The sequence below is a fragment of the Oncorhynchus kisutch genome, linkage group LG21 (assembly GCF_002021735.2).
Source record: "Oncorhynchus kisutch isolate 150728-3 linkage group LG21, Okis_V2, whole genome shotgun sequence".
Classification (NCBI taxonomy): domain Eukaryota; kingdom Metazoa; phylum Chordata; class Actinopteri; order Salmoniformes; family Salmonidae; genus Oncorhynchus; species Oncorhynchus kisutch.
The window spans coordinates 2,947,369-3,019,457 of record NC_034194.2 but is presented as its reverse complement, the minus strand read 5'-3'; the positions used below and the strand labels follow the sequence as shown (position 1 = coordinate 3,019,457).

Here is a 72,089-nt window from a genome sequence, read left to right as displayed (position 1 = left end):
CATTCTCAGGACTTTTATTTTACTAGGACGTTGAGTGAAGTTCCAAAGGGAATGTTCTCTGGGAGACCTTTATTCAGATCCAATCCCTTCTTATGAGAAACGAGGAGTGACCTCAGTCACCAGGATGTCACTGAGGACCATTTCAGGACCTTTTGCGGATGTTCTCAGTACATTTTTATTTATTTATTTTACCTTTATTTAACCAGGTAGGCAAGTTGAGAACAAGTTCTCATTTACAATTGCGACCTGGCCAAGATAAAGCAAAGCAGTTCGACAGATACAACAACACAGAGTTACACATGGAGTAAAAACAAACATACAGTCAATAATGCAGCATAAACAAGTCTATATACAATGTGAGCAAATGAGGTGAGAAGGGAGGTAAAGGCAAAAAAGGCCATGATGGCAAAGTAAATACAATATAGCAAGTAAAATACTGGAATGGTAGTTTTGCAATGGAAGAATGTGCAAAGTAGAAATAAAAATAATGGGGTGCAAAGGAGCAAAATAAATAAATAAATAAAAATTAAATACAGTTGGGAAAGAGGTAGTTGTTTGGGCTAAATTATAGGTGGTCTATGTACAGGTGCAGTAATCTGTGAGCTGCTCTGACAGTTGGTGCTTAAAGCTAGTGAGGGAGATAAGTGTTTCCAGTTTCAGAGATTTTTGTAGTTCGTTCCAGTCATTGGCAGCAGAGAACTGGAAGGAGAGGCGGCCAAAGAAAGAATTGGTTTTGGGGGTGACTAGAGAGATATACCTGCTGGAGCGTGTGCTACAGGTGGGAGATGCTATGGTGACCAGCGAGCTGAGATAAGGGGGGACTTTACCTAGCAGGGTCTTGTAGATGACATGGAGCCAGTGGGTTTGGCGACGAGTATGAAGCGAGGGCCAGCCAACGAGAGCGTACAGGTCGCAATGGTGGGTAGTATATGGGGCTTTGGTGATAAAATGGATTGCACTGTGATAGACTGCATCCAATTTGTTGAGTAGGGTATTGGAGGCTATTTTGTAAATGACATCGCCAAAGTCGAGGATTGGTAGGATGGTCAGTTTTACAAGGGTATGTTTGGCAGCATGAGTGAAGGATGCTTTGTTGCGAAATAGGAAGCCAATTCTAGATTTAACTTTGGATTGGATATGTTTGATATGGGTCTGGAAGGAGAGTTTACAGTCTAACCAGACACCTAAGTATTTGTAGTTGTCCACGTATTCTAAGTCAGAGCCGTCCAGAGTAGTGATGTTGGACAGGCGGGTAGGTGCAGGTAGCGATCGGTTGAAGAGCATGCATTTAGTTTTACTTGTATTTAAGAGCAATTGGAGGCCACAGAAGGAGAGTTGTATGGCATTGAAGCTTGCCTGGAGGGTTGTTAACACAGTGTCCAAAGAAGGGCCGGAAGTATACAGAATGGTGTCGTCTGCGTAGAGGTGGATCAGGGACTCACCAGCAGCAAGAGCGACCTCATTGATGTATACAGAGAAGAGAGTCGGTCCAAGAATTGAACCCTGTGGCACCCCCATAGAGACTGCCAGAGGTCCGGACAGCAGACCCTCCGATTTGACACACTGAACTCTATCAGAGAAGTAGTTGGTGAACCAGGCGAGGCAATCATTTGAGAAACCAAGAGTGTCGAGTCTGCCGATGAGGATATGGTGATTGACAGAGTCGAAAGCCTTGGCCAGATCAATGAATACGGCTGCACAGTAATGTTTCTTATCGATGGCGGTTAAGATATCGTTTAGGACCTTGAGCGTGGCTGAGGTGCACCCATGACCAGCTCTGAAACCAGATTGCATAGCAGAGAAGGTATGGTGAGATTCGAAATGGTCGGTAATCTGTTTGTTGACTTGGCTTTCGAAGACCTTAGAAAGGCACGGTAGGATAGATATAGGTCTGTAGCAGTTTGGGTCAAGAGTGTCCCCCCCTTTGAAGAGGGGGATGACTGCAGCTGCTTTCCAATCTTTGGGAATCTCAGACGACACGAAAGAGAGGTTGAACAGGCTAGTAATAGGGGTGGCAACAATTTCGGCAGATAATTTTAGAAAGAAAGGGTCCAGATTGTCTAGCCCGGCTGATTTGTAGGGGTCCAGATTTTGCAGCTCTTTCAGAACATCAGCTGAATGGATTTGGGAGAAGGAGAAATGGGGAAGGCTTGGGCGAGTTGCTGTTGGGGGTGCAGTGCTGTTGTCCGGGGTAGGAGTAGCCAGGTGGAAAGCATGGCCAGCCGTAGAAAAATGCTTATTGAAATTCTCAATTATGGTGGATTTATCAGTGGTGACAGTGTTTCCTATCTTCAGTGCAGTGGGCAGCTGGGAGGGGGTGTTCTTATTCTCCATGGACTTTACAGTGTCCCAGAACTTTTTTGAGTTAGTGTTGCAGGAAGCAAATTTCTGCTTGAAAAAGCTAGCCTTGGCTTTTCTAACTGCCTGTGTATAATGGTTTCTAGCTTCCCTGAACAGCTGCATATCACGGGGGCTGTTCGAAGCTAATGCAGAACGCCATAGGATGTTTTTGTGTTGGTTAAGGGCAGTCAGGTCTGGGGAGAACCAAGGGCTATATCTGTTCCTGGTTCTAAATTTCTTGAATGGGGCATGTTTATTTAAGATGGTTAGGAAGGCATTTAAAAAAAATATCCAGGCATCCTCTACTGACGGGATGAGATCAATATCCTTCCAGGATACCCCGGCCAGGTCGATTAGAAAGGCCTGCTCGCAGAAGTGTTTCAGGGAGCGTTTTACAGTGATGAGTGGAGGTCGTTTGACCGCTGACCCATTACGGATGCAGGCAATGAGGCAGTGATCGCTGAGATCTTGGTTGAAGACAGCAGAGGTGTATTTAGAGGGGAAGTTGGTTAGGATGATATCTATGAGGGTGCCCGTGTTTAAGGCTTTGGGGAGGTACCTGGTAGGTTCATTGATAATTTGTGTGAGATTGAGGGCATCAAGTTTAGATTGTAGGATGGCTGGGGTGTTAAGCATGTTCCAGTTTAGGTCGCCTAGCAGCACGAACTCTGAAGATAGATGGGGGGCAATCAGTTCACATATGGTGTCCAGAGCACAGCTGGGGGCAGAGGGTGGTCTATAGCAGGCGGCAACGGTGAGAGACTTGTTTTTAGAGAGGTGGATTTTTAAAAGTAGAAGTTCAAATTGTTTGGGTACAGACCTGGATAGTAGGACAGAACTCTGCAGGCTATCTTTGCAGTAGATTGCAACACCGCCCCCTTTGGCAGTTCTATCTTGTCTGAAAATGTTGTAGTTTGGAATTAAAATGTCTGAATTTTTGGTGGTCTTCCTAAGCCAGGATTCAGACACAGCTAGAACATCCGGGTTGGCAGAGTGTGCTAAAGCAGTGAATAGAACAAACTTAGGGAGGAGGCTTCTAATGTTAACATGCATGAAACCAAGGCTATTACGGTTACAGAAGTCGTCAAAAGAGAGCGCCTGGGGAATAGGAGTGGAGCTAGGCACTGCAGGGCCTGGATTCACCTCTACATCGCCAGAGGAACATAGGAGGAGTAGAATAAGGGTACGGCTAAAAGCTATGAGAATTGGTCGTCTAGAACGTCTGGAACATAGAGTAAAAGGAGGTTTCTGGGGGCGATAAAATAGCATCAAGGTATAATGTACAGACAAATGTATGGTAGGATGTGAATACAGTGGAGGTAAACCTAGGTATTGAGTGATGAAGAGAGAGATATTGTCTCTAGAAACATCGTTGAAACCAGGAGATGTCATTGCATGTGTGGGTGGTGGAACTAATAGGTTGGATAAGGTATAGTGAGCAGGACTAGAGGCTCTACAGTGAAATAAGCCAATAAACACTAACCAGAACAGCAATGGACAAGACATATTGACATTAAGGAGAGGCATGCTTAGTCGAGTGATCAAAAGGGTCCGGTGAGTGGAGAGGTTGGTTGGTGATTTAGACAGCTAGCCAGGGCATCGGTAGCAAGCTAGCATAGGATGGAGGTCTGTTGTTAGCCACCTCTTGCGTTCCGTCAGTAGATTAGTGGGGATCCGTGTGGTAGAGGGGATTAATCCAAATCACACAACAACAACAAAAATAAAAACAATAGATATAGTTATAGAGGCCCAAGAAGAAAACATAATAATAATAATAAAAAATAAAAAAATTGTCGGATTGTCTATTCAGATAGCAGCCGGTAAGACAGCTAACGGTTAGCAGGCCGCAGATGGGCGTTCAGATAACGTCGCGACGGAGGAGCCAGCCGAATAACTCCTTCGGGTAGATAACGTCGGCAGTCCAGTTGTGAAGGCCCGGTGGGGCTCCGCGAAGGCAGTAAAACGGGTCCGGATAGGTGACTGCAGCCCAGGTGTGATTGATGGAACTCAGGAGTGATTGACGGAGCTTGCTAGCTCCGGAATAATTGATGTTTGCTCCGGAATCTACGATAGTCACACGGATAGCAGCTAGCTAGCTGTGAGATCCGGGTATGAATGTCCAGAGAGCAGTCGAAATCCAGGGACATGGAGAGAAAAATTGGTCCGGTATGTTCCGTTCCGAGCCGCGCCGTACAGAACTGGCGATAGATTTTCGAGCTAAAGGATAGCTGATGACCACAAACCGTGGTTAGCTGAATACTAACGATTTGCCAGTAAAGGAGCTAACTAGCTTCTGAACTAGCTTCTGGATTAGCTTCTGGCTAGTTTCAGGCTAGCTTCTTGGAGTTTCTGGCTAGCTTCTTGGAAGATTACAGATCTGAGGTAAATAATACTTTTTTATAAATATACATTGGTGAGGCGGGTTGCAGGAGAGTGTTTTGAAGATGAGTTGATGGAAAATAAAAATAAAATGTATGTGAAAAAGTTGTAAATATATATATATACAGGACACGACAAGACGAGGACAAAAGACGTCTGAACTGCTATGCCACCTTGGATCTTGGTATCCCATATATACATAACATTTACTAGTTCTTAAGACGTTGCTTGATGGTCCCAAGGGAACGTTCTCTGAGAGACCTTTGTCTAGTTACCTGTTAGTTCCCAAGACGTCACTGAGGACCATGTCAGGTCCTTAGTAGGATGTTCTCAGGACTTTAATTTTACTAGTCCTTAGGACATCGCTTTACGGTCCCAAGGCAATGTTCTCTGGGAGACCTTTGTCTAGCTCCCTGTAAGTTACCAGGATGTCACTGAGGACCATGTCAGGACCTTTTAATTATGTTCTCTGGACTTTAATTTTACTAGTCCTTAGGATGTCGCGGGATGGTTCCAAGGGAACGTTCTCTGGGAGACCTTTGACTAGTCCCCTGTAAGTTACTAGGACGTCACTGAGGATCATGTCAGGACCTTTTTGAGGATTTTGCAGGACTATAAATGTACTAGTTCTTAGGACATCGAGTGATGGTCCCAAATGAACGTTCCATGGCGGACCTTTGTCTAGTTCCCTGTAAGTTACAAGGATGTCACTGAGGACCATGTCAGGACCTTTTGAGGACATTCTCAAAGTTTATTTTACCAGTCCTTAGGACGCCGTGTGATGGTCCAAAGGAATGTACTCTGGGGGCCTGTGTCTAGCTCCCAGTAAATTCAAATGTAATTATGTACAGTTGTACTTATGTACTTACACCTTAGCCAAATACATTTAAACTCAGTTTTTCACAATTCCTGACATTTAATCATAGTACATATTCCCTGTCTTATGTCAGTTAGGATCAACACTTTATTTTAAGACTGTGAAATGTCAGAATAATGATAAAGATAATTATTTATTTCAGCTTTTATTTCTTTCAACACATTCCCAGTGGGTCAGAAGTGTACATGCACTCAATTAGTATTTGGTAGCAGTGCCTCTAAATGGTTTGCTTTGGTCAAATGTTTCGGGTAGCCTTCCACAAGCTTCCCACAATAAGTTGGGTGAATTTTTGCCCATTCCTCCTGACAGAGCTGGTGTAACTGAGACAGGTGTGTGGGCCTCCTTGCTCGCACACACTTTTTCAGATCTGCCCACAAATGTTCAATGAAATTGAGGTCAGTCCAATACCTTGACTTTGTTGTTCTTCACCTCTCTAGGGTACGTGGGACGGTAGCGTCCCACCTCGTCAACAGCCAGTGAAACTGCAGGGCACTAAATTCAAAACAACAGAAATCCCTAAATTAAAATTCCTCAAGAATACATGTATTTTACACCATTTTAAAGATACACTTGTTTTAAATCCAGCCACAGTGTCCGATTTCAAAAGGGCTTTACAGCGAAAGCAAACCAAACGATTACGTTAGGTGAGTGCCTATTCACAGAATAACACAGCCATTTTTCCAGCCAAAGAGAGGATTCACAAAAAGCAGAAATATAGATACAATTAATCCCTAACCTTTGATGATCTTCATCAGATGACACTCATATGACTTCATGTTACACAATACATGTATGTTTTGCACGGTAAAATTGATATTTATATCCAAATATCTGAGTTTACATTGGCGCGTTGTGGTCAGAAATGCATTGTCTCAAACAAACATCCGGTGAAATTGCAGAGAGCCACATAAAATGACAAAAATACTCATCATAAGCATTGATAAACTATACAAGTGTTTTCATGTAAATATAGATAAACTCTTGAGGATATGGAGACGCTAGCGTCTCAACTGGCCAATTGCCTGGGGAAATGCAGAGCGCCAGATTCAAATAAAATTCAAACTGTCATTAAATCACACATGTAAGATACTCAATTAAAGCTACACTCGTTGTGAATCCAGCCAACATGTCAGACTTTAAAAATGCTTTTCGGCGAAAGCATAAGAATCTATTATCTGATAGCATGCACCCATCTGAACCAGTAGTAAACAAAAGAACTAGCGTAGCAGGCACTAAACAAAACGCTGAAATAAAATATAAAACATGCATTACCTCTGACGAGCTTCTTTGTTGGCACTCCAATATGTCCCATAAACATCACAATTGGGCTTTTTTTCCCGATGAATTCCGTCCATGTATATCCAAAATGTCCATTTATAAAGCACGATTGATCCGGAAAAAAATAGCTTGCCAAAACACAACGTCACTACAAAACATTTCAAAAGTTTTCTATAAACTTTGCCAAAATATTTCAAACTACTTTTGTAATACAACTTTAGGTATTTTTAAACGTTAATAATCGATCAAATTGTAGATGCGGCAATCTGTATTCAATACAGCAAGTAAACAAACCATGCACCTTTTTTCATCTTGCGTAACTCTCAACAGTGTAACGTTGTTCCAGGATGTGCTTCTTCTTCGTTGCACAAATCATTAACTTCAACCAAATTCCAAAAACTGGTGACATCCAGTGGAAGTCGTAGGAACTGTAAAATGGTCGCTATCAAATATCCCTTGGCAAAGACAAGGGAACTGTCAGAGGCAAAAAAAATAAAAAATCTGAACAGTTATTCCTCAGGGTTTTGAAACAGTTTTAGAAACTTCAGAGTGTTTTCTATCCACACCTAGTAATCATATGCATATAATATATTCCTTGCATGAGTAGCAGGAAGTTGAAATTGTGCATGCTATTTATCCAAAAGTGAAAATGCTGCCCCCTATCCCTAACAGGTTGCAACCGCTGTGTCAGATTTCAAAAACACTTTACAGCGAAAGCACATGTTGCGATTATGTTAGCTAGCCACAGAAACGCATACAGCCATTTTCCAGCCAAGGAGTGTCACAAAAATCTGAAATAGCATTAAAATGAATCACATACCTTTGATCTTCATCTGGTGGCACATCCCAGGTCTCCATGTCAGACAATAAATGTTTGTTTTGTTCGATAATGTCCCTCTTTATGAGCAAAAACCTCCTTTTTGTTTGCGCGTTTTGTCCAGTAATCCGAATGCAGAAGGCGCGTGCACTAATTCCAGCACGAAACGTTTTTAAAACGTACAATAAAAGTTAGTAGAAACATGCCAAACAATGTTTAAAATCAATCCTCCGGTTGTTTTTGTCATAAATAATCGATAATATTTCAATCGGACAAAGGCTTCGTCAATAGGAAGAACAAGAAAGGCACGTTCATGATCAGGGCGCATGGCTGATGAATGGAAACTTCCACTGGTCACTGATTGAAAGTGCTGTATCTCTCTCATTTTTCAGAGTAAAAGCCTGAAACAATGCCTAAAGACTGGTCACATGTCGAGGAAGACACAGAGCTTGTGAACTGGTCCTAAGTCTTTGTATGGTGGATAGCCATTCAATTTGAAAAACAGCCTTTCAAAATAATAGGACTTCCTGGTTGGATTTTCCTCTGGTTGTCGCCTGCCATATCAGTTTTGTTATACTCACAGGCATTATTTTAACAGTTTCGGAAACTTTAGATTGTTTTCTATCAAAATATACTAATTATATGCATATCCTATACTCTGGGACTGAGTAGCCGACAGTTTAATTTGGGCATGGTTTTCATCCCAAATTCAGAATGCTACCCTTGTGAAGTTAACCCATTTTGCCACAACTTTGGAAGTATGCTTGGGGTCATTGTCCATTCGGAAGACCCATTTGCGACCAAGCTTCCTGACTGATGTCTTGAGATGTTGCTTCAATATAGCCACATAATTTAACTACCTCATGATGCCATCTATTTTGTGATGTGCACCAGTCCCTCCTGCAGCAAAGCACCCCCACAACATGATGCTGCCACCCCTGTGCTTCACAGTTGGGATGGTGTTCTTCGGCTTGCAAGCCTCCCCCTTTTTCCTCCAAACATAACGATGGTCATTATGGCCAAAGCGTTCTACTTTTGTTTCATCAGACCAGAGGAGAATTCTCGAAGTACGATCTTTGTCCCCATGTGCAGTTGCAAACCATAGTCTGGCTTTTTTTATGGCGGTTCTGGAGCAGTGGCTTCTTCCTTGCTGAGCGGCTTTTCAGGTTATGTCGATATAGGACTCGTTTTATTGTGGATATAGATACTTTTGTACCTGTTTCCTCCAGCATCTTCACAAGGGCCTTTGCTGTTGTTCTGGGATTGATTTGCACTTTTCGCACCAAAGTACTTTCATCTCTAGGAGACAGAACGCGTCTCCTTCCTGAGCAGTATGACGGCTGCTTGGTTCAATGGTGTTTATACTTGCGTACTATTGTTTGTACAGATGAACCTGGTACCTTCAGGCATTTGGAAATTGCTCCCAAGGATGAACCAGACTTGTGGAGGTCTACAATTTTTTCTGAGGTCTTGGCTGATTTCTTTTGATTTTCCCATGATGTCAAGCAAAGAGGCACTGAGTTTGAAGGTTTGCCTTGAAATACATCCACAGGCACACCTTCAATTGACTCAAATGATGTCAATTAGCCTTTCAGAAACTTGTAAAGCCATGACATAATTTTCTGGAATTTTCCTAGCCTTTTAAAGGCACAGTCAACTTAGTGTACGTAAACTTCTGACCCACTGGAATTGTGATACAGTGAATTATAATGAAATAATCTGTCTGTAAACAAATGTTGGAAAATTGCTTGTGTCATGCACAAAGTAGATGTCCTAATCAACTTACCAATACTATAGTTTGTTAACAAGAAATTTGTGGAGTGGTTGAAAAACAAGTTTAAATGACTCCAACCTATGTGCATGTAAACTTCCGACTTCCAACTGTATGTCAAAGTGTGTAAAGTATGTAAGTTGTTAAAAGCACTGTTTATGTGGGTGTCTCTAATATTGCCAACAGACAACGAGCTGTGAATGGATCTGTAAAGACCATTTTTGATAGAAAAGAAAATTCTTTATGAATTGTTTTTAGACTATTATTTGCTAAAAGTAAATATGTTTGTTCATATAAACCTGGTTATGGTCCCACCTGCTGTCCATTTATGTTACCACAACTTTGAACCTAATTTAACCTCTTACAGCTACCCCCCTACTTTTTTCAATTTCCACCTGAAGACATACCCAAATCTAACTGCCTGTAGCCCAGGACCAAGGATATGCATATTCTTGGTTTCATTTGAAAGAAAACACACAAACTGAAGTTTGTGTAAATGTGAATTGAATGTAGGAGACTATAACACAATAGATCTGGTTTAGATAATACAATGAAAAAAACATGTTTTATCATTTTCATTGTTATATCATCATCTTTAAAATGAACAAGACAAAACAAACATTCAGATAGGATGATGGGGACAATTTCAGTGAAAAACATAAGAGGGCAACAGTACTTGTGCAAAGTTTTAGAATGATAACTTCCAAAATTAGTGTGTTACATGACATTTATCATGAAGTCACCCAGGTGTTCCACACAAGTAGCCCAAATGTACCCAAGTGACCAAATTGGTGAAGTTATACATTTTGAATGGAATAACTATATACAAAATAACAAAATGGTATTCTAACACACCCTCCCCCAAAAATGACAAAAAACATGAAAAAATATATGGACACCTTGGCACTGGGGGCTCCCATTCGGAGTCAGTGTCACTGTGAAAGAAAATGTTCAGTTAGAATAGTTTCACATATGAGCCCTGTATCAACAGTTATAAAAATCATATATATATATAGAGTACAGGGAACATACGGTTGAATGTATTATTATAGACCTGCTAGATCTACTTCTCATTTATATTATGACAGACCAGCTAGATCTACTGTCTCTATTATATTATGACAGACCAGCTAGATCTACTGTCTTTATTATATTAACACAGAATATTCTCCATTATATTCTCCATTAGGGGAGGAATATTCTCCATTATATTCTCCATTAGGGGAGGAATATTCTCCATTATATTCTCCATTAGGGGAGGAATATTCTCCATTATATTCTCCATTAGGGGAGGAATATTCTCCATTATATTCTCCATTAGGGGAGGAATATTCTCCATTATATTCTCCATTAGGGGAGGAATATTCTCCATTATATTCTCCATTAGGGGAGGAATATTCTCCATTATATTCTCCATTAGGGGAGGAATATTCTCCATAATATTCTCCATTAGGGGAGAAATATTCTCCATTATATTCTCCATTAGGGGAGGAATATTCTCCATTATATTCTCCATTAGGGGAGGAATATTCTCCATTATATTCTCCATTAGGGGAGGAATATTCTCCATTATATTCTCCATTAGGGGAGGAATATTCTCCATTATATTCTCCATTAGGGGAGGAATATTCTCCATTATATTCTCCATTAGGGGAGGAATATTCTCCATTATATTCTCCATTAGGGGAGAAATATTCTCCATTATATTCTCCATTAGGGGAGGAATATTCTCCATTATATTCTCCATTAGGGGAGGAATATTCTCCATTATATTCTCCATTAGGGGAGGAATATTCTCCATTATATTCTCCATTAGGGGAGAAATATTCTCCATTATATTCTCCATTAGGGGAGGAATATTCTCCATTATATTCTCCATTAGGGGAGGAATATTCTCCATTATATTCTCCATTAGGGGAGGAATATTCTCCATTATATTCTCCATTAGGGGAGGAATATTCTCCATTATATTCTCCATTAGGGGAGGAATATTCTCCATTATATTCTCCATTAGGGGAGGAATATTCTCCATTATATTCTCCATTAGGGGAGAAATATTCTCCATTATATTCTCCATTAGGGGAGGAATATTCTCCATTATATTCTCCATTAGGGGAGGAATATTCTCCATTATATTCTCCATTAGGGGAGGAATATTCTCCATTATATTCTCCATTAGGGGAGGAATATTCTCCATTATATTCTCCATTAGGGGAGGAATATTCTCCATTATATTCTCCATTAGGGGAGGAATATTCTCCATTATATTCTCCATTAGGGGAGAAATATTCTCCATTATATTCTCCATTAGGGGAGGAATATTCTCCATTATATTCTCCATTAGGGGAGAAATATTCTCCATTATATTCTCCATTAGGGGAGGAATATTCTCCATTATATTCTCCATTAGGGGAGGAATATTCTCCATTATATTCTCCATTAGGGGAGGAATATTCTCCATTATATTCTCTATTAGGGGAGGAATATTCTCCATTATATTCTCCATTAGGGGAGGAATATTCTCCATTATATTCTCCATTAGGGGAGAAATATTCTCCATTATATTCTCCATTAGGGGAGGAATATTCTCCATTATATTCTCCATTAGGGGAGAAATATTCTCCATTATATTCTCCATTAGGGGAGAAATATTCTCCATTATATTCTCCATTAGGGGAGGAATATTCTCCATTATATTCTCCATTAGGGGAGGAATATTCTCCATTATATTCTCCATTAGGGGAGGAATATTCTCCATTATATTCTCCATTAGGGGAGGAATATTCTCCATTATATTCTCCATTAGGGGAGGAATATTCTCCATTATATTCTCCATTAGGGGAGAAATATTCTCCATTATATTCTCCATTAGGGGAGGAATATTCTCCATTATATTCTCCATTAGGGGAGGAATATTCTCCATTATATTCTCCATTAGGGGAGGAATATTCTCCATTATATTCTCCATTAGGGGAGAAATATTCTCCATTATATTCTCCATTAGGGGAGGAATATTCTCCATTATATTCTCCATTAGGGGAGGAATATTCTCCATTATATTCTCCATTAGGGGAGGAATATTCTCCATTATATTCTCCATTAGGGGAGGAATATTCTCCATTATATTCTCCATTAGGGGAGGAATATTCTCCATTATATTCTCCATTAGGGGAGGAATATTCTCCATTATATTCTCCATTAGGGGAGGAATATTCTCCATTATATTCTCCATTAGGGGAGAAATATTCTCCATTATATTCTCCATTAGGGGAGGAATATTCTCCATTATATTCTCCATTAGGGGAGAAATATTCTCACTTTCCCGATCAATTTCTTGTGTGTACATCTGTATATCTAGACTTAGATTTAGCTTTCCCTGATTTAGTCGCCATACTGATTGATATATAAACAGCTGAAGATGCGCTTTACCAAAACAATGCTGTGCGTAACATGCGTGGCTCCTGCCGGTATGAATCTTCAATGGCGAATGACCCTCTTTACGCCGGAGTTTACTACATGGGTTGGTCTTCCAACACATAAACATCACATATTGCCATTTATCTCAACTCATTGGCTATCTACGCAGTTATATTTCAAGACGATCAGTGGTCTTTGGGTTAAAATACAGTCAATCAACGAAACAGCGGTCATATCATTGGTGCACAATGATGTCATTACTTGTTGTCTTCAAATCGGTTTCTTTCAGTCAATACGTCCCGTGAAATGACCCATCAGGTTTGGTTGTGTTACAAACAAACCAGTTGATTGCAATGAAACCAAACAGGACTGGAAATGTCACGTTTAGTGTGTGTATTTACATCGAATGTGTCGTCGAAAATGGAATGAGACGGAATTCACGACACAAGCGGTTCACAAAATGTTTTGTGTTAGGCTATAAAAATGGATTTCATCAAACAAAAGACCATTCATTGTGTAACAATGAGCATTGGGATTGCAAACAGAGGAAGATCGTCAAAGGTAAACAATTTATTTTATTGCAATTTGTGATGTTACGCCTGTGCTGGTTGAAATAGTTTTTTTTAATGGGGCTTTGTTCTCAGATAATCGCATCGTATTCTTTCGCAGTAAATCCTTTTTTAAATCTGACAACGCAGTTGGATTAGCAAGATTCTAGGCTTTCGACCCATGTGAGACACTTGTATTTTCATGAATGTTTAATATGACTATTTATGTAGCGATCACCGTATGTTTTCGAATTGAATCCCGCTAACGGGTTCGGTGCACAGAGAGGTTAATGGGATAACTGGGAAGAGGGCTGCAGTCATATAAATGCAACAGGTGGAACTGACTTTCATAGACGCCAAGCAGAGATAGCGTTTTCAACCGTGTCCTTTTTATTTCATATCTTGTGTTTTCTTTTCATTTAGCATTTTTGTTGAGTCATTTTGTGCTGTTTTTACATTTGTTTTTTCCCATCATTTATCATTCTCAAAACTTTACAATCAATGTCTTCATTACCCAAACCTTGGAAATGACAAACTAGACCTGGTTAGTAATACATTTGTCTTCATTACCCAAACCTTGGAAATGAGTGACAAACTAGACCTGGTTAGTAATACATTTGTCTTCATTACCCAAACCTTGGAAATGAGTGACAAACTAGACCTGGTTAGTAATACATTTGTGAATAACTGCAATCAAGAACTCTCAAGTTGTTTTATTGGAAGATATGGATTCATTGGAAATGAGTTGGAACTTCCCAGCTAACAATTATAGGGAGAGAGAACATATTTGTAATGTTACCTGTAACGTACCCATAGTGCTTTTACTTGGGGGAACATTCTATGTTATCAAAAACATTCTGAGAACTGTTTTGCATGTTTTTTGGTGTTAAAAATAGGAGAACATTCCCTTAATGTCAAGAAGAACTTGTCTTGAACGTGGTTACAATATACAACATTAATGTTCTTGATGCATTTTCTGGGACGTGGTGAGAACATTTATCTGTCAAGTTTTCTGAGGGTTAGGAGAATATTTCATCAACGTCCCACCAAACATACACAGAACATGGTTGCCATGTTCTCAGAATCAAAGCTATTAATGTTCTAGACACTTTTCATGGAAACGTTGCTCGACCACTTCTGTGAATCAGTTGTCAGGACGTCACTTGATGGTCCCAAAGAAATGTTCTACCAAAAAAATGTAATTCACATTACGCCTCGTTACTGTTGCCAAGCCCATCAAGGACCTGATTGGTGAACTTGTCTATTGGCAAGGTAAGGGATACCTACACACAGTGCTTTCATCTTACATATTTTACACACTTTGACATACATGATTACATTGTGCATGTTCATTTACACAGTAATTATGATTCAACACGTCTTCACCTGGGATTTGAACCTCACAACCTCCTGGTTCATGTCATTCAGATCTTCCTGCTACACCACCATGTCTGTCAATTATCAGTTAAAAATGGTCTATTGACGCACCCAAGCATCATCAGTTGCATAATAAAAAAAATCTGCATCAAAATCCTTCAATTTAAGCTGGAGATATGTTTTGTTTGCATGGCCTGTGTCTCAATCCACCATCTATGTTGGCCTTTCGCATCTGAGGTGGAAGGTGGACGAGCTACGACGATACAATGTGTCTTTGTGATGTCAAAGAGCACGAACACGTCCCCGGATGTTAATGTTTTACTTAATTTTCTCTGTTCATTCAAACACGGAAAAAGAGTGATTCAAAGGCTTACTGCTCTTTTTACAGACACTATTTTGTGAAACAATGCAAAGAAGGGATGCCAAAGGAGAACGCGGGAAACCGTTTTATAAAAGTAGTTTCCATGTAACACTAGGTTTATTACTCCTGTATTACTCCTGGTGCATACATGGCCCTATTACATGTTTGAAGGGATACAGTTCAGATTATATATGAATTATATGAATATGCATGACTTGAGACTGATGCATTTATTTACTGAGTTCTATTAGGTCTAGATGCACGGTCAAGAGGGTTTGCAGAGGATGAGAGACATTTGGAGAGGAAGAACCCGATGGTCACTCTGACGGAGCTCTAGAGTCTCTCTGTTGAGATGGGAGAACCTTCCTAAAGGACAACCATTACTGCAACACTCCACCAATCAGGCCTTTATGGTAGAGTGGCCAGACGGAAGCCACTCCTCAGCAAAAGGCACATGACACTCCGCTTGGAGTTTGCCAAAAGGCATCTTAAGACTCTCAGACCATGAGATACCAGATTCCCTGGTCTGAAAAAAACAAGATTGAACTCTTTGGCCTGAATGCCAAGCATTACATATGGAGGAAACCTGGCACCATCCCTAAGGTGAAGCATGGAGGTGGCAGCATAATGCTGTGGGGATGTTTTTCAGCGGCAGGGACTGGGAGACTAGTCAGGATCGAGGCAATATGAAGTGGGCAAAGTACAGAGAGATCCTTGGTGAAAACCTGCTCCATAGTTCTCGGGACCTCAGACGGGGACGAAGGTTCACCTTCCAACAGGACAACAAACATAAGCACACAGCCAAGACAATGCAGGATTGGCTTCAGAACAAGTCTCTGAATGTCCTTTAGTGGCCCAGCCAGAGCCCGGACTTGAACCCGATCTAACATCTCTGGAGAGACCTGAAAATGGCTGTACAGCAACGAGTTTGAGAGGCTCTGCAGAAAAGAATGGGAAAAACTCCCCAAATACAGGTGTGCCAAGCCTGTAGAGTCATATCCAAGAAGACTCAAGACTGTAATCACTGTCAAAGGTGCTTCAACCAGGTTCTGAGTAAAGGGTCTGAATACTTATGTAAATGTGATTTTTTTTCATTTTTAATACCTGTTTTTGCTTTGTCATTGTGTGTAGATGGATGAGAGGTGGAAAAACAATTGAATCCATTTTAGAATAAGGCTGTAACATAACAAAATGTGGAAAAAGTCAAGGGGTCTGAATGCTTTCTCCTGAATGCACTGTACCTATCCAGGCGTTGTAAGATCTGGCAGGTTTCAGGGCCTGGGCAGCGGAACACCCCAGTAATTCTGCTCATAGATTATGCATGCATGAAATACACACGGACACAAACACCCAGCCCAAAACGTGAGGTTTAAAAAACACTGACATAGTTTAGCACAATTTTCCAAAGTCCCAGGGCATGTGTTTAACTATTTACTATAGTAAAGTAGTCTGAACTTCTTATAACATTAATAATGAGTGCAATAATCGATGGTTGCAGGACTAAAACCTAAAGTTTGAAAAAATCCAGAATGTGCAATTAAATACCCACACCTATCAGCTAACCTGCCATTTGACCACATATTTGACCCAGCAGTTACAATTACATTCCCACTACTGTATCTGTATATGAGTGTGGATTGTTCTATATCCAAGCATTGGACATACATATTCGAGTATTTATTATTGTATGCCCGTACATAAATACACAGATTCCATTGACGGAAAATGCTCGTTTATTATAGCCTAGCAAATGCCACTCAAAGACAGCTAAACTAAATACGACTGCAATTTGTTGGAACGGTCATCCCCCACCAGAGAACTGGGCGAGTCCGGTGAAAGCCGAACAGCTGTGCAAGTCGAATCTCTGTAAAATGGTGAAACTGCGCTACATGAAGAACGATGAATTTTATGCCGATCTCTGAATATATTTGAAAACTTCCTTCAAAGATAGTTGTATAAGGTTGCTTATACCATCTCAAGGTAATTGGGTAACCTTACTTTACTTTTTCCAATAGCTTAAATTGAGTTTTCTATTGAAGCGTTAGAAATAAACGTTAACGGTATTGAGCAGCATCTTGGACACGACAGGACTGGATAGCCCTAACCGTCTTCAAAGGATAATACAACATCGTAAGCCAGGACCAAGTATAAAACTTTGAATTTATTGACAGTTCGATATCTATTTTTATCGGTTTATGTACTCGATGTTGGTTCAATCAGATGACTAATTTGGCGATGCATTTACGTGCGTAATTACGCGTCCTTCAGACTAGTTTAAAAAAATGGAAACTTTCTTGCCATGGTGAGAAACAGTATCTGATATGCGTATGTAGTTTATCTTGGCACAGTGGTGTTTTTGCCTGGAGCAGAGAGAATCTCATATGGGGTTATGGACCAGGAAAATAGAATGGCATATTATTTGTTGTGGCAATTGTCAAAATGTATGTTATAGTTTTTTTCAGGAATTATAAAGTGATTTATAATCCCAAAATGTGGGAAGATTATGGATGAAGTCAGTGGTGTAGTGGAGGGTAAATGCAGTTTACACACTTTTTTGACCTACCATTTATCCACCTTTTGGGGAAAAATGCTTTGAAAGGAAGCCTATAGGGAGCGACACTTTTTTAAATCCGCGACCGGTGATCAGAGTTTAACCACCTATTTTTTTTACCACGTCACTGATGAAGATGTGTCGAATTCCAGCATATATTGTCACATTGTGTCATATCTGACAGTCTTTTTTTCAAGTCACTATAATTTATTTGGAGCCAGAACAGGTATAATTTATAGAAATAACACACTTAACTACTATGCGGTTCTATACGCTCCATTTCTGTCTGCAATGAATTGAACGATGTGCCCTGTTGAAGTTGTGCCCCAGTTGGGTAGTTACTGCCTCTTACCCTTGCATAAACCAGCCTTAGCACTGCTGGTGTTGCCGTGGAGACGGGTGTGTCAAGGGACTATAGGCTACTCCCGATACAGTTTATGGTTTTCTCTGACACTGCCTCAGTAAACCTCACACTCACGGATGGAAGTGAGAATGATTAGGAAATGCCCTTTCTCCTTCTCAACCAAATACTGGGTCACCTCCTTCCCTAGTTTTTCTCAAAAGTCTCTTCACAGTCAACTTTGATGGAGAGGTGTGACCAAGTCACTTTGAAGTTAATCCACCATATCAGTGGAGGCTGCCATGGGGAGAACGGTTCATAATAATGCCCAGAATGGAGCTAATGGAATGTAATAGCATTAAACACATGGAAACAGTGGGTTTAAGGTATTTCATACCATTCCACAAATTCCACTCTAGCCATTACCACGAGCCCGTCCTCCCCTATTAAGGTGCCACCCTCCTCCTGCTCCATATACCAGTTCATTAGGCCCCGGTTCCGACCTTTGAACTTTATTCCCTTTTTATGCACCTTTCTCTCTAGGCACATTCTTACCCACAACTTAAGCATTAGAATAGCATGCTATTCATTCAGGATGGAGCTCTAAGAAATGAAGGTGTGGTGGAGGTGTGTCTATTCTGACCAAGACTTAATTCCCTGATAACTCCACCACCTTTATGTGCGAGCAAACCATGAATAAGGTTGAGCGAACCTGCCGGTTCCAAGTGGAAAAAGACTCTCATTTATTTTTTCTGATAGAAATAACAGCATTATCCATGCAGTGCAATTTATAAATGGATAAGAGCTATTTAAAAGAGCTAGGAAAATAAGTAATCCCTTTGGAGAAGGGGATTGTAAAAACAGCAATTGTTTTAGATAATTTTTCCTTATGATCACTGGAGATGAATGTGAAATCAGCCATATGGAAGCAAACTGAAAATCATATCAACATGACATGTATTGCGGCCCCTTCTCCACAGTGAAATAGGCTCTAAATAGCTGTGCCATTATTTCCTCATTTTAATTGTGTGCCCTCATAATTTGCATGGATGAAATTTGAACACCCAAGCTCTAGGTTTACGTATGGCTGAACCTGCTGAGTTGATGGAAGCTCTTTAGAATGTTTTAATTATAGCCTATGCCCGGGCTTTTCTCAGTTTTCTTTTACAATTTGTAAAACAATCATGTTAAATACTTGCCACTATCGGGAGCTACTGCCAGTAATACCCAAATCCATTTATAACTGTCACTTTAGTATTAGTTTTCTTCCATTTGCATCCTTCCATTACATTCCGTTCATCTTTCTTCTGTCACGTCCATGCAAGTTGTTCCTCAGGGTTGCTAGAATTAGTAGATCATTTTATGCTAACGTTGTGCAATAATTTGGCATTTGTAGCCTATTTGAATCATTATGGAACTCAGACCACACTTGGCAGGTAAAACCTGGAGCCTGGTGCACGGTTCACGATGACTGGACCGTTGTCACCCAGTTCTATGATTAGTGAGAATTAGGGTAGATTTATAGGACTATTGTTCAACCTCTATTGTACACTTTTTTCCACCTTCCAATATTTCATGGCTTGAACTTGAATATGACACATTTCAGGATGAATCAAACCACTGTATTTATTTATTCATTCATATATTTTGTATGTCAAGGCTCTCCAAACCTTTAAAACAAATCTGCATTGTGTAGCTTTTTGGGCGACCTGACAAAATTCACATAGAAATGTGAGTTATAGATCTGTCATTCTCATCAAAAGCAAGTCTAAGAAGCAGTAGATTTGTTATATATTTATATGCTTCCCGTTCTTTTTGTGTCTTTTACTTTCAGGTTTGTACACCAGCTTTAAACAGCTAAAAATACAATATTTTTGGTTATGGAAAATATATTTCACAGCGGTTTAGATGGTACAATGATTGTCAACACTATACTTGCTTGATTTGTCACATAAACTGAAATTAGGCAAACTATTAGAATTTTAGCAACCAGGAAATGGCGGGAGCGATTTCTGCATCTTTAATGATTCATACAGTACATACTTTCCTAACCCCAAAACTTGCCTAAATAATCTACAAGATCAGAGTATTTTTTTAAATCTACAAGTTGGTGCTGAAATGGAGAAAAAGATGCATAGATGGCATTCTTTCATTGATCCCTATTTTCTGAACCCGTTCTCTCAATGTATTCTAATCTGTCAACAAAATTGTACTTAAATGTACATTGTATTTAAAGGGATAAATATACTGAAAACCCTATTGAATGAAAACTCCATGAGAAAATGTTTTGGTCAGCAGGTGGGAGGGTTTTAAGCGATTTAATTACATATATCCAGTGCACTCAAAGCCTGTTACGCACGTTAATGAGGTACGTCTGAATACCAACTACTGAGAAATGCGTAGGAAAGGCTTGTGTAAGAAAGCCGTAATTTCCTAAGTCGGAATCGGGCCCCGTTACCAATAAAATCCTAGTCCTACATCATTGAAGCACAGTCGGCTTCACAGCACGCTAAAGTAATGAGCTTTTCAATGCTAGAAGGCTGTCAAGTTTAGCCTGTGTACTAGTCTCTTTAGCTAATCCACTCCCTGTACTTCATGCCATTTGCCAAAAAGACTGGCCTATCTGCCATCTTTAAGTATGAATATTATATAATTAATGAGCTTGAGGAGAACCAAGGATTTGATCCTGATTCGATCACCTTTACAGCTATCCTCCAATCACAACGATTATACAAATATTTGAACTCTGTATGCTAAGCAACCATTTTTTGTTTGTCCAGATGAAACCAATCTGTCCAAAGTAAATACATACTGCAATTCCAACCTTTTTAGGAATTGCAGTAATTTTGAGGCTCCACATGTTTTCATGGGAAATATGAATGTTATTTCCAACAACTAATGAGCAACTCCACTGTAAATCCAGCGCATATTGAACGTTGAGATTGCTGAAATGGAATGTTAGCTAGACACTGTTACTCAGATTATTTCAAACTTGGTTCTCTGCCCAAAGCACATCACATGAAACTACGTCATTTGCATTCCTATCAAGACGCTACCATAAATACAGACGGCCCAAATATTTTCTCCGTTCAATCCATCTCGGCAGCAGTATTCAGCGATGGGAGATGTACATGTTGACCCCCTTGACAGACATCATTAAATGGAGCGCCATTAACAACAATGCTATTCCGGGGGTATGCAGCCGGCTGTTTGTTTTAACTGGTCATCTGGGGGGGGGGGGATATTTTGACACTGTCATGATGTCACTAAGCCTACCTGTAGCCAGGGGATATGTTTATCATAGCAAGCTCTAAGGCAACGATCGCCGATACTGAGGTTAGGGGTTACTAGAGTCATGTTTAATGTATCATTTACTGGACATGATGATATTTCATATACCTGTCAGTGTGAGAGGATGTGGACACACGCACGTACACAGGCAAACATGCACACTTTTGAACTAAAATTAGGTTTATGGGGTTTTCCTGGATGCATGGATAAATTAGCTCTGGCTGCTTGGACATATTAAGGCTAATGATTGTCTTGTGTGATCCTATTGTTGGTGGCATCCAAGGGAAAAACTATGTTGGTATGCCTGCAAGTGGAACTTTAGGGGAGTCAGAGGTGGGACAGGGCAAGGACTCCCAGTTGGCCTTAGGGGAAACACATGCCGTGTGAGTGTGTGGAATCTGGAAGCTGTGTGAAACATTCTCATTAGCTAGTGGAAAAAGTGGAACCATAACAGCCATAGTTATTGGGGAAGAGTTGAGAGGGATGGGGGCAGGGCGGCTTCTTCAGACTACAGTAAGTGGCAGAGCCAGACCGACAAGGGAAAGACTGTTGCAGTGTAACTGAGGGGATAAGCAGATGTTTTCTGTGTCCCAAATGGCACCCTATTCTCTATGTAGTGCACTCCTTTTGACCATGGCCCATCGGGCTGAGGAAGGAATCTAGGCTCATTAGGGATAACCTGTTTCACAATCTCAAAACAAAGGCCTAATGGATTTCATTGGCGGTCATATGTGAATTTAGTAAGGCCTGTTCTTTTCCCCCTAACATACATAAAGTGTGGTTCTATCCGCAAATAAAAACACACACTAACCAAAAAAAACATTGAATTGAGTGGAAAAGTATAATCTTACCTCAGATAGCGCAACAAACTGTCTGCACGAACTGGAGTCCTACTGAATTTAGATAAGAGAACATTGAATAGAATAAGGCTATGTCTAACAGAACAAAAATACAGATAGAACCTTATAGTCCCAAGTTCTCTAACAAAGACGGGGATGCAAACAAACCGCATTGGACTGATGTCGCACTAAACTTGACTTAAGGCAATTTCTCGTGGTAAAAGCTGTTGATGTCTGCTCAAGCTTGAATTATTTGTTAAGGGCAGTGCCATTTTGCGCATTACGGTTTGTTTGAATTCTGGCCAAATACTTTCTATACACAAGAAAACAGGGCTGGATTGCTATCCCAACTGCTGTTCGCTATACTGAATACTTCATTGGAATTGCCAATATTAGGCTAAGGCTCCAGCTATGAAAACATGTCACGGATCCCTCCGGAACTTTCATCACACACACCTGTCCCCTATTCCCACTGATTAGTATTTGTATATATGTGCCCTTTGGTTTCCATTGGGGGTCGATTATTGCTATAATGTCCGTTGGTGAGTGTGTGTATTGTGCTTTCGTGCCCTTGTGGATTGCGCAGATGATTACGGGTCTCGTCCCGTGTGTTAATCATCGAGCACGTGTATTATTTATTCAAGGAACTTGTCGCTCTTTTGTTTTGGGTTTCTACCCTGTGTTTTTGTTACGTGTTTGTTTGGTCTTCGTCCCCTTGCCTTTACATGGCACACCATAATTTGGGTACAGTAAAAAAAAAATATTACTCATTCCTGCGCCTGTCTCCCATTGCTTTTTACAAACCTATGCCTATCAACCTTGCGGTTATCTTTTGTCCTGCACTGTGTGTGAACCTGCATTGTTATCAAGCAAATCTCCATCTTTGAAAATACTACATGCTATTTTTGCAATAGAAATGGAATGCGTTATCATACAACTGTATAATAAGTGTATAACTCCATGGGCATCTTTTGGAGTGTAGGCTACTAAGTGTTCTTCTACACAACTTTAAAATTAGAACAACAAACCAGCCACCAGGGATATCCCCCACTTTTTCGATGTTCTGTGGGTTTGTGTGCAGGGAGAGAATAAATAGCAACGCCCGTGTTTATGTCTGTCCAGGCCCTGCCACCACAGTGAGATTTAGTGGAAAACTGTCCATGTGACCATGCGACCCAGTCCAGGGGAGGTGCTGCCAGTTGCATCCTGGTCCTGTTATGCTCTGGGCTAGGGGGTGTGGTCGGGTTCTGGATGGGCGTGTGCTCGTGTGCTCGTGCTCGTGTGTGTGTGTGTGTGTGTGTGTGTGCGCGTTTGTGGCTGTGTGTGGTGTCTCATTCCCAGCTGTGCACTCCTGAAAGCCTGGCAAACCAAGCTAAGGGTGGTGTTGGTGTGTCAGAGGGAGTGTAGGCTACTCCCAGTCCGCTTTCCCCCTTAGAGCTCTCATCTTGCATTGTAATTGCAACTCAGACCGAGGAAACTGCAGGAAATTACATTAAAGATTTTGGAGTGTGAACACAACTCTTTCTAGAAAGCTCTTGGAGCACAGCCAGACACAAACGAACAATTAGTTGCTGTTCTCCTTTGTCCTCCGGTCTCTGATATAATCTGTCCTGGGCCAATAATCTCAGAAAGGAGAGAGAGAGAAAAAAAGGCAAACAGAGAGAGAGAGAAAGAGAGGTAAAGCAAGAACAGGGTCACGTGACCGTTTCTCTCTCTGGCCAATAAAAGCTTTATGGGTAAAGCGGAGGGAGTGGAATTGTTATGTGACGTGTCATTAAATGTGTGCCATGTGCATGCATGATGGTTTTTCCACCTATGTGTTACTTTTCCAGTAACATTTCATACACATACAGCTGAAAACGCATGCCTGTGTGTGTGACTGTCTCCCATGTGGCATCCTAACCTAGGTGCCTGTGTGTGTGACTGTCTCCCATGTGACATCCTAACCTAGGTGCCTGTGTGTGTGACTGTCTCCCATGTGGCATCCTAACCTAGGTGCCTGTGTGTGTGACTGTCTCCCATGTGGCATCCTAACCTAGGTGCCTGTGTGTGTGACTGTCTCCCATGTGGCATCCTAACCTAGGTGCCTGTGTGTGTGACTGTCTCCCATGTGGCATCCTAACCTAGGTGCCTGTGTGTGTGACTGTCTCCCATGTGGCATCCTAACCTAGGTGCCTGTGTGTGTGACTGTCTCCCATGTGGCATCCTAACCTAGGTGCCTGTGTGTGTGACTGTCTCCCATGTGGCATCCTAACCTAGGTGCCTGTGTGTGTGACTGTCTCCCATGTGGCATCCTAACCTAGGTGCCTGTGTGTGTGACTGTCTCCCATGTGGCATCCTAACCTAGGTACCTGTGTGTGTGACTGTCTCCCATGTGGCATCCTAACCTAGGTGCCTGTGTGTGTGACTGTCTCCCATGTGGCATCCTAACCTAGGTGCCTGTGTGTGTGACTGTCTCCCATGTGGCATCCTAACCTAGGTGCCTGGATTTTCTAATGGTTACCTGAGTTCTGAAGTAACAACCTTAGCTTCATGTGGCATCCTAACCTAGGTGCCTTAGCTTCTTGTGCCGTGCTGACCTTTTGAGGCAACAGACTGAGTTATTGAAGCCTAGAATGATCCCGGACACTCTCCCTCCACCACTTGGCGAAGGGTCAATAAATACATTCTCACATTGCGAGGGGATGTAAATGGTGTCCATGGAGACCAGGCCTCACCCTCCCATGTGGCACTCAGAACATCTCAGTTGTCATCTTATCAGTATCACTCTGCCGCTGCTCATAGGCTGTTTAAAGCCTCTACAGTCAAACATAATAACCATAATTCAATATGAATCAACATTGGGCTATTTGAGGTGGTTCTTCTACCTCTCGAGTTACAGTATAATGCAACATCCAGATGCGGTTTGGATTAAACCAATTTATCACTTGAGTGTTTCACTTGATGTTCCTAATAAGAGTGTTCAATCTCCCGTAGGAACAGAGGAAGAGGACGCAGATTGAGCAGCCAGCAAGCCAGCCAGCAGACAGACATCGTAAGGAAAGCAGAAGGGGACCTACAGTCCTGCGTGGTGGAGATAAGGTTCCAAGACTAATAGCAGAGCTGACTGTGAGAGGCTCCACATTTCATTCCACCTTCCTTTAACCAGAAAAGGGCCTTGAGGTTTGAAACCCCGTTCCAGTGGGCCGTCATGGGGAAACAGAACAGCAAACTGCGGCCTGAAGTGCTGAATGACCTGCGCGAAAATACAGAGTTTTCCGACCATGAGCTCCAGGAGTGGTACCGAGGCTTCCTCAAAGACTGCCCAACGGGCCACCTGACAGTCGATGAGTTCAAGAAGATCTACGCCAACTTCTTCCCGTATGGCGACGCTTCCAAGTTTGCTGAGCACGTCTTCCGGACGTTCGACACCAACGGCGATGCCACCATCGACTTCCGGGAATTCATCATCGCGCTGAGTGTCACATCGCGCGGCGGCCTGGAGCAGAAGCTGCGCTGGGCCTTCAGCATGTATGACCTGGATGGGAATGGCTACATCAGCCGGGCTGAGATGCTGGAGATCGTACAGGTGAGTTGAGATGAGAATGAGTTGGTTCCGGTGGTTCAATGGATTAGAAACTGAGCATGCTGCAGGTATCATTAAGGGTTCGATTCCTGCATGGACCACATACTATGAATATGTTCACTGTGGATAGCTTACAGTTTTATAAGTTGCTTGGGATAAAAGTGTTTGCTAACTTCCTGTGGTGGATTTTACAGGTGGATTTAGTCAGAACACCCAGAACACACCATGTTTTCTGCTCACTTCAGCGTCTTCTTTTTTACTTGTCTTTGTGTTTAATCTAATGAATGATACGTTCTTTATTACTCACGTCCATGATATCGTAAACATATTTTCACCATGGACATTGGCTGCAACTCATTCTATTTTTGTTTCCCTTAATCATGGTCACAATTTAGCAATTAAACACTGGAGTGATGGATGTGCAGAAGATGAATGTGCAAGTAGAGATAGTGGGGTGCAAAGGAGAGAAAAAAAATAACAATATGGGGATGAGGTAGTTGTATGGGCTATTTACAGATGAGTTTGTACAGGTGCAATGATCTCTGAGCTGCTCTGACAGCTGATGCTTAAAGTTAGTGTGGGAGATATGAGTCTCCAGCTTCAGTGATTTTTGTAATTCGTTCCAGTCATTGGCAGCACGGAACTGGAAGGTGGCCAAACGAGGATTTGGCTTTGGGGGTGATCAGTGAAATATACTTGCTGGAGCGCGTGCTACGGGTGTGTTCTGCTATGGTGACCAGTGAGCTGCGATGCGGCGGGGCTTTACCTAGCAAATATTTATAGATGATCTGGAGCCAGTGGGTTTGGCGACGAATATGAAGCGAGGGCCAGCCAACGAGAGCATACAGGTCGCAGTGGTGGGTAGTATATGGGGCTTGGTGACAAAATGGATGGCACTGTGATAGACTGCATCTTATTTGCTGAGTAGAGTGTTGAGGCTATCACCAAAGTCAAGGATTGGTAGGATGGTCAGTTTTACGAGAGTATGTTTGGCAGCATGAGTGAAGGATGCTTTGTTGCGAAATATGAGGCCGATTCTAGATTTAATTTTGGATTGGAGATCCTTAATGTGAGTCTGGAAGGAGAGTTTACAGTCTAACCAGATGACTAGGTATTTGTAATTGTCCACATATTCTAAGTCAGAACCTTCCAGAGTAGTGATGCTGGACGGGCGGGCAGGTGCAGGGCAGCGATCGGTTGAAGAGCATGCATTTAGTTTTACTTGCATTTAAGAGCAGTTGGAGGCCACAGAAGGAGAGTTGTATGGCATTGAAGCTCGTCTGGAGTTTAGTTAACACAGTGTCCAAACAAGGGCCAGAAGTAAACAGAATGGTATCGTCTGCGTAGAGGTGGATCAGAGAATCACCAGCAGTAAGAGCGACATCCTTGATGTATACAGAGATAAGAGTTGGCCCGAGAATTGAACCCCGTGGCACCCCCATAGAGACTGCTAGAGGTCTGGACAACAGGCCCTCCGATTTGAGTGTGGCTGAGGTGCACCCATGACCAGCTCGGAAACCAGATTGCATAGCGGAGAAGGTACGGTGGGATTCGAAATGGTCAGTGATCTGTTTGTTAACTTGGCTTTCGAAGACCTTAGAAAGGCAGGGTAGGATAGATATAGGTCTGTCACAGTTTGGGTCCAGAGTGTCTCCATCTTTGAAGAGGGGGATGACCAGCAGCTTTCCAATCTTTGGGGATCTCAGACGATACGAAAGAGGTTGAACAGGCTAGTAATATCAAATCAAATCAAATGTATTTATATAGCCCTTCGTCATCAGCTGATATCTCAAAGTGCTGTACAGAAACCCAGCCTAAAACCCCAAACAGCAAGCAATGCAGGTGTAGAAGCATAATAGGGGTTGCAACAATTGCGGCGGATAATTTTAGAAAGAGAGGGTCCAGATTGTTTAGCCCAGCTGATTTGTAGGGGTACAGATTTTGTAGCTCTTTCAGAACATCAGCTATCTGGATTTGAGTGAAGGAGAAATGGGGAGGCTTGGGGAAGTTGCTGTGAGGGGTGCAGGGCTGTTGACCAGGGTACCGGTAGCCAGGTGGAAAGCATGACCAGCTGTAGAAAAATACTTATTGAAATTCTCAATTATGGTGGATTTATCGGTGGTGACAGTGTTTCCTAGCCTCAGCTCTTATTCTCCATGGACTTTACAGTGTCCCAGAACTTTTTGGAGATTGTGCTACAGGATGCAAATTTCTGTTTAAAAAAAAATATACACTGCCTATGTATATTGGTTCCTAACTTCCCTGAAATGTTGCGGGGGCTATTCGATGCTAATGCAGTACGCCACAGGATGTTTTTGTGCTGGTCAAGGGCAGTCAGGTCTGGAGTGAACCAAGGGCTATATCTGTTCCCGGTTCTACATTTTTTGAACGGGGCATGCTTATTTAAGATGGTGAGGAAAGCACTTTTAAAGAATAACCAGGCATCCTCTACTGACGGAATGAGGTTAATATCCTTCCAGGATACCCGGGCCAGGTTGATTAGAAAGGCCTGCTCGCTGAAGTGTTTTAGGGAGCGTTTGACAGTGATGAGGGGTGGTCGTTGGACCACAGACCCATTACAGAAGCACGCAATGAGGCAGTGATCGCTGAGATCTTGGTTAAAGACAGCAGAGGTGTATTTGGAGGGCAGGGTGGTCAGGATGATATCTATGAGGGTGCCCTTGTTTACGGATTTGCGGTTGTATCTGGTAGGTTCATTGATTATTTGTGTGAGATTGAGGGCATCTAGTTTAGATTGTAGGGCGGGCTGGGTGTTAAGCATGTCCCAGTTTAGGTCACCTAGCAGTACGAGCTCTGGAGATAGATGGGGGGAAATCAATTAATATATGGTGTCCAGGGCACAGCTGAGGGCAGAAGGTGGTCTATAACAAGCGGCAACGGTGAGAGACTTGTTTCTGGAAATGTGGATTTTTATAAGTAGAAGATCGAATTGTTTGGGCACAGACCTGGATAGTATGACAGAACTCTGCAGGCTATTTCTGTAGTAGATTGCAACTCCGCCCCCTTTGGCAGTTCTATCTTGTCAGAAAATGTTATAGTTAGTGATGGAAATTCAGTTCCTGTCTCATTGGTGTTAGGCTCAAACCTTGTTTTTTTATAAAGCCAGAGAACCGTGATTAATTTTCCATGTGGTAACCTGACTGCATAGGTAACTAGTAGAATACTTCCATTCTGACAGAGAATATTGTATTATTTGTTAAAGGCACTATTTGGAAGTTACTTTCTTGTTTAATGGTCATTAGTGATAGACTGTATACACATTCAAGAATGTTGTTTCTAAAACCTTATGAGCTTTGTGCAACTCTCTTACCCAAGGTCAATTGTTCTTCCTTCTGCAGGCGATTTACAAGATGGTGTCCTCAGTGATGAAGATGCCAGAAGATGAGTCGACACCGGAGAAACGGACAGATAAGATCTTCAGACAGATGGATGTAGACAATGATGGTGAGTCTTGTTTGTTTTTAAACCTCTAATTCAACTTTTTATAGAGACATAAGAATTTACATTCCAGCTTGGTAATAACCAGGTAAGAACTATATAATTACCACTAGTAGTTACCATGTTGTTTCAACCAATCCTCTTTCCTGACATCCCAACCAGCCAATGGTTGTTACCTGGAAACAGAGATGGTAGTTCTATGTAATAACGAAGAACAGTGCTGGAAAATGCAACATTACCTGTTTCTCTTTAGTACTACCGTTTTATCCCTTTAAATATCCCAACCAGCCCATGGTTGTTACCTGGAAATAGTTAAACCATTATATCCCTTCCCCATAACAAACATAACTTAGCAGTTATATATGTCATTGTAAAATGACACACAATTGCTATGACATGACAAACAAAGCACAGTTTACAACCAGGGCCTGGTTTCCCAAAATAATCTTATAGTTAACGGTGAACTATAATGATAACGATGAACTTATAGTTAACGATGAACTTAATATGCTTTTAGGAAACCGGGCCCTTGGAATGCAGAGTTGGATGATCGTTCAAAACGAGGTTTCCCAGTTTGAGCTTGTTTTATTTATTATTATTTATTTTAAACAGTGTCGCTAGAACACGTTTATGTATATTTCAGGAATCCTTTCCTAATGTTGTGATTTTAGCGAATTAGAGGTTATGTAAGGGATAATCAACAAGGGGCTATGCATTCTCTGGAAAATAATGAACAACGTGGAAAGAAGGGTGTAGCGCCTCGTGGAACTTACCTTCCACAGAGCTGCATTATTTTCCAGAGAACATCTAGAGGCCCGAGTTGATTATCTTTCATATCAGGCTATAATTTAACACATTTCCCACTAGAAATGTGTTCATTTGCAGGTAGAAATGTGTTCAACATCCACTGAAGTAGCTAGCAAGTTTACTTGATTGCAACAGTAGCTAGTTGCTGTAACGACGGGTGAGTGAAATGAGTGAGGAGTCAGATGCAGAGAGCGAAATGAACGGAAAACGCTTTAATGTCCTTCAAATCGTAACAGGTCCAAAACCAACCCAAAACCTAGACACACACTGGACAGCGAAAAACCCAAAACCAAAACACGATACATCACCAAACGTAACAACCAACAAGCCCGCACAAACACCAGCGGGCAAAACAAACTTAAATAACACCCATCCCAAAACCCCAACAAGGAACAGGTGAAAACAATTAGACAAAAACAAACGAAAAGGAAAAAGGGATCGGTGGCAGCTAATAGACCGGCGACGACAACCGCCGAGCGCCACCCGAGCAGGAAGGGAGCCACCTATTCGTGACAGTTGCCTTGTTAACCAAACAACGACTTGCTAGTTTAGCTAATTAAACCATCAGTCTTAGCTTGGTAATATGAAAATTTAATTCAGCTATGCCAATAATGTTTTCAATTCGACTTTTGCTTTCAAAAGCAGCTTAAACGTAAAACATGTAAGAACTATAGCCATTGACAAATTGGAGTAATCAAGGTGACAGACAGTGACACATTCAATACCACCTTGCACACTCTTGCCTGCATGTAGGGTGTAATCATTACAACAGTTGCAAACGAGAGTTTCTATTGGACAAATTAAAGTTTATCCCCATTTCATTCTGTTTTCTTCCATTTAAGAAATGTTTTTCAACAGAATTGGTGGAATGAATACACCCCTGATCATACGCAAACACACTTTTCAAGGCAGCCACATACAACAGCATGATCACTTTTCTTGTTCTATAATTCCTTCTTGCATCTACATGCTCTGCTCCTCTCACCTTTTCTCTTTGCTTGTGGATTTCAGTGCACAACACATCAGTTGTCTGTGACCAGGCAAAAAAAATATTCCAAGCAAAACCTATCATAACCGCTAAACACTTCACACAGCCATATTTAGCTAACGTCATAGTCAACATAGCTACTAGAGATAGCACGTTAGTAAACCCACTATAATCATGCTGTATGTGTTACACACCTCGGATGTGGTCAGCAAATAATAAACATGAATTAACAGAATAAAATTATGAGACAGAGAAACGGTAGTGGTATTCAATAGTAGGCCTTCTCCAAGATTTATTAAAATATTGTTCTCTCTTTAAAATATTTTTGTTGTCAAAATCAATTACACATTACAATTGCATTGTAGTATTACGTCGTTACATTCCACATTTCAGTATAAAAAATAAAGATCACAAGTTCAAAAAACTATTGCTATACATCTACACATTCACATATTACCTATCACTAATGTTCAACTCAATATTCCATATAATCTGAGGTTATTCAAGCAGTAGTATTTAGCAGCTAAATATATTTGCATTGTAAAAACCATCAAGAGGCTACATTATTTATTTATATATATATATACAGTGGGGAGAACAAGTATTTGATACACTGACGATTTTGTAGGTTTTCCTACTTACACAGCATGTAGAGGTCTGTAATTTTGTATCATAGGCACACTTAAACTGTGAGAGACGGAATCTAAAACAAAAATCCAGAAAATCACATTGTATGATTTTTAAGTAATTAATTAGCATTTTATTGCATGCCATAAGTATTTGATACATCAGAAAAGCAGAACTTAATATTTGGCACAGAAACCTTTGTTTGCAATTACAGAGATCATTTGTTTCCTGTAGTTCTTGACCAGGTTTGCACACACTGCAGCAGGGATTTTGGCCCACTCCTCCACACAGACCTTCTCCAGATCCTTCAGGTTTCTGGGCTGTTGCTGGGCAATATGGACTTTCAGCTCCATCCAAAGATGTTCTATTGGGTTCAGGTCTGGAGACTGGCTAGGCCACTCCAGGACCTTGAGATGCTTCTTACGGAGCCACTCCTTAGTTGCCCTGGCTGTGTGTTTGGGTCGTTGTCATGCTGGAAGACCCAGCCACGACCCATCTTCAATGCTCTTACTGAGGGAAGGAGGTTGTTGGCCAAGATCTTGCGATACATAGCCCCATCCATCCTCCCATTCAATACGGTGCAGTCGTCCTGTCCCCTTTGCAGAAAAGCATCCCCAAAGAATGATGTTTCCACCCCCATGCTTCACGGTTGGGATGATGTTCTTGGGGTTGTACTCATCCTTCTTCCTCCAAACACAGCGAGTGGAGTTTAAACCAAAAAGCTCTATTTTTGTCTCATCAGACCACATGACCTTCTCCCATTCCTCCTCTGGATCATCCAGATGGTCATTGGCAAACTTCAGACGGGCCTGGACATGCGCTGGCTTGAGCAGGGGGACCTTGCGTGCGCTGCAGGATTTTAATCCATGACGGTGTAGTGTGTTACTAATGGTTTTCTTTGAGACTGTGGTCCCAGCTCTCTTCAGGTCATTGACCAGGTCCTGCCGTGTAGTTCTGGGCTGATCCCTCACCTTCCTCATGATCATTGATGCCCCACGAGGTGAGATCTTGCATGGAGTCCCAGACCGAGGGTGAATGACCGTCATCTTGAACGTCTTCCATTTTCTAATAATTGCGCCAACAGTTGCTGCCTTCTCACCAAGCTGCTTGCCTATTGTCCTGTAGCCCATCCCAGCCTTGTGCAGGTCTACAACTTTATCCCCGATGTCCTTACACAGCTCCCTGGTCTTGGTCATTGTGGAGAGGTTGGAGTCTGTTTGATTGAGTGTGTGGACAGGTGTCTTTTGTACAGGTAACGAGTTCAAACAAGTGCAGTTAATACAGGTAATGAGTGGAGAATAGGAGGGATTCTTAAAGAAAAACTAACAGGTCTGTGAGGGCTGGAATTCTTACCGGTTGGTAGGTGATCAAATACTTATGTCATGCAATAAAATGCAAATTAATTACTTAAAAATCATACAATGTGATTTTTGTTTTAGATTCCGTCTCTCACAGTTGAAGTGTACCTATGATAAAAATTACAGACCTCTACATGCTTTGTATGTAGGAAAACCTGCAAAATCGGCAGTGTTTCAAATCTCCCCACTGTATATAGTGTGTCAATTTTTGAAAAGCTACAAATGACTGGAGGCCTGTGCTAAACAATGCTACAACCATTACCTTCTAAACCTTCTAAGCTAACAGTAGCTGAAACCCACTTGCCTAGAGCTAGCTAGCGTTTAGGAAAGCTACATTTGGTTAGCATAAAGCTAATAATGTCAACTGGGCTTTGTCACACCGTAGCAATTTTGTCTCATTTTACAAGAACATACAGTGCATTTGGAAAGTATTCAGACGCCTTCACTTTTTCCAGTTTTTGTTACGTTACAGCCTTATTCTAAAATTGATTAAACATTTTCCTCAAATCTACACACAACACCCCATAATGACAAAGCGTAAACAGGTTTTTAAAAATGTTTGGAAATGTATTAAAAATAAAAAATAGATAGCTTATTTACATAAATATTCAGACCCTTAGCTATGAGACTCAATGGAGCTCCGGTGCATCCTGTAATTAGGCCACTCAAGGTTTACTAGCTAATTACCTAGTAAATACATAGTTATTACCCGTTATTCCCAAGCTGGAACTTAGTGGCACTGAATTTACAGTGTAAACTTGAGTCCACTTCTCAAAACTTGAGTCCACTTCTCAAAACCCCAAGCCTATACAGTGGGGCAAAAAAGTATTTAGTCAGCCACCAATTGTGCAAGTTCTCCTACTTAAAAAGATGAGAGGCCTGTAATTTTCATCATAGGTACACTTCAACTATGACAGACAAAAGGATTTTTAAAAATCCCCAGAAAATCACATTGTAGGATTTTTTTATTAATTTATTTGCAAATTATGGTGGAAAATAAGCATTTGGTCAATAACAAAAATGTATATCATTACTTTGTTATATACCCTTTGTTGGCAATGACAGAGGTCAAACGTCTTCTGTAAGTCTTCACAACGTTTTCACACACTGTTGCTGGTATTTTGGCCCATTCCTCCATGCAGATCTCCTCTAGAGCAGTGATGTTTTGGGGCTGTTGCTGGGCAACACGGACTTTCAACTCCCTCCAAAGATTTTCTATGGGGTTGAGATCTGGAGACTGACTAGGCCACTCCAGGACCTTGAAATGCTTCTTACGAAGCCACTCCTTCGTTGCCCGGGCGGTGTGTTTGGGATCATTGTCATGCTGAAAGACCCAGCCACGTTTCATCTTCAATGCCCTTGCTGATGGTAGGCTTTGTTACTTTGGTCCCAGCTCTCTGCAGGTCATTCACTAGGTCCCCCCGTGTGGTTCTGGGATATTTGCTCACTGTTCTTGTGATCATTTTGACCCCACGGGGTGAGATCTTGCGTGGAGCCCCAGATCGAGGGAGATTATCAGTGGTCTTGTATGTCTTCCATTTCCGAATAATTGCTCCAACGGTTGATTTCTTCAAACCAAGCTGCTTACCTATTGCAGATGAAGTCTTCCCAGCCTGGTGCAGGTCTACAATTTTGTTTCTGGTGCCCTTTGACAGCTCTTTGGTCTTGGCCATAGTGGAGTTTGGAGTGTGACTGTTAGAGGTTGTGGACAGGTGTCTTTTATACTGATAACAAGTTCAAACAGGTGCCATTAATACAGGTAACGAGTGGAGGACAGAGGAGCTTCTTAAAGAAGTTACAGGTCTGTGAGAGCCAGAAATCTTGCTTGTTTGTAGGTGACCAAATACTTATTTCCCACCATAATTTGCAAATAAATTCATTAAAAATCCTACAATGTGATTTTCTGGATTTTTTCTCTCATTTTGTGTCATAGTTTAAGTGTACCTATGATGAAAATTACAGGCCTCTCTCATCTTTTTAAGTGGGAGAACTTGCACAATTGGTGGCTGACTAAATACTTTTTTGCCCCACTGTACATTTTTTGCCCCACATTGTCTTGAATGGGTATTTCACTTGGGCTCTTATATGACATTTCTGGTGTCCTGGGTCAAAATATTCTGCCTGCTGCTATGCAAAATGAGATTGATGTCCATAGTCTATTGTGTGTTGCTAACTCGGGGTCTCTTCTGGAATGCAGGCAAACTCTCTCTGGAGGAGTTCATCAAAGGTGCCAAGAGTGACCCTTCCATCGTCCGGCTCCTGCAATCTGACCAGGGAACCTCTCGCTAGTTCTGAAGACAAATGGACAACCACACACAGTCCTGAACACAGGAAAGCAGACAGATGGACCCTGTTATCATCCCCCATCCAACACACACAACCACACAAGAAAGAGGTTGAGTTGTCGTTACAATACTCATACCTTCTCCATGTATTATTGTTTACATTAGCAGTAGTTCCCTAGCCTGATCCCAGATCTGTTTGTGCTCCTTGTCAACTCCATGCAAACAGATCTGAGACCAAACTAGCAGTTTCCCATATCCCAATGCAGCGGTCTGAAAAATGCTTCCTACAGCGAATAATGTTTTCCGTTATGAAACATCCCATTCTGCATCCACAGTACCACTGATAGACTCTTACATTTCCTTGCAAATGTTTAAATGCTTAAGGTTTTATTTTTACTTGCCTTACTTCAGTCAAAGTGAAGTGCTTAATAATCTTAATATTTGTACTGAATGTATTACACTTGTATGTATTATGGACGTGTTACGGTAAGAAGAAATCAACCAAAACTAATATTTTGTATATTAACCATCCTGAGTCTTGTAATATTAGCTAGGAACAAGAGTTTTTCACAATGTACAGGTATTTCAAAAAGTAACTTTTTATTGCCCCCAACTGTAAAGGCAGTCCCAGTGTACTAAAACCAGTATCTTTTGCAGTCACTGGTTTGTTTAACTCCAAAGGATAAACTAATTTCCAATAAGGAAACACTGGGGATACGCACCCTGAAGACTACACTGCAAATGTGTGCGTTCCCTTAGCGTTGTTTTTAGCTTGCTCCACCAGAAGCTTCAGAAGAGGGGAAAAAAACATAAGCAACTATCAGTTGTTCACTTCTCAGACACACGTCTTTGTGCTAGAAGTAGACTTGTACTGTAAAGAGATTATGCAACACAAGTCTCGGTGAAATGCTGCTTCTATGGTTTCTGTAGCTAGCGTGTCCTTTACAGGCGACTAAAGTCCGAAAAACATATGCAACCTTTGCAGTCTAGTTTCAGGGTTAGAGATTCACTACGGCCATGGCTGTGAATGACCTCTATCCCTGTGGAGTTAAACAAACCAGTATCTGCAAAAGATGACAACATACTGGTTTTAATACACTGGAACTACCAGTAGAGTTCAGGGCCATAAAAATTTATTTTTCAAAATACCTGTGCTACAGCAATGGTACATTGTTAAAGTGAGAAACTTAATTATTTTGTGTTCCTAGCTAAAATTACATTGACAGTGAAGCTGGTCATTTCCCAACACAGAATACACATACATAAATAATGATGAAACAGTATTCTCTTTTTATTTTGTAACAAAAATGTCATTTTGTTTTCACACAATCGAAATAAAGTTTTGTAAGAAAAACAAGAAGTCCCACGGTATTGCCCTTTGTCCTGCACAGACACCAACGTTCTCACCGACAGAATAAAATAAAAATACGAAATCCCCCAAATATATATAGTCACATCAGGCCGGGCATGAAAGTGAAATCGAATACAACCATGTCTGATTAGCTTGACGTCAGAGTGGCGAAACAAGGAAGAGGGGACGGTTGCAGAAAGGAATGTTCCAACTGGACAGCCATATCCAGAAAACCCTCAACTCTTTCCAAAAAGGTAGGGCCTGCATAATTAATGCAGTGACTAATATTCAGCAGGTCTGTGAGGCGGAGTCTTACAGACATCGACAGCTCATAAGAATTTTACCTATCCAGGCGTTGCAATATCTAAGCAGTGGAACTCAGCCGATGTGAGAAGCACAGGTGACTTTCTGATTCAATTCACAGGAGGTTGGTAGCATCTAACTTGGGGAGGACGGGTTCACAGTAATGGTTGGAACGTTAGAAGTCGAATGGTATCCAACTCAAACACATGGTTGTAACGTTACAGCTATTATTATGAGCCAACCTCCCCTCAGCAGCCTCCTGTGGTTCAATTACTTCAGTAATGCATCCTTGCGTCTTTTCAACCTTCTTTGAAGTACTCACAGATCTGAATTTGTTGGACTGATGAAAGTAAACGGGTGGTAAGCTTCCTAACACCTCTCTAATCACTTATAGATCTGTGTTAACCTGAAGGAAACAGAGGGAAGAATGCATTTCTCAACAGGGCCACACTCTCTTAAATGAATTTTATCTTCTGGGGTATTTCAGTAACAGGGTGACCCAGTCTCCAACTTGCTCCACGGGAGAGGAGAGACTGGCCACGCAGAGGTAGACCAGACAGACAAGATGTTGTCAAACCGGAACGCTGGGCTCACAACTCGTCCTTGTCAAAGATGTCGTCTAGGTCCACGTCACTCAGGTCGTAGTCATCCTCCACGGGAAGCTGGGGATAAAAGAGGAGAGAGAGAGAGAGAGGATTGAGGACTGGGCAGGCGAACAATATAACATATTCATTAGAAACCAAACGTATGAAAGCGAACCAAAATTGGGAGGGGTTAACTTTTTTGCACAACTTATTCTGTTCCCAAATATTCCCAATGATGTGCACAAATGAATAGGACCCTGTGGTGTATTCAGTGGGGTGAAACTATTCTCTTGGACATACCATCATATTGGTTCTACACTATCTCTATCTGGATGTTCTGTAACGTTACATCGTCATGAACTGGCCCGAGGCAAGACTTGGGTAAAGCTCAAATCACCTAGTCCAGCCAAAACTGTATTATGGTACGAGGACCTCGGAGGATCACATACACCCTTTGACCATTCCCACTCACCTCTCCGTCTTTGCCGTCCCAGGCTTCGACAGAGTTGATATTAGGCAAAGCTCCGCCCCCGACGGTAGCAGTGGAGCCGCGGCCTACAGACAGATCCCTAAAAAAAAGAAAAGAGAAAAGATTCCTTAGAATGATACTGTACCTGATTAGCTGCTCACCAGGACCCTAATTAACTAAATCAAGTTGGAGCAAAAGCCTTTGTGACCCAGTAGCTCTCCAGGAAGAGGGTTGGGTATGGGCTACATCCCAAATGGCACCTTATTCCCTTTATAGACACTATAGGCACTATTAAAGTAGTGCATTATATAGGGAATAGGGTGCCATTTAGGATGCATCCATGGTCTATACTATACTGTGTAAAACACTAAATGGGCGCCCCTACCTGAGGAATTCGTGAATGCCAGTCTCGCTGAACGAGCCCTTGAGCAGGGCGAACTTCATCTTGCGGGCGTTGATGGCCGCCATGGCAGGGTAGCCGAACCCTCCAATGCCCAGTGACGCCTCCAGCTCCATCTGAACACCAGCCTCAGTCCACAGCCAGCTAGAGAGAGAAGACTTGCATTGCTAATCAAACTAAATGGATGAATTTATACTGGGTTAAATTAATTCATCCACAGTCAGAGATCAAAATCATTCACAGACAGTTGTGTGCGTTTGAGATCAACTGCATTGGCTAATCCACAAATCCTATTGAGTACTAACATAGGATAAAATAACTTGTATATCAGTCGGTCTGCTCAGTCGGTGATGTGTTCAAATGCAGGCTCTTTCTATATACTGACCCCCACATCTTCTTCTTGTACTTCTCTGCCATCTTCATCATCACCTCCAGGTAGCCATTCCTGCCTGCTGCACCTGCAATGAGTCAAGAAGGGGACAGGTCAGTTTTGTACATATCCAGAACGGCAAAAATCAATGAACCGTCATTAGGTACAACGCCACGTGCCATATCAAACAGCCTGAGAATAAAAGCATGAACGTGATCAGGGGACTAACTGAAGAGAGTAGTTCCATCTAACCTGTGTCCAGGATATGGGGCAGCACAGCAATGACACAGAGCTGGTAATCATCGCAGGTCTTCTTCAGGACATCTGCATTAAGGATCTGAGAGTCACACACACACACACATATTCAGAATCTGTCAGAAGAAAAACACACTAAACGTCAAAGTTAGAAGACATCCATTTAAAATATATGTTATTGTTCTAATTAACTTTCAGCCGGAGAGAATAAAACAATAACGGTGTGAACCCACAGTTCAGTACTTTGATGTTCTGGGGGTCACGGTTCGGGTGTGGTACAGCGGAAAAATGAAATTCCAACAGTTATTATAGTTAATTGTAGTTTATTTGGCTAAATTAAAAAGCACCCTATTTCTGGCCCAAGTACAGTTTCTGTGACATCATTCACAAAGTCACCGGCATTGTCTGTTGTGACAGGGGTCATTAAATTGGGCCTCTGTTGAAGTTTAAAAAGTTGGACCCGTTCCGAAATGGACGTCGGGCTTTCCCACCGGAACAAATATGCATTAATACATTTTTCAATATAGAGACCCATTCCGAACAGGCCCGAGGACGACCAGTTCCGTATAGACATGTTGTGTCGTCAACATAGCATTATAAATATTCACTTACCTTTGATGATCTTCATCAGAATGCACTCCCAGGAATCCCAGTTCCACAAAAAAAAAATGATTTGTTTGATAAAGTTCATAATTTATGTCCATATACCTCCTTTTGTTTGTTTGGTAAACAAATCCAAACGCGCGTGCTTTTCCAGCGGAAAGGTCAGACATAAAGTCCAAAAAGTTATATTACTGGTCGTAGAAACATATCAAACTAAGTATAGAATCAATCTTTAGGATGTTTTTAACATAAATCTTCAAAATGTCCCAACCGGAGAATTCCTTTGTCTGTAGAAAAGCAATGGAACACGAGGTAACTTTCACATGACCGCTCATGGCTGCTGGCATACCTCTGACTCATTCCTCTCTCATTCAGCCCCCCTTCACAGTAGAAGCCTGAAACAACATTCTAAAGACTGTTGACATCTAGTGGAAGCCTTAGGAAGTGCAGGATGACCAATATCCCACTATCTTCAATAGGGGCCGTGTTGAAAAACTACAAACCTCAGATTTCCCACTTCCTGGTTGGATTTTTTCTCAGATTTCTGCCTGCCATATGAGTTCTGTTATACTCACAGACATCATTCAAATAGTTTTAGAAACTATCCAATACTACTAATAACATGCATATATTAGCATCTGGGACTGAGTAGCAGGCAGTTTACTCCAGGCACACTTTTCATACAAAAGTGAAAATGCTGCCCCCTATCCCAATGAAGTTAACTAACCTCCAGTCGAGCTTCAATGCCATACAACTCTCTTTCCGTGGCCTCCAACTGCTCTTAAATGCAAGCAAAACTAAATGCATACTCTTCAACCGATCGCTGCCCACACCTACCCACCCATCCAGCATCACTACTCTGAACGGTTCTGACTTAGAATATGTGGACAACTACAAATACCTAAGTGTCTGGTTACACTGTAAACTCTCCTTCCAGACTCACATTAAGCATCTCAAATCCAAATTTAAATCTAGAATCGGCTTCCTATATTGCAACAACGCATCCTTCACTCATGCAGCCAAACACCCTCGTAAAACTGACCATCCTACCGATCCTCGACGATGTAATTTACAAAATAGCCTCCAACACTCTACTCAGCAAATTGGATGCAGTCTATCACAGTGCCATCCGTTTTGTCACCAAAGCCCCACATATTACCCACCACTGCGACCTGTCCGCTCTCGTTGGCTGGCCCTCGTTTCATACTCGTTGCCAAACCCACTGGCTGCAGGTCATCTACAAGTCTCTGCTAGGTAAAGCCCTGCCTTATCTCAGCTCACTGGTCACCATAGCAGCACCCACCCGTTTCACACACTCCAGCAGGTATATCTCACTGGTCACCCCCAATTGCTATATTGTAATTACGTCGCCACCATGGCCTATTTATTGCCCTACCTCCCTTTTCCTACCTCATTTGCACACACTGTATATAGACTTTTTCTACTGTATTATTGACTGTATGTTTGTTTATTCCATGTGTAACTCTGTTGTTGTATGTGTCGAACTGCTTTGCTTTATCTTGGCCAGGATGCAGTTGTAAATGAGAACCTGTTCTCAACTGACCTACCTGGTAAAATAAAGGTGAAAACAATAATTACAAAATGACTGTAGTGGCACTTTGATGACTTGTGATTGGCGACAACAACAAGCTGCATAGGCTATTCTTGTTGAACAGTGGAGAACATACTATTATCTTGTCTACAACTCTGTCCAGCGCCATTGTAATCGACTGTGCAGCCAAAATGTTCCAAAAAGGATGGTAGGGTTAAGGGAAAAAAAATAAAGGACAATTTTTTTTTTTTTATATATAATATTATTGGGAATGATGCAGAAAATGACATTAATGGAAGGCACAATCTGCAATATTAAAGCTGATCTACCCCCTAAAAAATATATGTTCCCAAATATGGAGATTTAAACAATTATGTAGGATCCTCTCCAATTCTGGTCTATCGATCCCACCATCTACTGGTCCCGGTTGCACCTCACAAAAAAATAGTTTGAAATCACCAATTAAGATTATAATTTTGATTACAACGTGCGCATAGGCTGTAGTTGTTTTAACAGAATACCCTACAATGTTTTCAGCTCAGAATTTACTCATGAGGCAATGGCATACAATGCAGCGTAGGCATAGCCTATAGGCCTCGTGATTAGATTTACATACTGAACAATAATATAAATGCAAAGTGTTGATCCCATGTTTCATGAGCTGAAATTAAAGATCCCAGAAATGTTCCACATGCACAAAAAGCACTGTACAAAATGTGCTTACATTCCTGTTAGTGAGAATTTGCCAAGATAAACCATCCACCTGACAGGTGTGGTATATCAAGAAACTGATTAAAAAGCATGATCCTTAGACAGGTGCCGGGGGCTTTACTTGGCTCATCGCACTCTAGCGACTCCTTGTGGTGGGCAGTGCACCTGCAGGCTGACTGGTCGTCAGGTGTTTTCTCAGATACATTGGTGCGGCAGGCTTCCGGGTTAAGGGAGAGAACTTTTTATGGCTGCAGGGGCAGTATTGAGTAGCTTGGATGAAAAGGTGCTCATTGTAAATGGCCAGCTCCTCAGTCTCAGTTGCTAATATATGCATATTATTATTAGTATTGGATAGAAAACACTAAAGTTTCCAAAACTGTCAAAATATTGTCTGTGAGTATAACAGAACTGATATTGCAGGCGAAATCCTGAGAAATATGGCTTCTAATTTTGTGGCTTCTATTTTGAAAACTCCATGTTCCATAGCCTCTGCTGGATTTAAAGGGATATGAACCAGATTCCTTTTCCTATCGCTTCCTCAAGGTGTCAGTCTTCAGACACAGTTTCAGGCTTTTATTTTGTAAAGTGAGCCAGAACGATAACAACGCGTCAAGTGGTCACATGAGTTTTGCTCACGCAACAGAATTTGGACAGCCATTGTTTTCCCCTCTCCTACTGTGAAAGACATTTGCGGTTGATATATTATTGATTATATATTTTAAAAACAACCTGAGGATTGATTCTAAAAAAAGTTTGACATGTTTGTGGACATTATGGAAACTATTTGGAATTTGTCTGCGTTGTCGTGACCGCTCTTTCCTGTGGATTTCTGAACATAACGCGACAAACAAACAGAGGTATTTTGGATATAAAAATAATGTTATGGAACAAAAGGAACATTTGTTGTGTAACTGGGAGTCTGGTGAGTGAAAACATCCGAAGATCAAAGGTAAACGATTAATTTGATTGCTTTTCTAATTTTCTCAACCAAACTTCCTGATGCTAAGTGTACTTAATGTTTTGTAGTGCGATTGATAAATTTACACAAACGCTTGGATTGCTTTCGCTGAAAAGCATAATTTCAAAAGCTGACACGACAGGTGGATTAACAAAAGGCTAAGCTGTGTTTTCCTATATTGCACTTGTGATTTCATGAATATAAATATTTGTATAAATATTTATTGAATGTAGCGCTATGCTATTCAGCGGTTGTTGATGACACTTATCCCGATATCGGGATTGCAGCCATAACAAGTTAAGAAGCGCAGTTTGGCGGGTCATGTTTTTTCAGAGGACGCATGCCACGACCTTCGCCTCTACCGAGCCCATTGGAGAGTTGCAGTGATGAGACAAGATCATAATCACGAAATTGTGGAGGAATGAAAAAAACATATACATTTGTTTTTATGCTCCCCATCAGAATAAATGATCTTATTGTACATGCAGACACGGACCTCGAGCAGCTCCGGAGGAGCTGCATTGTCGGAGAACAGGTCCAGAGCCCCGGCAATGATGTCACCTCGGGTCCTCCCCCCCTGGTAGTCCTCAGGCTCCTCCCCCTTCTTGAAGATCTTAATGGTGGGAAATCCACGGATCTGCAGATATGGAGAGAGAAACAGGACAAACCTCAGTCCATAGCCACGTTCAGTTGGCAAACTGGGTGGAACATTGCCGATAGAGATGTCATGAATAGGCGAACGTGATTCCTTAATTTCTAGATCTTTCGTTCCATCTAAACTTTCTGCTGTTGTGTACAGATGAACAGACAGTGGTGCACGGCTCATCAGTGGTGAGGCTACACTGATAGTATCTGACTGGTGTGATGTTTTGGTGGGTGTTTTCTGCTCACCCCATAGCGGCTGGCCAGACCTTGGTGCACGGTGGCATCCACTGCTCCAAGGTGGACCTTGTCCTTGGTCTGCTCCTTGACGGCCGAGGCTGCAGCCGCCCACTCAGGCTCCAGGCTCTTGCAGTGGCCACACCAGGGGGCAAAGAACTCCACTAGCCACACTTCACCACTGTTCAAAACCAGCCGGTCAAAGTTGTCGTCGGTCAGCTCCACAACATCTTTCTTACTGCCGCCGCCACCACCACCACTCTAGAGAAAGACAACCACGAAGATACGTTAACTTAGACGCACTGCTTACACTCTGCTCAAAATATACAGTGCCTTCCGTAATTATTGGGACAGGGACACGTTGTTGTTGTTTTGGCTCTGTACTCCAGCACTTTGGATTTCAACTGACACAATGACTGAGGTTAAGGTGCAGACTGTCAGCTTTAATTTGAGTGTATTTTCATCCATATACAGGTGAATCATTTAGAAATTACAGGACTTTTTGTACATAATCCCCCAATTTTAGGGGAACAAAAGAATTGGGACAAATTCAAATATGTGTATTAAAGTAGTCAAAATTGAATTATTTGGTCCCATATTCCTAGCACGCAACAATTACATCAAGCTTGTGACTGACTCTACAATCTCGTTAAATGCATTTGCTGTTTGTTTTGGTTGTGTTTAGAAACATCCATTCTTATTTACAATAATAGTGACTCCAAAATGACACATTATTTACCATTCCTTTCTTGGGCACAAAAAAGTGTGTAGAGTCACAAGCTTGCTGTAATCATTGCGTGCTAGGAATATGGGACCAAATACCAAAATCGGACTACTACAATACAGATAAGTGAATTTGTCTCAATACTTTTGGTCCCCTAAAAACAATGGGGGGGGACGGTGGGGGGGGCAGTGCTGTAATTTCTATACGTTCATCCGATATGGATGAAAATACCCTCAAATTAAAGCTGACATTCTGCACTTCACCCTCATAGTCATTGTATCATTTCAAATATGAAGTGCAGAGCCAAAACAACAAATGTATCACTGCCCAAATAATTACAGAGGGCACTGTATGTTTCAACAAAAAGAGACTAGACATGATTCTTAAAACCCACACTGTCATTTTAAAATTCTTTCAACAGATGGCTAAATGTTGTAGGACACTGGAGTCATGTGCAATAGGGTACAACGTAGCAAAACATTTTGTAACGGAAAAAAACAATCTGTTATTATTGGACGAGATCAGATAGTACCTCCCCATTTCTAAACATTTTCATCCTACTTAACCTGACCCAGCCTAGGTGTAAGTAGTAGTTACCTGTCTACTGTAGTCAGAGCCACCCGACCTGCCACTCATCCTGTCCTTCACCAGAGTTTGAAGAGCATTCAGGGCCCCGTCCACAATCGCCTGGCTATTGCGCCCACCTGAGGGAGGGAGAAAGATTATTAACACCAGTTTCCTAAACGCCCCACAGTTTGAAAACCACTACACTAGACACCAAAATAAAAACGAAAATAGGGATGATAAACTGAACTTGTTTTTGTTTTCCATTGCGAAACTTTTTGCTATGGGTGTGCACTAATGAATACAAACCCAGGGTTGTGTTCATTAGGCACAAAAAGGAAGAAAATGGGACTGAAACAGGGAGGGACTACCTGAACCAATAAGAAATGCAGATGTATTTTTTTATTTTTATTGAAAAGCTATTAGACGTACCTTGGTAATCGTCGGGCTTGTTCTTATTGGCACCAAAGATCTTGATGGTGGGGAAGCCTCTGACACTGTACTGGCCACCCAGGGAGTTGTGCTGGTCGGCGTCCACCGCACCGACCTTAACGATCCCCTGAGGGAAGAGAAAAAAGCAAGAGGTTACTGTCATTGGTATAGCTCATAGAGTGCTAGTGAGTTCCATTTGTTTTGTACTCAAAACTAGAAAGATATACACCCAGGCCATAGCAATCTCACAAAGTTGTCATGAAAAGGTACACTCCCGCTTATTGTGAATTCAGTTATAGTGATCAAATTGTCCTGCACAGCTGTGATCACTGTATGTGGAATGCAGTGTAGTAATGTGCAGTCTGTCTCTAGTGACATAGCACTGTAATAAAACATCTTAAGTTGATCTCATTTTGGTGTAATTAAACCAAAAGACAGTGTCATAACACGGCAATAACAAATGTGCCATTTACCTTCAAGGCTGTAGCTGTTTTCTTCCAGTCAGCAGTCAGACTCTGGCAGTGGCCACACCTGTGGAGAGAAACAGTTAGGTCTGAGGCCCCAGACTACACACAGCCTCATATAAAATCGACAAAGTGAAATCTACACAAATCCCATGCAAAGACTTTCATAACAATCGGAGGGATGGTGAGTAATTCTGGTTTTGCATAGACCTGCAACAGATGTTTGTTGAGACAGGATGCGTGCAGTGGCTTCAAGATCATGTCAAAGGGAATATGGGTTGACTAATATATCAACTTCTTTATCATTGTCATAATTGACCCCTATAAACTGGGGGGTATTCAGTGAGGTGCCGTGATCAAAAAGCTGCAGAAATGTAATTGACACAATTCCCTATTCTGCCTGACAGACAATGTAATCCATTCTACACCAGACATTTATATCTAAACATTTTCTAATGTTACACCCTCCTGAATGCGCCCCAGGTCTACAGTTTTGGTTGTCCCTACTTGACAGGATATTGGGATAAGGAGATTACGTACAACACTAACTACTGCTTGGTGACAATTTCACTCTCGAGCAAGTTCTCAGTATTTCATTGGGCCCAGGGAAGACTTGACCACTCACCATGGTGCGTAAAATTCGATGAGCCATAGGCTGTCGCTCTGAAGAACCTCCCGGTTGAAGTTGGAGGGGTTGAGTTCAACCACATCATCGCTAGCAGAGTAGAAGCCTTGGACCATAAAGACCAGGGAACACCCCAACAGAGCTGTTGGGAAATAGGAAGGAGCTGAATGTGAGATGCGTCTGTTCACATTGTCATATTGCATACATAAGCAAACTAACACAACAGCACAATTCCATTGTCTACAGTTCAGCAGAAAAAAAGCTAATATCTATCTATCTATCTATCTATCTATCTATCTAGCTAGCTAGTTAGCATAGGTAGCTAGCGCTACAAAAGTTGGCACATCAAGCCAAACTGCAAATAACTATTTAACTAGTTTGTAAGCTTACAATACAGGAGCTGTTTGAGCCGTCATCGGGTATTCATTTTGCTGGTCGTCTTTTAAGCCATCCTGTAGCTGTCATTACTGTTAGTTCGTTTACAAGGCCACGAACATTCATATGGTTAGCTACAGTGAAGCAAACTGTAACCTGATTCAATAGCTAGCTAAAGTAAGCAATCTTGCACACATCGTATTATGGCCACCATGATATTAACCTAGTTATAATACAAAAACATCCGAACACAAGCTGTTTAGACTTTCTTACCAAGTAAAAGTCTCATGGTTCTCTTTGCACCTCTCCAATTTCTTGTCATGCGCAGCGCTAGAAGAGAGGGCGACAAAATCTTACCGTGGCCCACACTGATTGGTTCTCCGCTGGCTGTGCCGCTCCCCGTCCAATCTGAACTCGCCGTGTAGTTTTTACCAACAGGGGGGAAAAAGGAAGGAAGATCATTTTTTTTAAAGGAAGGAAGATGCTTGCAGAGCCAAAAGGCTGCCAGTGCAAGTCATTTATTACAATGATTTTTATTAGTTTGCTGCATAGGCCGTTATCAATAAAACGTCACAATACAGTGCATTGATTTCGATTTGCGAAAACCATTTTCAAACATTGGCGGTCTGGCAATTCTGGCAAATGCCAGAAGGGCCGGACCATCTTCTATTAAGGTGGGCTGGTCAAAAATATATATAAAAAAACGTTAATTCACATCTTTTCCAAGATGGCATAGCAGTTCAGACGTCTTTTGTCCTTGTCTTGTCCCGTATATATATATATATTTACAACTTTTTTTCACATACCTTTTTATATATATTTTTTAATTTTCCATAAACTCATCTCCAAAAAACTCTCCTGCAACCCGCCTCACCAATTTATATTTATAAAAAAAGTATTATTTAACTCAAATCTGTAATCCTCCAAGAAGCTAGCCAGAAACTAGCCAGAAGCTAGCCAGGAGCTAGCCAGAAGCTAATCCAGAAGCTAATCAAAAGCTAGTTAGCTTCTTTACTGGCTAATCGTTAGTATTCAGCTAACCACGGTTTGTGGTCATCAGCTATCCTTTAGCTCGAAAATCTATCGCCAGTTTTGTACGGCGCAGCTCGGAATGGAACCTACCGGACCAATTTTTCTCTCCATGTCCCTGGATTTCGACTGCTCTCTGGACATTCATACCCGGATCTCACAACTAGCTAGCTGCTATCCGTGTGACTATCGGCTTTTGTTGATTCCGGAGCAAACATCAATTATTCCGGAGCTAGCCAGCTGAAGAGTTCCATCAATCACTCCTGGGCTACAATCGCCTATCCGGACCCGTTTTACTGCCTACGCGGAGCCCCACCGGGCCTTCACAACTGGACTGCCGACGTTATCTACCCGAAGGAGTTATCCGGCTGGCTCCTCCGTCGCGACGTTACCTGAACGCCCATCTGCGGCCCGCTAACCGTTAGCTGTTTTATCGGCTGCTATCTGAATAGACAATCGGACAATTTATTTATTTTTATTATTATTAATATTTTTTTTCTTCTTGGGCCTCTATAACTATATCTATTGTTTTTTTTTTGTGTGATTTGGATTAATCCCCTCTACCACACGGAACCCCACTAATCTACTGACGGAGCGCAGGAGGTGGCTAATAACAGACCTCCATCCTATGCTAGCTTGCTACCGATGGCCTGGCTAGCTGTCTAAATCGCCGTGACCCCCAACCAACCTCTCTACTCACTGGACCCTTTTGATCACTCGACTAAGCATGCCTCTCCTTAATGTCAATATGCCTTGTCCATTGCTGTTCTGGTTAGTGTTTATTGGCTTATTTCACTGTAGAGCCTCTAGTCCTGCTCACTATACCTTATCCAACCTATTAGTTCCACCACCCACACATGCAATGACATCTCCTGGTTTCAATTATGTTTCTAGAGACAATATCTCTTTCTTCATCACTCAATACCTAGGTTTACCCCCACTGTATTCACATCCTACCATACCTTTGTCTGTACATTATACCTTGATGCTATTTTATCGCCCCCAGAAACCTCCTTTAGTCTCTGTTCCAGACGTTCTAGACGACCAATTCTTATTGCTTTTAGCCGTACCCTTATTTTACTCCTCCTCTGTTCCTCTGGCGATGAAGAGGTGAATCCAGGCCCTGCAGTGCCTAGCTCCACTCCTATTCCCCAGGCGCTCTCTTTTGACGACTTCTGTAACCGTAATAGCCTTGGTTTCATGCATGTTAACATTAGAAGCCTCCTCCCTAAGTTTGTTCTATTCACTGCTTTAGGACACTCTGCCAACCCGGATGTTCTAGCTGTGTCTGAATCCTGGCTTAGGAAGACCACCAAAAATTCAGAAATTTTAATCCCAAACTACAACATTTTCAGACAAGATAGAACTGCCAAAAGGGGGCGGTGTTGCAATCTACTGCAAAGATAGCCTGCAGAGTTCTGTCCTACTATCCAGGTCTGTACCCAAACAATTTGAACTTCTACTTTTAAAAATACACCTCTCTAAAAACAAGTCTCTCACCATTGCCGCATGTTATAGACCACCATCTGCCCCCAGCTGTGCTCTGGACTCCATATGTGAACTGATTGCCCCCCATCTATCTTCAGAGCTCGTGCTGCTAGGTGACCTAAACTGGAACATGCTTAACACCCCAGCCATCCTACAATCTAAACTTGATGCCCTCAATCTCACACAAATTATCAATGAACCTACCAGGTACCTCCCCAAAGCCTTAAACACGGGCACCCTCATAGATATCATCCTAACCAACTTGCCCTCTAAATACACCTCTGCTGTCTTCAACCAAGATCTCAGCGATCACTGCCTGCATCCGTAATGGGTCAGCGGTCAAACGACCTCCACTCATCACTGTCAAACGCTCCCTGAAACACTTCAGCGAGCAGGCCTTTCTAATCGACCTGGCCGGGGTATCCTAGAAGGGTATTGATCTCATCCCGTCAGTAGAGGATGCCTGGATATTTTTTTTAAATACCTTCCTAACCATCTTAAATAAACATGCCCCATTCAAGAAATTTAGAACCAGGAACAGATATAGCCCTTGGTTCTCCCCAGACCTGACTGCCCTTAACCAACACAAAAACATCCTATGGCGTTCTGCATTAGCATCGAACAGCCCCCGTGATATGCAGCTGTTCAGGGAAGCTAGAAACCATTATACACAGGCAGTTAGAAAAGCTAAGGCTAGCTTTTTCAAGCAGAAATTTGCTTCCTGCAACACTAACTAAAAAAGTTCTGGGACACTGTAAAGTCCATGGAGAATAAGAACACCTCCTCCCAGCTGCCCACTGCACTGAAGATAGGAAACACTGTCACCACTGATAAATCCACCATAATTGAGAATTTCAATAAGCATTTTTCTACGGCTGGCCATGCTTTCCCCTACTCCTACCCCGGTCAACAGCACTGCACCCCCCACAGCAACTCGCCCAAGCCTTCCCCATTTCTTCTTCTCCCAAATCCATTCAGCTGATGTTCTGAAAGAGCTGCAAAATCTGGACCCCTACAAATCAGCCGGGCTAGACAATCTGGACCCTTTCTTTCTAAAATTAACTGCCGAAATTGTTGCCACCCCTATTACTAGCCTGTACAACCTCTCTTTCGTGTCGTCTGAGATTCCCAAAGATTGGAAAGCAGCTGCGGTCATCCCCCTCTTCAAAGGGGGGGGGGCACTCTTGACCCAAACTGCTACAGACCTATATCTATCCTACCATGCCTTTCTAAGGTCTTCGAAAGCCAAGTCAACAAACAGATTACCGACCATTTCGAATCTCACCGTACCTTCTCTGCTATGCAATCTGGTTTCAGAGCTGGTCATGGGTGCACCTCAGCCACGCTCAAGGTCCTAAACGATATCTTAACCACCATCGATAAGAAACATTACTGTGCAGCCGTATTCATTGATCTGGCCAAGGCTTTCGACTCTGTCAATCACCACATCCTCATCGGCAGACTCGACAGCCTTGGTTTCTCAAATGATTGCCTCGCCTGGTTCACCAACTACTTCTCTGATAGAGTTCAGTGTGTCAAATCGGAGGGTCTGCTGTCCGGACCTCTGGCAGTCTCTATGGGGGTACCACAGGGTTCAATTCTTGGACCGACTCTCTTCTCTGTATACATCAATGAGGTCACTCTTGCTGCTGGTGAGTCTCTGATCCACCTCTACGCAGACGACACCATTCTGTATACTTCTGGCCCTTCTTTGGACACTGTGTTAACAACCCTCCAGGCAAGCTTCAATGCCATACAACTCTCCTTCCGTGGCCTCCAATTGCTCTTAAATACAAGTAAAACTAAATGCATGCTCTTCAACCGATCGCTACCTGCACCTGCCCGCCTGTCCAACATCACTACTCTGGACGGCTCTGACTTAGAATACGTGGACAACTACAAATACTTAGGTGTCTGGTTAGACTGTAAACTCTCCTTCCAGACCCATATCAAACATCTCCAATCCAAAGTTAAATCTAGAATTGGCTTCCTATTTCGCAACAAAGCATCCTTCACTCATGTTGCCAAACACATTGTAAAACTGACCATCCTACCAATCCTCGACTTTGGCCATGTCATTTATAAAATAGCCTCCAATACCATACTCAACAAATTGGATGCAGTCTATCACGGTGCAATCCGTTTTGTCACCAAAGCCCCATATACTACCCACCATTGCGACCTGTACGCTCTCGTTGGCTGGCCCTCGCTTCATACTGGTCGCCAAACCCACTGGCTCCATGTCATCTAAATCAAATCAAATTTATTTGTCACATACACATGGTTAGCAGATGTTAATGCGAGAGTAGCGAAATGCTTGTGCTTCTAGTTCCGACAATGCAGTAATAATCCAACAAGTAATCTAACTAAAAATTCAAAAAAAAAACTACTGTCTTATACACAGTCTAAGGGGATAAAGAATACGTACATAAAGATATATGAATGAGTGATGGTACAGAGCAGCTTAGGCAAGATACAGTAGATGGTATCGAGTACAGTATATACATGTGAGATGAGTATGTAAACAAGGTGGCATAGTTAAAGTGGCTAGTGATACATGTATTACATAAGGATGCAGTAGATGATATAGAGTACAGTATATACGTATACATATGAGATGAATAATGTAGGGTATGTAAACATTATATTAGGTAGCATTGTTTAAAGTGGCTAGTGATATATTTTACATCATTTCCCATCAATTCCCATTATTAAAGTGGCTGGAGTTGAGTCAGTGTGTTGGCAGCAGCCACTCAATGTTAGTGGTGGCTGTTTAACAGTCTGATGGCCTTGAGATAGAAGCTGTTTTTCAGTCTCCGGTCCCAGCTTTGATGCACCTGTACTGACCTCGCCTTCTGGATGATAGCGGGGTGAACAGGCAGTGGCTTGGGTGGTTGTTGTCCTTGATGATCTTTATGGCCTTCCTGTAACATCGGGTGGTGTAGGTGTCCTGGAGTGCAGGTAGTTTGCCCCCGGTGATGCGTTGTGCAGACCTCACTACCCTCTGGAGAGCCTTCCGGTTGTGGGCGGAGCAGTTGCCGTACCAGGCGGTGATACAGCCCGCCAGGATGCTCTCGATTGTGCATCTGTAGAAGTTTGTGAGTGCTTTTGGTGACAAGCCGAATTTCTTCAGCCTCCTGAGGTTGAAGAGGCGCTGCTGCGCCTTCTTCACGATGCTGTCTGTGTGAGTGGACCAATTCAGTTTGTCTGTGATGTGTATGCCGAGGAACTTAAAACTTACTACCCTCTCCACTACTGTTCCATCGATGTGGATAGGGGGGTGTTCCCTCTGCTGTTTCCTGAAGTCCACAATCATCTCCTTAGTTTTGTTGACGTTGAGTGTGAGGTTATTTTCCTGACACCACACTCCGAGGGCCCTCACCTCCTCCCTGTAGGCCGTCTCGTCGTTGTTGGTGATCAAGCCTACCACTGTTGTGTCGTCCGCAAACTTGATGATTGAGTTGGAGGCGTGCGTGGCCACGCAGTCGTGGGTGAACAGGGAGTACAGGAGAGGGCTCAGAACGCACCCTTGTGGGGCCCCAGTGTTGAGGATCAGCGGGGTGGAGATGTTGTTGCCTACCCTCACCACCTGGGGGCGGCCCGTCAGGAAGTCCAGTACCCAGTTGCACAGGGCGGGGTCGAGACCCAGGGTCTCGAGCTTGATGACGAGCTTGGAGGGTACTATGGTGGTGAATGCCGAGCTGTAGTCGATGAACAGCATTCTCACATAGGTATTCCTCTTGTCCAGATGGGTTAGGGCAGTGTGGTTGAGATTGCATCGTCTGTGGACCTATTTGGGCGGTAAGCAAATTGGAGTGGGTCTAGGGTGTCAGGTAGGGTGGAGGTGATATGGTCCTTGACTAGTCTCTCAAAGCACTTCATGATGACGGAAGTGAGTGCTACGGGGCGGTAGTCGTTTAGCTCAGTTACCTTAGCTTTCTTGGGAACAGGAACAATGGTGGCCCTCTTGAAGCATGTGGGAACAGCAGACTGGTATAGGGATTGATTGAATATGTCCGTGAACACACCGGCCAGCTGGTCTGCGCATGCTCTGAGGGCGCGGCTGGGGATGCCGTCTGGGCCTGCAGCCTTGCGAGGGTTAACACGTTTAAATGTTTTACTCAGCTCGGCTGCAGTGAAGGAGAGTCTGCATGTTTTCGTTGCAGGCCGTGTCAGTGGCACTGTATTGTCCTCAAAGCGGGCAAAAAAGTTATTTAGTCTGCCTGGGAGCAAGACATCCTGGTCCGTGACTGGGCTGGTTTTCTTCTTGTAGTCCGTGATTGACTGTAGACCCTGCCACATACCTCTTGCGTCTGAGCCTTGAATTGAGATTCTACTTTGTCTCTATACTGACGCTTAGCTTGTTTGATAGCCTTGCGGAGGGAATAGCTGCACTGTTTGTATTCGGTCATGTTACCAGTCACCTTGCCCTGATTAAAAGAAGTGGTTCGCGCTTTCAGTTTCATGCGAATGCTGCCATCAATCCACGGTTTCTGGTTAGGGAATGTTTTAATCGTTGCTATGGGAACGACATCTTCAATGCACGTTCTAATGAACTCGCACACCGAATCGGCGTATTCGTCAATGTTGTTATCTACAAGACCCTGCTAGGTAAAGTCCCCCCTTATCTCAGCTCGCTGGTCACCATAGCATCTCCCACCTGTAGCACACGCTCCAGCAGGTATATCTCTCTAGTCACCCCCAAAACCAATTATTTCTTTGGCCGCCTCTCCTTCCAGTTCTCTGCTGCCAATGACTGGAACGAACTACAAAAATCTCTGAAACTGGAAACACTTATCTCCCTCACTAGCTTTAAGCACCAACTGTCAGAGCAGCTCACAGATTACTGCACCTGTACATAGCCCACCTATAATTTAGCCCAAACAACTACCTCTTTCCCTACTGTATTTCATTAATTGATTTATTTTGCTCCTTTGCGCCCCATTATTTTTATTTCTACTTTGCACATTCTTCCATTGCAAATCTACCATTCCAGTGTTTTACTTGCTATATTGTATTTACTTTGCCACCATGGCCATTTTTTGCCTTTACTTCCCTTATCTCACCTCATTTGCTCACATCGTATATATGTTACGGCTTTCTTCCGTTGAAGGAGAGTCAGACCAAAATGCAGCGTGGTTAGTTCGTTTAATGAAAACGAAAACGAACAATACAAAAACAACAAACGGAAAATGTGAACCTATACAGCCTGTCTGGTGACAACTAACACAGAGACAGGAACAATCACCCACAAACACACAGTGAAACCCGGGCTACCTAAATATGGTTCCCAATCAGAGACAACGAGAATCACCTGACTCTGATTGAGAACCGCCTCAGGCAGCCATAGACTCTGCTAGAAAACCCCACTAAGCCACAATCCCAAAACCTACGAAAAAACCCCATACATAAACACAACACAAAATAAACCCATGTCACACCCTGGCCTGACCAAATAAATATAGAAAACACAAAATACTAAGACCAGGGCGTGACAGAACCCCCCCTCCTTGGCCTAATAACCCTCACCAAGGACCCCACTGGACTGAGGGGCAGCTCGGGACTGAGGGGAAGCTCGGGACTGAGGGGAAGCTCGGGACTGAGGGGAAGCTCGGGACTGAGGGGAAGCTCAGCACTGAGGGGAAGCCCAGCACTGAGGGGAAGCTCAGCACTGAGAGGAAGCCCAGCACTGAGAGGAAGCCCAGCACTGAGGGGAAGCTCAGCACTGAGAGGAAGCCCAGCACTGAGAGGAAGCCCAGCACTGAGAGGAAGCTCAGCACTGTAGTTGGATCCGGCAGATCCTGGCTGACTGTCAGATCTGGAAGAGTCTGGCTGACTGGCAGATCTGGAAGAGTCTGGTTGACTGTCAGATCTGGAAGAGTCTGGCTGACTGTCAGATCTGGAAGAGTCTGGCTGACTGTCAGATCTGGAAGAGTCTGGCTGACTGTCAGATCTGGAAGAGTCTGGCTGACTGTCAGATCTGGAAGAGTCTGGCTGACTGTCAGATCTGGAAGAGTCTGGCTGACTGTCAGATCTGGAAGAGTCTGGCTGACTGTCAGATCTGGATATAGATTTTTTTTGTTGCTTTTGCTTTGCTTTGGAACGTCATTTCCGGTCACAACTTGCAGGCTTGTTTTTGAGTTGCTGTGCGTTTTGTTGCCAACCTGTTTTGCTACCTGACAACTTTACGGTTTTCACTTTTTAATTACCGTTCATATATTTATTTATTTTTTCCTCAACTTTTTCACTCCGGACGCTTTATCTGGACACGATTCGTCAGGACCTCCAACAGCCGAAGCTAAGTAGTAACATTAACATGATGCCTTCTAGTTGCAGCCGCTGTACTCGCCTTACGGCGAGGATAGCTGTGCTGCAAGCCCAGCTTCAGACGCAATCGTTAGGCAAGGGTAATTTCAGTGTAGGAAAGGATGAAACAGCGTCTGTGCCACCAGTAAGTACAGATAGTAGTGTAAATCCCCTGGCACAGTCCCCGCAGCCGGACAACTTTCTCACGGTTTCTGGAAGGAAATGCTGTAGGAACGCTCAACCGGTGTCGCTCATTCAGCCGACAGAAACTTTCAACCGGTTTTCCCCATTAAGCAGCGGGTCGGAGTCAGAGGCCGATTCTTCTCTGGTCTCTACTCCTCCCGTTACGGGGTCTGAGACGCCGAAGCTTCCCACCATTAGCTCTGACAAATTGAAAACTCTAGTCATTGGCGACTCCATTACCCGCAGTATTAGACTTAAAGCGAATCATCCAGAGATCATACACTGTTTACCCGGGGGCAGGGCTACCGACGTTAAGGCTATTCTGAAGATGGTGCTGGCTAAAGCTAAAACTGGCGAGTGTAGAGAGTATAGAGATATTGTTATCCACGTCGGCACCAACGATGTTAGGATGAAACAGTCAGAGATCACTAAGCGCAACATAGCTTCTGCGTGCATATCAGCTAGAAAGATGTGTCGGCATCGAGTAATTATCTCTGGCCCCCTCCCAGTTAGGGGGAGTGATGAGCTCTACAGCAGAGTCTCACAACTCAATCGCTGGTTGAAAACTGTTTTCTGCCCCTCCCAAAAGTTAGAATTTGTAGATAATTGGCCCTCTTTCTGGGACTCACCCACAAACAGGACCAAGCCTGACCTGCTGAGGAGTGACGGACTCCATCCTAGCTGGAGGGGTGCTCTCATCTTATCTACCAACATAGACAGGGCTCTAACTCCTCTAGCTCCACAATGAAATAGGGTGCTGGCCAGGCAGCAGGCTGTTAGCCAGCCTGCCAGCATAGTGGAGTCTGCCACTAGCACAGTCAGTGTAGTCAGCTCAGCTATCACCATTGAGACCGTGTCTGTGCCTCGACCTAGGTTGGGCAAAACTAAACATGGCGGTGTTCGCCTTAGCAATCTCACTAGGATAAAGACCACCTCCATTCCTGTCATTACTGAAAGAGATCATGATACCTCACATCTCAAAATAGGGCTACTTAATGTTAGATCCCTTACTTCAAAGGCAATTATAGTCAATGAACTAATCACTGATCATAATCTTGATGTGATTGGCCTGACTGAAACATGGCTTAAGCCTGATGAACTTACTGTTTTAAATGAGGCCTCACCTCCTGGCTACACTAGTGACCATATCCCCCGTGCATCCCGCAAAGGCGGAGGTGTTGCTAACATTTACGATAGCAAATTTCAATTTACAAAAAAAAAAAAAGACGTTTTCGTCTTTTGAGCTTCTAGTCATGAAATCTATGCAGCCTACTCAATCACTTTTTATAGCTACTGTTTACAGGCCTCCTGGGCCATATACAGCGTTTCTCACTGAGTTCCCTGAATACCTATCGGACCTTGTAGTCATAGCAGATAATATTCTAATCTTTGGTGACTTTAATATTCACATGGAAAAGTCCACAGACCCACTCCAAAAGGCTTTCGGAGCCATCATCGACTCAGTGGGTTTTGTCCAACATGTCTCTGGACCCACTCACTGTCACAGTCATACGCTGGACCTAGTTTTGTCCCATGGAATAAATGTGGTGGATCTTAATGTTTTTCCTCATAATCCTGGACTATCGGACCACCATTTTATTACGTTTGCAATTGCAACAAATAATCTGCTCAGACCCCAACCAAGGAACATCAAAAGTCGTGCTATAAATTCACAGACAACACAAAGATTCCTTGATGCCCTTCCAGACTCCCTCTGCCTACCCAAGGACGCCAGAGGACAAAAATCAGTTAACCACCTAACTGAGGATCTCAATTTAACCTTGCGCAATACCCTAGATGCAGTTGCACCCCTAAAAACAAAACAAAAATTCTCATAAGAAACTAGCTCCCTGGTACACAGAAAATACCCGAGCTCTGAAGCAAGCTTGCAGAAAATTGGAACGGAAATGGCGCGACACCAAACTGGAAGTCTTCCGACTAGCTTGGAAGGACGGTACCGTGCAGTACCGTAGAGCCCTTACTGCTGCTCGATCATCCTATTTTTCTAACTTAATTGAGGAAAATAAGAACAACCCGAAATTCCTTTTTGATACTGTCGCAAAGCTAACTAAAAAGCAGCATTCCCCAAGAGAGGATGACTTTCACTTTAGCAGTGATAAATTCATGAACTTCTTTGAGGAAAAGATTATGATTATTAGAAAGCAAATTACGGACTCCTCTTTAAACCTGCGTATTCCTCCAAACCTCAGTTGTCCTGAGTCTGCACAATTATGGCCTCTAAACCTTCAAGCTGCATACTGGACCCTATTCCAACTAAACTACTGAAAGAGCTGCTTCCTGTGCTTGGCCCTCCTATGTTGAACATAATAAACGTCTCTCTATCCACTGGATGTGTACCAAACTCACTAAAAGTGGCAGTAATAAAGCCTCTCTTGAAAAAGCTAAACCTTGACCCAGAAAATATAAAAAACTATCGGCCTATATCGAATCTTCCATTCCTCTCAAAAATTTTAGAGAAGGCTGTTGCGCAGCAACTCACTGCCTTCCTGAAGACAAACAATGTATACGAAATGCTTCAGTCTGGTTTTAGACCCCATCATAGCACTGAGACGGCACTTGTGAAGGTGGTAAATGACATTTTAATGGCATCGGACCGAGGCTCTGCATCTGTCCTCGTGCTCCTAGACCTTAGTGCTGCTTTTGATACCATCGATCACCACATTCTTTTGGAGAGATTGGAAACCCAAATTGGTCTACACGGACATGTTCTGGCCTGGTTTAGATCTTATCTGTCGGAAAGATATCAGTTTGTCTCTGTGAATGGTTTGTCCTCTGACAAATCAACTGTAAATTTCGGTGTTCCTCAAGGTTCCGTTTTAGGACCACTATTGTTTTCACTATATATTTTACCTCTTGGGGATGTTATTCGAAAACATAATGTAAACTTTCACTGCTATGCGGATGACACACAGCTGTACATTTCAATGAAACATGGTGAAGCCCCAAAATTGCCCTCGCTAGAAGCATGTGTTTCAGACATAAGGAAGTGGATGGCTGCAAACTTTCTACTATTAAACTCGGACAAAACAGAGATGCTTGTTCTAGGTCCCAAGAAACAAAGAGATCTTCTGTTGAATCTGACAATTAATCTTAATGGTTGTACAGTCGTCTCAAATAAAACTGTGAAGGACCTCGGCGTTACTCTGGACCCTGATCTCTCTTTTGAAGAACATATCAAGACCATTTCGAGGACAGCTTTTTTCCATCTACGTAACATTGCAAAAATCTGAAACTTTCTGTCCAAAAATGATGCAGAAAAATTAATCCATGCTTTTGTCACTTCTAGGTTAGACTACTGCAATGCTCTATTTTCTGGCTACCCGGATAAAGCACTAAATAAACTTCAGTTAGTGCTAAATACGGCTGCTAGAATCCTGACTAGAACCCAAAAATTTGATCATATTACTCCAGTGCTAGCCTCTCTACACTGGCTTCCTGTCAAAGCAAGGGCTGATTTCAAGGTTTTACTGCTAACCTACAAAGCATTACATGGGCTTGCTCCTACCTATCTCTCTGATTTGGTCCTGCCGTACATACCTACACGTACGCTACGGTCACAAGACGCAGGCCTCCTAATTGTCCCTAGAATTTCTAAGCAAACAGCTGGAGGCAGGGCTTTCTCCTATAGAGCTCCATTTTTATGGAACGGTCTGCCTACCCATGTCAGAGGCGCAAACTCGGTCTCAACCTTTAAGTCTTTACTGAAGACTCATCTCTTCAGTGGGTCATATGATTGAGTGTAGTCTGGCCCAGGAGTGGGAAGGTGAACGGAAAGGCTCTGGAGCAACGAACCGCCCTTGCTGTCTCTGCCTGGCCGGTTCCCCTCTTTCCACTGGGATTCTCTGCCTCTAACCCTATTACAGGGGCTGAGTCACTGGCTTGCTGGGGCTCTCTCATGCCGTCCCTGGAGGGGGTGCGTCACCTGAGTGGGTTGATTCACTGTTGTGGTCATCCTGTCTGGGTTGGCGTCCCCCTCTTGGGTTGTGCCGTGGCGGAGATCTTTGTGGGCTATACTCAGCCTTGTCTCAGGATGGTAAGTTGGTGGTTGAAGATATCCCTCTAGTGGTGTGGGGGCTGTGCATGGGCAAAGTGGGTGGGGTTATATCCTTCCTGTTTGGCCCTGTCCGGGGGTGTCCTCGGATGGGGCCACAGTGTCTCCTGACCCCTCCTGTCTCAGCCTCCAGTATTTATGCTGCAGTAGTTTATGTGTCGGGGGGCTGGGGTCAGTTTGTTATATCTGGAGTACTTCTCCTGTCCTATTCGGTGTCCTGTGTGAATCTAAGTGTGCGTTCTCTAATTCTCTCCTTCTCTCTTTCTTTCTCTCTCTCTCTCGGAGGACCTGAGCCCTAGGACCATGCACCAGGACTACCTGACATGATGACTCCTTGCTGTCCCCAGTTCACCTGGCCATGCTGCTGTTCCAGTTTCAACTGACCTGAGCCCTAGGACCATGCCCCAGGACTACCTGACATGATGACTCCTTGCTGTCCCCAGTCCACCTGGCCATGCTGCTGCTCCAGTTTCAACTTCCACCTGACTGTGCTGCTGCTCCAGTTTCAACTGTTCTGCCTTATTATTATTCGACCATGCTGGTCATTTATGAACATTTGAACATCTTGGCCATGTTCTGTTATAATCTCCACCCGGCACAGCCAGAAGAGGACTGGCCAACCCACATAGCCTGGTTCCTCTCTAGGTTTCTTCCTAGGTATTGGCCTTTCTAGGGAGTTTTTCCTAGCCACCGTGCTTCTACACCTGCATTGCTTGCTGTTTGGGGTTTTATGCTGGGTTTCTGTACAGCACTTTGAGATATCAGCTGATGTACGAAGGGCTATATAAATAAATTTGATTTGATTTGATTTGGAAGAGTCTGGCTGACTGGCAGATCTGGAAGTCTGGTTGACTGGCAGGTCTGGAAGAGTCTGGTTGACTGGCAGATGTGGAAGAGTCTGGCTGACTGGCAGATCTGGAAGAGTCTGGCTGACTGGCAGCTCAGGCTGCTCTATGCAGGCTGGCAGCTCTGGCTGCTCCATGCAGGCTGGCAGCCCTGGCTGCACCATGCAGACTGACAGCTCTGGCTGCTCCATGCAGACTGACAGCTCTGGCTGCTCCATGCAGACTGACATCTCTGGCTGCTCCATGCAGACTGACAGCTCTGGCTGCTCCATGCAGGCTGGCAGCTCAGGCTGCTCCATGCAGGCTAGCAGCTCAGGCTGCTCCATGCAGGCTGGCAGCTCAGGCTGCTCCATGCAGGCTGGCAGCTCTGGCTGCGCTGAACAGGCAGGAGACTCCAGCAGCGCTGTAGAGGAGGAAGGCTCTGGCTGCGCTGAACAGGCGGGAGACTCCGGCAGCGCAGGAGAGGAGGAAAGCTCTGGCTGCGCTGAACAGGCGGGAGACTCCGGCAGCGCTGTAGAGGAGGAAGGCTCTGGCTGCGCTGAACAGGCGGGAGACTCCGGCAGCGCTGTAGAGGAGGAAGGCTCTGGCTGCGCTGAACAGGCGGGAAACTCCGGCAGCGCAGGAGAGGAGGAAGACTCTGATAGCGCTAGACAGGCGGGAGACTCCGGCAGCACTGTAGAGGAGGAAGGCTCTGGCAGCGCTAAACAGGCTGGACGCACTGAAGGCCTGGTGCGTAGTGCTGGCACTGGGTAGAGAACATGCACAGGAAGCCTGGTGCGGGGAGCTGCCACCGGAGGACTGGTGTGTGGAGGTGGCACTGGAGCTCTTGAGCACCGAGCCTGCCCAACCTTACCTGGCTCGATGCCCACTCTAGCCCGGCCAAAACGAAGAGCTGGTATGTACCGCACCGGGCTATGCACCCGCACTGGAGACAACGTGCGCTCCACAGCATAACACGGTGCCTGCCCGGTCTCTTTAGCCCCCCGGTAAGCACAGGAAGTTAGCGCAGGTCTCTTACCTGGCGTAGCCATACTCCCTGTGAGCCTCCCACAATAAATTTTTGGGGCTGACTCTCGGGCTTCCATCCGCGTCGCCGTGCTGCCGCTTCATACCAGCGCCTCTCCGCTTTTATCGCCTCCAGTTCTTCCTTGGGGCGTCGATATTCACCAGGCTGTGCCCAGGGTCCCTTTCTGTCCAATATTTCCTCCCAAGTCCAGAAGTCCTTTGATCGCTGCTCCTCACGATAAACAGGAGTTGGCTCAGGTCTGAACCCTGACTCTGCCACACTCTCCCTGAGCCCCCCCCAAGAAATTTTTGGGGCTGACTTTCGGGTTTCCTTGCCAACCATGTTCCCTCGTATCGTCGGCTCCTATCTCCGGCTGCCTCTGCTCTCCTAAGTGCCTCCACCTGTTCCCATGGGAGGCGATCTCTTCCAGCCAGTATCTCCTCACAAGTGTAACAACCTTTGCCATCCAAAATGTCTTCCCATGTCCATTCCTCCTTCCGCTGTTTCTGCTGTCGCTGCCTGTCACCACGCTGCTTGGTCCGTGTGTGGTGGGTGATTCTGTTACGGCTTTCTTCCGTTGAAGGAGAGTCGGACCAAAATGCAGCGTGGTTAGTTCGATACATGTTTAATGAAAACGAAAACGAACAATACAAAAACAACAAACGGAAATGTGAAAACCTATACAGCCTGTCTGGTGACAACTAACACAGAGACAGGAACAATCACCCACAAACACACAGTGAAACCCGGGCTACCTAAATATGGTTCCCAATCAGAGACAACGAGAATCACCTGACTCTGATTGAGAACCGCCTCAGGCAGCCATAGACTCTGCTAGAAAACCCCCACTAAGCCACAATCCCAAAACCTATGAAAAACCCCCAATACATAAACACAACACAAAATAAACCCATGTCACACCCTGGCCTGACCAAATAAATATAGAAAACACAAAATACTAAGACCAGGGCGTGACAATATAGACTTGTTTATACTGTATTATTGACTGTATGTTTGTTTTACTCCATGTGTAACTCTGTGTCGTTGTATGTGTATAACTGCTTTGCTTTATCTTGGCCAGGTCGCAATTGTAAATGAGAACTTGTTCTCAACTTGCCTACCTGGTTAAATAAAGGTGAAATACATTTTTTTATTTTTTTAAGTAAAACACCCATCATCAAAGAGAATGAAACCCGCTCTGATTCTGCCAGTCACTCAGTCAAAACCGGAAAATGGAAAGGTGATGCCTAATAAGTTAGAGACCAAAAAAGTGCTTGAGGCTGACGCTGCTAAATGTGTGAAATTAACTGACTTATTTGCTAAAATTTCTGGTTCTGCTGGTTCGATTGCTTTTTATGTCTGTGACAAATGACAGATCATCTTCTGTGGTGCAGTCGGGGTAGGAAGAAAACCACAGAGAAAGACACACTCATGCACAATGACACAGATCATGTAGCCTACTACTACTAGTTCAAATCAAATGTATTTGTCACATACACATGGTTAGCAGATGTTAATGCGAGTGTAGCGAAATGCTTGTGCTTCTAGTTCCGACAATGCAGTAATAACCAACGAGTAATCTAGCCTAACAATTCCAAAACTACTACCTTATACACACAAGTGTAAAGGGATAAAGAATATGTACATAAAGATATATGAATGAGTGATGGTACAGAACGGCATAGGTAAGATGCAGTAGATGGTATCGAGTACAGTATATACATCTGAGATGAGTAATGTAGGGTATGTAAACAAAGTGGCATAGTTTAAAGTGGCTAGTGATACATGTATTACATAAAAATGCAGTAGATGATATAGAGTACAGTATATACGTATACATATGAGATGAGTAATGTAGGGTATTAAGTAGCATTGTTTAAAGTGGCTAGTGATATATTTTACATCAATTTTCATCAATTCCCATTATTAAAGTAGTTGAGTTGAGTCAGTGTGTTGGCAGCAGCCACTCAATGTTAGTGGTGGCTGTTTAACAGTCTGATGGCCTTGAGATAGAAGCTGCTTTTCAGCCTCTCGGTCCCTGCTTTGAGGCACCTGTACTGACCTCGCCTTCTGGATGATTGCTGGGTGAACAGGCAGTGGCTCGGGTGGTTGTTGTTCTTGATGATCTTTATGGCCTTCCTGTGACATCGGGTGGTGTAGGTGTCCTGGAGGGCATTGTGCAGACCTCATTACCTGTGCAGACCTCATTACCTGCGTTGTGCAGACCTCTGGAGAGCCTTACGGTTGTGGGCGGAGCAGTTGCCATACCAGACGGTGATACAGCCCGACAGGATGCTCTCGATTGTGCATCTGTAGAAGTTTGTGAGTGCTTTTGGTGACAAGCCGAATTTCTTCAGCCTCCTGAGGTTGAAGAGGCACTGCTGTGCCTTCTTCACGATGCTATCTGTGTGGGTGGACCAATTCAGTTTGTCCGTGATGTGTACGCCGAGGAACTTAAAACTTACTACCCTCCACTACTGTCCCATCCATGTGGATATGGGGGTGCTCCCTCTGCTGTTTCCTGAAGCCCAATATTTTGGCGGTATATTGTATGAAATATACACAGTGTAAAAAATATTAAGAACACCTGCTCTTTCTATGACATAGACTGACCAGTTGAATACAGGTGAAAGCTATGATCCCTTATTGCTGTCACTTGTTAAATCCACTTCAATTAGTGTAGATGAAGGGAAGAGCAGTGTCGATTTTAGTTTATAAATCTTGGTGAGGCAAAAAAAAAAAGTGGTATGCATGCCAGCAAAGCAACAACACTAAACAATACATCAATTTCACTATAACGGTGACAAACGGTGCCCACAAAATGTTAGGGCCTACATAAAGCTGTCCTAACAGCAGAGTCCCACAGCCGTCCCAACACCTTACCACTGCTACAGTTCATTCAGCCTCATTTACTGTCTTTTAGAAAAACATAGCTGATATGGCTGACTTGCTTAAACAAATGTGATTTCTACTGACAATTGAGGTGTACAAACTATGGGTACTAGAGTGAGGCACATGGGCTACTAACTGCTTACTACACAACATACACGTAGTATTACTTTAGCTACAGTATACATACAGTGGGAAGAAAAACTATGTGAACCCTTTGGAATTACCTGGATTTATGTAGAAATTGGTCATAACATTTGATCTGATCTTCATCTAAGTCACAACAATAGACAAACACAGTCTGCTTTAAATAATAACACACACAAAATTATCCGTTGTCATGTCTTTATTGAACACACCATGTAAACATTCACAGTGGAGGGTGGGAAAAGTATGTGAACTCTTGGATTTAATAACTGGTTGACCTTTCTTTGGCAGCAATAACCTCAACCAAATGTTTTCTGTAGTTGCGGATCAGACCTGCACAACAGTCAGGAGGAATTTTGGGTCATTCCTCTTTACAAAACTGTTTCAGTTAAGCAATATTCTTGGGATGTCTGGTGTGAACCGCTCTCTTGAGGTCAATCGGATTGAGGTCAGGACTGACTGGGCCACTCCAGAAGGCATATTTTGGCTCTCATTCAGACAAATGAGAAATACGTTCACTCAGGCTATCCAGAAGGCCAGACTTAGTTACTTTAAGGAGCATTTCTCTCTCTGTGGGTCTAACCCCAAGAAGGTTAAAGACCTGGAGAATAAACCCTCCTCCTCACAGCTGCTGTTGATGATGTGGTTGTTATTGTAAGGTAGCACATGGCTGAGCTCTTTAATCACCACTTAATTAAGTCAGGATTTATATTTCACTCAGCCATGCCTCCTTGCCCATCCAACATTTCCTCATCTCCCAACCCTTCTAATGTGACTAGCCCCTATGCTCCTCCCTCCCTGCAGGCGGTCACTGAGTCCGAGTTGCTAAATGAGCCCCTTAAACTTGACTCCAAAAACAATCTGGGTTTAGACCTTTTCTTCTGTAAGGTTGCTGCCCCTATCATCGCCAAGCCTATCTTTGAACTTTTTAACATGTGTCTCCTCCCTGGGGAGGTTCCCATTGCTTGGAAGGCAGCCACGATGTGTCCTTTTTTTAAAGGGGAGATCAAGCTGAATTTAACAGTTATAGGCCAATTTCTATTTCGCTATGTTTATCAAAAGTGTTGGAAAAACTTGTCAATAATCATGTGACTGGCTTTCTTGATGTCTATAGTATTCTCTCTGGTGTGCAATCTGGTTTCCGCTCAGTTTATGGATGTGTCACTGCAACCTTAAAGGTCCTCAATGATGTCACCACTGCCCTCGAGTCTAAACAATGTTGAGCTGCTATTTTTATTGGCTTCGCCAAAGCTTTTGATATGGTAGACCATTCCATTCTTGTGGACAGGCTAAGGAGTATTGCTGTCTTTGAGGGGGTCTTTGGCCTGGTTTCCTAACTACCTCTCTCAAAGAGTGCAGTGTATAAAGTCAGAATATATTCTGTCTCATCCACTGCCTGTCAACAAGGGAGTACCCCAAGGCTCGATCCTAGGTCCCTTGCTCTTCTCAATTTACATCAACATCATAGCTCAAGCAGTAGGAAGCTCTCATCCATTTATATGTAAATTATACAGTCTTATACTCAACTGCCCCCCCCCAGGATTTTGTGTTAAACACTCTATAACAAAGCTTTCTTAGTGTCCAACAAGCTTTCTCTGCCCTTTCTCTGGTTCTGAACACCTCCAAAACAAAGGTAATGTGGTTTGGTAAGAAGAATGCCCCTCTTCCCACCGGTGTGATTACTACCTCTGAGGGTTTAGAGCTTGAGGTAGCCACCCCATACAAGTACTTGGGAGTATGGCTAGCATGTTAAATGTAGATTTGGTTTTATTGGAAATTTTCCAATACATATGTGTCCATTATACATTTCAGAGGAGTGCACTCTATATGTGCATCTGGGTCATTAGACACCATTAGACATGCACCTGTACGGGGAGTGGACATGACTGTTTATTTCTGTACCAGTGCTATGGCCTAATATTAACTGTTGCTATGGTTGGTTACGCCTATTGGGAATTTTCCAGAACATGTGTGCTCATGTCAGAGGAGTCAGCAAGATTAGGGCACTCTATATGTGCGTCTGGGTCATTAGACACATGCACCTGTCTGGGGAGTGGACATGACTATTTATTTTTGAACCATTGCTATGGCTCTAAAGTTTCCATGCCCTAATGTGAAACCAAACTAAAATTAGTGCAAGGCAAAAAGATAACAGTGGCTAAAGGCCAGAGGGGATGAGCCATTAACATAAAGAGGAGTTACTATGTGTGTGATGTAAGGATGAAACCTGTATAAGAGTGTGTGCCAAGGCTGGAAAGAAAGTTGTTTTCATGAACAAGCTCTGCTTATATTACTCTGTAATAAAAGTCTATTTGAACTCACAGGCTATTATTGACTGAATATTTCTACGACAGTTTCCTCTATCGTAATCACTCCTCTTTCACCCCAGCTGCCTAACTAACCCTGCTTCAGGTGACCATCCTACCTATGCTAGATTATGGAGACATCATTTATAGATCATCAGGTAAGGGTTGTAACGCTTGTCGTCTGGGGAAGGAGAGGAGGACCAAGGTGCAGCGTGGTAAGTGTTCATATTTTAAATATTTTAATGAACACTGAAAACAAAACAATAAACAACCAACGAACAGTCCTGTAAGGTACAACACTAAACAGAAAATAAACACCCATGAAACACAGGTGGAAAAAGGCTACCTAAGTATGATTCTCAATCAGAGACAACTAACGACACCTGCCTCTGATTGAGAACCATACTAGGCCGAACACAGAAACCAACATAGAAAAACAAACATAGACTGCCCACCCCAACTCACGCCCTGACCATACTAAAACAAAGACAAAACAAAGGAACTAAGGTCAGAACGTGACAAGGGTGCTCTCGAGCGGCTAGATGTTCTTTACCATTTGGCCAACAGATTTGCCACCAATGCTCCTTATAGGACACATCACTGCACTCTATAATCCTCTGTAAACTGGTCATCTCTGTATACACGTCGCAAGACCCACTGGTTAATGCTTTTTTATAAAGCCCTCTTAGGCCTCACTCCCCCCTGTCTGAGATACCTACTGCAGCCCTCATCCTCCACGTACAACACCCGTTCTGCCAGTCACATTCTGTTAAAGGTCCCCAAAGGTCCCCACACATCCCTGAATCAGTCCTCTTTTCAGTTCGCTGCAGCTAGCGACTGGAACGAGCTGCAACAAAAACTCAAACTGGACAGTTGTATCTCCATCTCTTCATTCAAAGACTCAATCATGGACACTCTTACTGACAGTTGTGACTGCTTCGCGTGATGTATTGTTGTCTCTGCCTTCTTGCCCTTCATGCTGTTAATCTTGCCAAATAATGTTTGTACCATGTTTTGTGCTGCTACCATGTTGTGCTGCTACCATGTTGTTGTCATGTTGTGTTGCTACCATGCTGTGTTGTCATGTGTGGCTGCCATGCTATATTGCTGTCTTAGGTCTCTCTTTATGTCATGTTGTAGTGTCTCTCTTGTCGTGATGTGTGTTTTGCCCTATATTTATATTTTATTTTTAATCCCAGCCCCCGTCCCCTCAGGAGGCCTTTTGACTTTTGGTAGACCGTCATTGTAACTAAGAATTTGTTCTTAATTAACCGACTTGCCTAGTACATCTCCAAGATGGCGTAGCAGTAAGTCGTCCTGTCGTGTCGTGTCCCTGTATATTTAGTTTATTTTTCGTTTTTTACATATTTTTCGTTTTTTACATAGCTATCCCTTTAAAAACATTTTGCTAAACCTAAGCTTCCAAATACTCTCCTGCTACCCGCCTCACCCAATGTAGCTATTTTTCCTAAAGTATTTATATTTACTTCGGAACCCCTCAACTGAAGCTAGCCAGCTAACCACCAGCTATGCTAGCGGTCTTCAGCTAACCGGTCATCAGCTAACCTGTAGTTCGGAAAGCTCTCGCCAGTTCGAACAACGCGACTCTAACCAGAGCATAACGGACCTATTTATTTTTCATCCCCGGATTCCCACCGCAAACGGAACATTTTTCAGCTGGATTTTTCAGCTGGATCTTCAAAACTAGCTATCTAGCTAAACCGCAACCCCGGATGATTACCCCTGGCTAGCGCTTCCACCCACTTAGCTTGAAACTAGCCCGGCATGCGCTACCACCGTAGCATACTCCTGAGCTACAATACCCGGGCCCACGACCGGTCTATCGATGTCACCGCATGAAGAGGAATAAACAGACTCACCCCATCGCGACGTCCCCCAAAGGCTAACTCTAGCCCTCGCTATCTCCCTGCTTGCTAATTCGGCCTGCTAACTGCTAGCTTGTCCAGCTCCGGTCCGCTAACTGCTACCTTGTCTAGCCCGGGCCTACAAACTGTTAGCTTGTTAGCACAGGCCTGCTAACCGCCTGAATCGCCGCGTCCCAAACGCTCACCGGACCCATATTTACTTTCTATCTCTTTTGACTTTTAATTTGTTTATACCTTCCGGAAACCTGCCTCACCCAATGTGATACGGAATCGCTATTATTTTTTATTTATTTTTAGAACACACTCAAGAACCTCCAGAAGCTAACCAGCTAACTAGCTACAAGCTATTTAGTCATTGTTCGTTTTTTTAACCTGGATAACACTCGCCAGTCCAGCTTCCCTGCCCCATCCACCGCTGCCCCCTGGACACTGATCTCTTGGCTACATAGCTGATGCACGCTGGACTGTCCATTAATCATGGTACTCCATTCTGCTTGTTTGTTTTATCTGTTGGCCCCGTTGCCTAGTCTACGCCATTTTATCTGCTGTTGTTGTGCTAGCTGATTAGCTGTTGTCTCACCTACTGTTTTAGCTAGCTTTCCCAATTCAACACCTGTGATTACTGTATGCCTCGCTGTATGTCTCTCTCAAATGTCAATATGCCTTGTATACTGTTGTTCAGGTTAGTTATCATTGTTTTAGTTCACAATGGAGCCCCTAGTTCCACTCTTCATACCCCTGATAACTCCTTTGTCCCACCTCCCACACATGCAGTGACCTCACCCATTACTACCAGCATGTCCAGAGATACAACCTCTCTCATCATCACCCAGTGCCTGGGCTTACCTCCGCTGTACCCGCACCCCACCATACCCCTGTCTGCGCATTATGCCCTGAATATATTCTACCATGCCCAGAAACCTGCTCCTCTTATTCTCTGTCCCCAACGCTCTAGGCGACCAGTTTTGATAGCCTTTAGCCGCACCCTCATACTACTCCTTCTCTGTTCCGCGGGTGATGTGGAGGTAAACCCAGGCCCTGCATGTCCCCAGGCACCCTCATTTGTTGACTTCTGTGATCGAAAAAGCCTTGGTTTCATGCATGTCAACATCAGAAGCCTCCTCCCTAAGTTTGTCTTACTCACTGCTTTAGCACACTCTGCTAACCCTGATGTCCTTGCTGTGTCTGAATCCTGGCTCAGGAAGGCCACCAAAAATTCAGAGATCTCCATACCCAACTATAACATCTTCCGTCAAGATAGAACTGCCAAAGGGGGAGGAGTTGCAGTTTACTGCAGAGATAGCCTGCAAAGTAATGTCATACTTTCCAGGTCCATACCCAAACAGTTCGAACTACTAATTTTGAAAATGACTCTCTCCAGAAATAAGTCTCTCACGGTTGCCGCCTGCTACCGACCCCCCTCAGCTCCCAGCTGTGCCCTGGACACCATTTGTGAATTGATCGCCCCCCATCTAGCTTCAGAGTTTGTTCTGTTGGTTGACCTAAACTGGGATATGCTTAACACCCCGCCAGTCCTACAATCTAAGCTAGATGCCCTCAATCTCACACAAATCATCAAGGAACCCACCAGGTACAACCCTAACTCTGTAAACAAGGGCACCCTCATAGACTTCATCCTGACCAACTGGCCCTCCAAATACACCTCCGCTGTCTTCAACCAGGATCTCAGCGATCACTGCCTCATTGCCTGTATCCGCTACAGAGCCGCAGTCAAACGACCACCCCTCATCACTGTCAAACGCTCCCTAAAACACTTCTGTGAGCAGGCCTTTCTAATCGACCTGGCCCGGGTATCCTGGAAGGACATTGACCTCATCCCGTCAGTTGAGGATGCCTGGTCATTCTTTAAAAGTAACTTCCTCACCATTTTAGATAAGCATGCTCCGTTCAAAAAATGCAGAACTAAGAACAGATACAGCCCTTGGTTCACCCCAGACCTGACTGCCCTCGACCAGCACAAAAACATCCTGTGGCGGACTGCAATAGCATCGAATAGTCCCCGTGATATGCAACTGTTCAGGGAAGTCCGGAACCAATACACGCAGTCAGTCAGGAAAGCTAAGGCCAGCTTCTTCAGGCAGAAGTTTGCATCCTGTAGCTCCAACTCCAAAAAGTTCTGGGACACTGTGAAGTCCATGGAGAACAAGAGCACCTCCTCCCAGCTGCCCACTGCACTGAGGCTAGGTAACACGGTCACCACTGATAAATCCATGATTATCGAAAACTTCAATAAGCATTTCTCAACGGCTGGCCATGCCTTCCGCCTGGCTACTTCAACCTCGGCCAACAACTCCGCCCCCCCCGCAGCTCCTCGCCCAAGCCTCTCCAGGTTCTCCTTTACCCAAATCCAGATAGCAGATGTTCTGAAAGAGCTGCAAAACCTGGACCCGTACAAATCAGCTGGGCTTGACAATCTGGACCCTCTATTTCTGAAACTATCTGCCACCATTGTCGCAACCCCTATTACCAGCCTGTTCAACCTCTCTTTCATCTCGTCTGAGATCCCCAAGGATTGGAAAGCTGCCACAGTCATCCCCCTCTTCCAAGGGGGAGACACCCTGGACCCAAACTGTTACAGACCTATATCCATCCTGCCCTGCCTATCTAAGGTCTTCGAAAGCCAAGTCAACAAACAGGTCACTGACCATCTCGAATCCCACCGTACCTTCTCCGCTGTGCAATCTGGTTTCCGAGCCGGTCATGGGTGCACCTCAGCCACACTCAAGGTACTAAACGATATCATAACCGCCATCGATAAAAGACAGTACTGTGCAGCCGTCTTCATCGACCTTGCCAAGGCTTTCGACTCTGTCAATCACCATATTCTTATCGGCAGACTCAGTAGCCTCGGTTTTTCGGATGACTGCCTTGCCTGGTTCACCAATTACTTTGCAGACAGAGTTCAGTGTGTCAAATCGGAGGGCATGCTGTCCGGTCCTCTGGCAGTCTCTATGGGGGTGCCACAGGGTTCAATTCTCGGGCCGACTCTTTTCTCTGTGTATATCAATGATGTTGCT

At 43.3% G+C, this 72,089-nt stretch overlaps 2 protein-coding genes across 2 annotated transcripts; one reads left to right on the top strand and one right to left on the bottom strand.

Annotated features, from left to right (window-relative positions):
• The first annotated feature begins 16,987 nt into the window (after positions 1–16,987).
• Positions 16,988–36,632, top strand: LOC109884008 (hippocalcin-like protein 1). The gene is made up of 4 exons (XM_020475999.2): positions 16,988–17,145; positions 25,163–25,754; positions 29,111–29,216; positions 35,188–36,632. Exons 2-4 carry the CDS (start codon positions 25,377–25,379, stop codon positions 35,277–35,279), a joined length of 576 nt encoding a protein of 191 aa, XP_020331588.1. The 5' UTR covers positions 16,988–17,145; positions 25,163–25,376; the 3' UTR covers positions 35,280–36,632.
• On the bottom strand, positions 36,543–47,304 carry LOC109884007 (protein disulfide-isomerase A6). Its single transcript, XM_020475998.2, has 12 exons — positions 47,168–47,304; positions 46,520–46,661; positions 45,904–45,961; positions 45,431–45,557; positions 45,032–45,138; positions 43,723–43,971; positions 43,328–43,468; positions 39,005–39,089; positions 38,768–38,840; positions 38,368–38,526; positions 37,986–38,082; positions 36,543–37,591 (listed from the first exon to the last, which is right to left on the bottom strand). Exons 1-12 carry the CDS (start codon positions 47,214–47,216, stop codon positions 37,520–37,522), a joined length of 1,359 nt encoding a protein of 452 aa, XP_020331587.1. The 5' UTR covers positions 47,217–47,304; the 3' UTR covers positions 36,543–37,519.
• Positions 47,305–72,089: the final 24,785 nt, after the last annotated feature.

What these genes read in the sequence shown, in the direction of transcription:
- LOC109884007 (XM_020475998.2), bottom strand. Translation starts at nt 47,216, where the DNA reads ATGACAAGAAATTGGAGAGGTGCAAAGAGAACCATGAGACTTTTACTT. An exon ending in CAAGCCCGACGATTACCAAG is followed by an intron (nt 45,139 to 45,430) that starts GTACGTCTAATA and finishes TCCCTCCCTCAG; the next exon opens with GTGGGCGCAATAGCCAGGCG. An exon ending in GTCTGGCCAGCCGCTATGGG is followed by an intron (nt 43,469 to 43,722) that starts GTGAGCAGAAAA and finishes CCATATCTGCAG; the next exon opens with ATCCGTGGATTTCCCACCAT.
- LOC109884008 (XM_020475999.2), top strand. Translation starts at nt 25,377, where the DNA reads ATGGGGAAACAGAACAGCAAACTGCGGCCTGAAGTGCTGAATGACCTG. An exon ending in AGATGCTGGAGATCGTACAG is followed by an intron (nt 25,755 to 29,110) that starts GTGAGTTGAGAT and finishes TTCCTTCTGCAG; the next exon opens with GCGATTTACAAGATGGTGTC. An exon ending in GATGGATGTAGACAATGATG is followed by an intron (nt 29,217 to 35,187) that starts GTGAGTCTTGTT and finishes TCTGGAATGCAG; the next exon opens with GCAAACTCTCTCTGGAGGAG.